The sequence below is a fragment of the Nylanderia fulva genome, unplaced genomic scaffold (assembly GCF_048542155.1).
Source record: "Nylanderia fulva isolate GAGA-0341 unplaced genomic scaffold, ASM4854215v1 Scaffold36, whole genome shotgun sequence".
In the NCBI taxonomy this organism is placed as follows: Eukaryota; Metazoa; Arthropoda; class Insecta; order Hymenoptera; family Formicidae; genus Nylanderia; species Nylanderia fulva.
Window position 1 is genome coordinate 2,280,605 of NW_028190433.1, and position 72,089 is coordinate 2,352,693.

General features: G+C 36.9%; 5 protein-coding genes and 1 pseudogene across 9 annotated transcripts; 3 read left to right on the forward strand and 3 right to left on the reverse strand.

The window, feature by feature from the left end:
- Window positions 1–7,838: 7,838 nt before the first annotated feature.
- On the reverse strand, window positions 7,839–10,263 carry LOC114946172 (uncharacterized). Its single transcript, XM_029322597.2, has 3 exons — window positions 9,520–10,263; window positions 8,634–9,425; window positions 7,839–8,480 (listed from the first exon to the last, which is right to left on the reverse strand). Exons 1-3 carry the CDS (start codon window positions 10,261–10,263, stop codon window positions 7,839–7,841), a joined length of 2,178 nt encoding a protein of 725 aa, XP_029178430.2.
- Window positions 10,264–10,293: 30 nt separating this feature from the next.
- LOC114943315 (uncharacterized) lies at window positions 10,294–12,702 on the reverse strand. Its single transcript, XM_029318904.2, has one exon. The coding sequence runs from the start codon at window positions 12,700–12,702 to the stop codon at window positions 10,294–10,296; it is 2,409 nt and encodes an 802-aa protein (XP_029174737.2).
- Window positions 12,703–15,274: 2,572 nt separating this feature from the next.
- LOC114936148 (juvenile hormone acid O-methyltransferase-like) lies at window positions 15,275–21,795 on the forward strand. Of its 2 annotated transcripts, XM_029309240.2 has the most exons (7): window positions 15,275–15,454; window positions 15,840–15,917; window positions 16,217–16,431; window positions 16,553–16,724; window positions 16,904–17,036; window positions 17,389–17,533; window positions 17,672–21,795. In XM_029309240.2, exons 3-7 carry the CDS (start codon window positions 16,245–16,247, stop codon window positions 17,899–17,901), a joined length of 867 nt encoding a protein of 288 aa, XP_029165073.1. In that variant the 5' UTR covers window positions 15,275–15,454; window positions 15,840–15,917; window positions 16,217–16,244; the 3' UTR covers window positions 17,902–21,795. The 2 variants fall into 2 exon arrangements, with proteins under 2 accessions (XP_029165073.1, XP_085341448.1); XM_085485322.1 differs by lacking the exon at window positions 15,275–15,454 and having other exon boundaries at window positions 15,461–15,917.
- A 2,046-nt stretch (window positions 21,796–23,841) lies between these two features.
- LOC114936144 (juvenile hormone acid O-methyltransferase-like) lies at window positions 23,842–26,781 on the forward strand. 2 transcript variants are annotated; one of them, XM_029309209.2, is made up of 7 exons: window positions 23,842–24,021; window positions 24,407–24,484; window positions 24,784–24,998; window positions 25,120–25,291; window positions 25,471–25,603; window positions 25,956–26,100; window positions 26,239–26,781. In XM_029309209.2, exons 3-7 carry the CDS (start codon window positions 24,812–24,814, stop codon window positions 26,466–26,468), a joined length of 867 nt encoding a protein of 288 aa, XP_029165042.1. In that variant the 5' UTR covers window positions 23,842–24,021; window positions 24,407–24,484; window positions 24,784–24,811; the 3' UTR covers window positions 26,469–26,781. The 2 variants fall into 2 exon arrangements, with proteins under 2 accessions (XP_029165042.1, XP_085341449.1); XM_085485323.1 differs by lacking the exon at window positions 23,842–24,021 and having other exon boundaries at window positions 24,028–24,484.
- Window positions 26,782–27,483: 702 nt separating this feature from the next.
- LOC146722169 (uncharacterized) lies at window positions 27,484–36,855 on the forward strand. Of its 3 annotated transcripts, XR_014925308.1 has the most exons (4): window positions 27,484–28,413; window positions 28,635–28,790; window positions 28,907–34,359; window positions 34,433–36,855. XR_014925308.1 is itself a non-coding variant. In XM_085485320.1 (3 exons), exon 3 carries the CDS (start codon window positions 32,937–32,939, stop codon window positions 34,008–34,010), a length of 1,074 nt encoding a protein of 357 aa, XP_085341446.1. In that variant the 5' UTR covers window positions 27,484–28,413; window positions 28,635–28,790; window positions 28,907–32,936; the 3' UTR covers window positions 34,011–36,855. The 3 variants fall into 3 exon arrangements, 2 of the variants coding, with proteins under 2 accessions (XP_085341446.1, XP_085341447.1); XM_085485320.1 differs by having other exon boundaries at window positions 28,907–36,855; XM_085485321.1 differs by having other exon boundaries at window positions 29,012–36,855.
- Window positions 36,856–66,169: 29,314 nt separating this feature from the next.
- Window positions 66,170–68,388, reverse strand: LOC146722170 (large subunit ribosomal RNA; annotated as a pseudogene).
- Between the last annotated feature and the right edge of the window lie 3,701 nt (window positions 68,389–72,089).

Here is a 72,089-nt window from a genome sequence, read left to right on the forward strand (position 1 = left end):
ATCGAAAGATACATAAATCGTCAATTATATCTTCAAATTACACGTTGAACGTAATTTTATCACTATAATATGCAAATTATGATTTAAAAAATTGGAAATTATTAGATATTTAATTAACCTAAATATTTAGTAATTTAAATTTTAATCATCTAATTTATTATTAATATATTTATGTTATTATTGTATATGTGTATAGAGTAATATAATAAAATAATTATTATTCGAGATTATACATATATATGCACAAGGTATGCGTGTAAATGTATAATCTCGAATAATAATTATTTTATCATATTATTCTATACACATATACAATAGTAACATAAATATATTAATAATAAATTAGATTACTAAATATTTAGGTTAATTAAATATCTATTATTTTCCAATTTTTTAAATCATAATTTGCATATTATAGTGATAAAATTACATTCAACATGTAATTTGAGGACATAATTAAAGATTTATGTATCTTTCGATATATAAATCAATACATATATATATAATACACATTCTTTTTCATTCTTTAAATTCTCCTGCTTACTACTTGGTGACGTCAAGTCCCAGTCAATGCTTCAAGTAGAGAATTTTGCTGAGAAGTAAATATTAAAAATACGGCGACATTCATTTCTATTCTCGCGGCTGCATAGACTCGTGGAATCTTGTCGAAACTTTCGTCGCAATCTCGAGGAGCGAGTACTACGGCCCGACAGCTACCACCTGCTACTCCCACAATATTATTCTCGTAAAATTTTTATCAGAAGCGCGTCGAACACCGTGGCCCACTATCGCTTGAACGCGTGTTGCACTTAAAAGATCTGGGACAGCTCTTGTTAAGAGTTCTTTGTTGCTTTTTTGATTATGTATTTACGAAATCAAGACATAAAATGTGTTTTATATTGTTGTGTCTCTTAATATAAAGTTTTAGATTTTTCAAGCTGCAAACAATCATTGAATTTTCAGATCTTTGATCAAATTTATTGACAAAGGAATTTATTTACTGATGAATTTAGGTTTAGGTTTTTTTAAGCTATCTTTTCGATGATTAATATCTTGTTCCACTTTGAGATTACTAATTAAGAGACTGCTGCAGAGTTTCCCGATAGCTAATTATCTAATTTCATCATTTGTCTTCTTGTTAATTTTTCAAATAAAAAAGAAGCTCAGTGAAATATTTATTTCCATATCTTCAGTCAATTGATTTGAAAATATATTAAATCTGTTGTAGTAAAATTAAAATTTTTCTGGCTGCTTACATATAAAATAATAAATCTCTTTAAACATTCAATTTCTTCAATAGTGATCAAAAGAATTTTTTTCTTTGAGTATGATGATTTCTTGGATGAGAGATTCTATCGTGCATTTTTAATCTGATTCGGAGAATATAGAATTATCAGATTTTTATAGAATAGACGCTTATAGCGTCATCAAAAAATCCTCTTTTCTTATTTTGAATCATAATTAAATTAGGTATTTGATTTAATTTAATTCTTCTTTTTATCATCTCTTTTTTGTATTATATCTTTCTTCAGATTTTATTGCTTCCGTGAGATAATCATTCTTCGAATGCGACTACTGTCAAAGTTATATTGTTCTCATTCTCTATAGTATAATTCATTCCTTGCAATTCTAGAATGCTCTTATTGTGAATAAGAAATACGTTGTATAAATCACTTATGTTTTTTTTTCCTGTTCAGAGACAGAAAAATTAACTGCGCGTGTTGTATAATCAGGTCGACTTTTCGTTATATATTACTGTAGAGTGCGAATATAGGCAGCACGTCTACACACTACACCAACGAGAAATGATGGGTGGATTTTATAACATGCTACGACTATTGGCGACAATATTTTTATTTTTATCAATAGACACGATGTATGTTATGTGTTTGCACATGAAAGCAATGGGCCGTGTATATGACTAAGTTTATGTCATGATATTAAAAACAAGACTAATTGTTTCTCGTAGTCTTTTAATACTGGATATGATACCGTTTTCCAAATTGTTTCATTCTGTCACAATTTAGAAAAATTTTGTTTATATTTTTTTATAAAATAGCAAGAAAAAGCTAAAATCGACGCAAAACGATAGTATAAATATTATCATAAAAGTTACAAAAAATATTTAAAAAAAACAAAACAATATCTTTCTGTAGAGTTCTGATGATAAAAAGATTGAAATGTTTACACACAAAATGTTTTAAAATTGACGCTTAAAGTGTTATGGAAAATTATAAGTTTTATAGATTACAGTTTAAAGTTTAGATTTCTCGATTAAATTTTGTTTCTGTATAAGTTGTATACTATAATATATTATCAATCTAAAATATAGTATAAATTTAAAATTGTATGAATTAAACAATTTTTTTGTAGTATATCAAAGCTTAAGAAACGTGTCAACAATAAAAAAAATAATGCTTAAAAAATTTAGATAAACGAATAAAATTCAAATAAAGACGATGAAAATCAACTTTCCCAAATAATTCACACGCATCGTATGTAACCAAAATTTTCAGCGTAACAATATTCTTGTAATTCACGCGTACAAACATTTCATACAACCCATCATTCCACCATTCCAACTACGAATCGCATTAAACTATAGTGTCCTTAAGTTAAGATTAATCATCTCGGAATCATATCAAGTTGACAGCAATGCCCGAAAATGGCTTTCTGCTTTATCTATCCCTCTCGTGTTTCTTTCTTTTTCTGTAGCCATAATCGAAAATATTTGCGAAATATTTCTTCTGACTTTCATGGAATGATATCTGCGCATTAATGTACTATAAAAAACTAAAAAGTTCGATCGATATAGATATGCAGATGTAACGTGTTACACAATTGTATTACTATTCAATTTCGTCTGCATAATCATATTTACCGATTTTATTACCAATCTATAATTGGACATACGATATTCTCTATCTATATTCGTACATACGATATTCTCGTAGTACCGTATATTTATTTAATTATTTAATTATAATATAATCTTTCATAAATATATAAAATACAATCCTACATACATATAACATATATGCATATAATACATGCATGTCATATATATATATAGTTACAGATATAATATATAAATTTTAGAATCTTCTAAAATGAGTTTTCTTTAATGAAAAATGTATGTTGAATATAATCGCTAAATCTGAGATCTGTGGCTTAGTATTATTTCTTCAGTAATATTACATTTTCATGAGTGTATAGTTTGATATCAATATATAATAACTTCGTCAAGAACTTTATCAAGAAACTTTGTGTCTAGATCTCATTTGACCGAAATCTCAACCACCGTATAATTCAAGAAATTTCGTATCCTGGAAATATCGCAACACGATTATGGGTTACATTAAATGTCCAAAAATTTTTCATTGTTCTTAAATTATTAACAAAATTTTTAAAACACACACACACACACACACACACACACATATATATATATGAAAATTTTACACGCATATTTGCATTATAAATACGAAACATCCCGTAAAATTATTTTCAAAAAAATAATGAATAATAACATAATCGCTTTTGATAAATAAAAAGAAACAAAAAAAAAAAGATTATAAAGTAGTTGCATATATTGAGAGTGCATTATGAATTTAAAACTCTATATTTTTTAATCGCGAGATTTGTCTCATTGCGTGCGCGCCACTTGGAAAATGTCGAATTCACATATGATATATAAATATACGAGACCGGACTCGCGAGAACTTCTCCGAAATAGAATTTTCTAGCATGACGGGTTGGAGAGACGCGAATATTTCTGCACGTACACAGAGTTCAAATTATCCTAAAATTGCACCAGTACCATCGTCCTCGTCCGTATATTTTGCATCGCGCTTCCTCCCACACGTCACGTTGATTACACTTTATGTGCATCTCTCGCGATCATAATGCACGTTGCATTACGCAGGCATTTAATGTATCTCCAAATTGTCCGTGGAGCCAAAGATCGCGCAGTAATTATAATTGCAATTGCATTTTAAAAAAAAAACCTCTCTTGCGGACTCCGCTTTATTAGACCTATTAGAGGTTGTACGTTATTAGATACATTTTATTGTAGCATATGAAACTAACGCAATGCACCGTGTCTCGCGAATAATACCGTGACGAAAAATTGTAATAATTCTTTATCATAGACTTTGACAACAGAGTTATAACATAAGCTGAGATAATTTAAAGCCGACAAATGAAATAATAAGTTGATAAAGCAATCCAAAAATATAATATATAAATTAAAAATTGATGCAAATATTTATATACCTCATATATGCATGTCATGTCTATTTTTATTATCTTATAATATATGTATATAAAATCATTCTAATAACAGGGTGGTGACATGTTTCAACGTTATTATACTTACCGAAAAGTAACTAAAAAAGATTCGCATGTTATTATTTAGTTATATCGTCGCTATTGTATCAATTTTTTACGACATAAGTTAGTGCCGAAGCATGTTAGCTTGTCCGTAGAATAATATTAATGACCCTTCATAAAGACCCCGATAATGAATCATAGTGACGAAGGTGGTTCGTCGACGTTATACAAGGAGCAAGGTAGCTAAGATTTTGAGCATAATCTGCGATATTTTTTGTACATCATCCACAATCGACGTAAATTTTTCGCTTACGTTGATTCTTTGTTTTACATCAAACTACGACCACTTTATCAAGAATAATGAAGTGAAAATTGCATTTGTTGACGAAATGTGAACGTCGCGTAGCGTCCAGCAGATGTATGCTTCTGACATAAAAATGGCGTCTTCTAAGTACATTTCGTCTTTCCCGAGACTGTCACGAGGAACGATATTAAAGCTCCTATTAGTGTCCTCGTAATTTCTCACAAATATTTCCGAATCAACGATTTTCAGCTCCTATTGCTGGACGGGTACGTGCTTATTCCTCCTTTGAATCCATCTGTCGTCCGCAGTTTCCCCCATTTTTAATTGAATTTTTTTTCCCACGAGGGAAGTAATTTATCCTTTTTATCTCGGAGCAGAATCGCAGATTCCAATTGAAAGAAAGTTAAACTAGTGTCTTCCCCAGATGACCGGCTGGTCACCAGGGGTGCTCTGAAACACGATAAGGTTAATACCTCAAAATCATTATCGGGGTCGGCTGTTTAATGGTGTGCAAAAAAACGGGCCCTGATATCTGTATGAAATGCGCTTAAACCTCTTTCAATCATAGAATAATTTTCGACATAATATCATTTTTTGCTATATAATTAAATATTTAAAAGTAATATTAAAATTAACATTTTAATTAAGAAGATTATACAACCAATAATTTAGTCAAGTTCAATTTGATATTCTCTCGATTAGCTGCTTCCAAAAATAAATTATATTTCATTAAATTAATTAAAATTAAATTAAATTCGTGTCCATAATTTTGCATTAAATATATATCAGGAGACGCGGTAGCGTCTCGCTAAGTTATATCTTTTATTCGTCAAATTAAAATACAATCTACAAAAAAACAAAAAAAAATATTGAAAGATATCGAAAAGATAGCGAAAATATCGAAACAATAGCGAAAATTATCCGTAGGACGCTACTGTGTATCCTTTACCGGACGTAACACGATTTTCGTAAGCTTGAAAACAAAAATTTGAAATATTTCATGAACGGAAACATATTTTTCAAAAGATGACCATATCAATCGAAAGCGCGATTTTTTCCGAGTAAAATGAGACCTTAAGGAACTGGATAGCTCTATTGGTTGCGGAGATATGAATTTTTCAAGTTATTTTTTGGTCGAAAAGGTGTCACTTTTTTTTAAGATACGGCGTCGTACTTGTCCCGATCACCCATCCCGACAAAGTGATTCTGTCCGAAGCTGCTTTACCTTATCCGCGGTCACCCATCCTAGTATAGTGACATTTTCCTCAGCTGCTTAACCTTTTAAGCAACCAAACAAAAAATAAATTCTTGCTCTCTCTCACTCTCTCTCTCTCTCTCTCCTCCTCTCTCTCCCCTCACTCTCCCCCCTCTTTCACCCTTTCTCTCTTGCTTTCCCACGTCTTTTTTCGCTCTCTCTCTCGCCCTCTCTCGCTTTCTCTCGCTGTCTCTCGCTCTCTCTTGCTCTCTACCGCTCTCTCGCGTTCTCTCGCTCTCTGCCGCTCTCTCTCGCGTTCTCTCGCTCTCTCCCACTCTCTCTCGCGTTCTCTCGCTCTCTCTCGTCGTCTCTCGCTCTCTCTCGGTTTTTTTCGCTCTTTCTCGCTTTCTCTCGCTGTTTCTCGCCTCCTCTCGTTCTCTTTCGCTCTCTCGCTTTCTTCCGGTCTCTCTCGCTCTCTCCCGCTCTCTCTCGCGTTCTCTCGGCCTCTCTCGCTCTCTCTCGCTCCCTCTCGTCTTCTCTCACTCTCTCTCGGTTTTTTTCGCTCTCTCTCGCTTTCTCACGCTGTTTCTCGCCTTCTCTCGTTCTCTCCCGCTCTCTCGCTTTCTTTCGCTCTCTCTCGCTCTCTCCCGCTTTCTCTCGCGTTCTCTCGCTCTCTCCCGCTCTCTCATGTTTGAATGTACTATCATGTATTTGAATATACGTTTAAATATATTTGAATTAAATAATTATTTAGAGATAAATAATTTATTTTTTATATATATCTATTTATCTAAATATTTTATAAAAATATATAATAACTTTACAATGTATATACATTCCAGTTTGAATTAATTACATAATTATTTATGTTATTTAAATATAAAGATGAATAAATATATATATATATATATATATATATATATATATATATATTTTACTGAATTTATTTTGTTATTGTATATATTATAAACGTTTTAAAATAAAGCAATAATTATACATTTGTTTCATTATAGGAAATTTATCTAAATATTATATATTATGTTGTCACTTACTTAGTGCAACTTTTTGATTTGACTACTTTTTGATGCTAATATTTTAACCTTTTTTCTCGTATTATCAATATAATTATTTAGCGCAATTTTTTGATTTCACTACTTTTTGATGCTAAAATTTTAATTTTTTTCTAGTATTATTAACAAAAATAAAATATAATTTATAAATATAATTTTTAAGAAAATATTTTTGATAATGATTAATTTTTGCAAAGAATTATTTTGGCTATAAACATAATTTTTGAGAAGATTATATTTTTTATTATTATAAAGAACTATTTTTGCTGACGAAAGATATAACTTAGCGCTTTTTTTTACATCTGCAATGTCTTTTTTTGTGGGATAAATTATTAGAGTATAAAATATATAGTTAATATCCCAGATAGCAAAATGTTAGCCAATAATCATGACTTTACAGCAGATTCCTATCCTAAGATTAATTGCTGTATCTGCAATTGATGACATTATGCTAGCATAAATTATAAGTAAAATCTGACAGCAGATTAGCGGCAAAAACCAAGAAAATTTGCACAATATAGTTAATGGCAAATTGGCGGTAGAAACCTAGTCTGTCAAACACAATCTGATAGCAGATTGGCGGCAGAAATTGAGCAGGAATAATTAATCTACAATTTCTTGTCATTTAAAAATATGATAGAATTGAATATTTTTCAATGAATATGTGCATAAAATGCAGTATCCATTAATTATAATTTATTTTATAAATATGAAATTTAATATAATATAATTAAACAAAATAATATGACATATATTATATTGTAGCTATATCTCAAATAGCAATTGTATACTTTGTAATGTAAATTTGCAAATATTAATTTTTTGATTAGTCCATAAAAGAAATACAAGTAAATATTTTTCAAGCATTTTATAACGAGAGACTACGTGAAAAAGAAACAAATTTGCGCATTTTTGTCGTATTAATCATGAAGATCATTCATACAATTATGAAACTTTTTGTGCAGAAATTATCAGTGCAGTATATCCATTTGGTGCGGGGGTTGAGGCCGTGCACGTACTCCGCTGACCAACGCTGCCAAAAATGGTCTCGCATCAATTGGAGATGACGCCAGCGTGACAGTGTGGATGCTGGTTGACCAGTCGACGATGGCTCAGGTACGGCTAATAGTGGCGCCCCGATGAGGAAGTGGCCTGGTGTGAGCGCCGAAGTGTCGTCCGGATCGTCTGATAAAGCCTGCAACGGACGAGAATTAAGACACGCCTTGATTTGCGTGAGGAGTGTGCTAAGCTCCTCATATGTGAGGGTGGTTTCGCCGATTACTCGACGGAGGTGGAACTTTGTGGATTTTACGGCAGCCTCCCACAGACCACCGAAGTGAGGGGCCGCTGGCGGATTAAAGTGCCAGCGGATCCCTTGATTGTTGGCGGCGCGAGCGATGTGATGGCCCTCGGAAGATGACGCCTTGAAGAGCTCGCGCAGGGTGCGATCGGCGCCGACGAACGTCGTGCCGCAGTCGCTGTACACGTCCGTACACAGGCCTCTGCGGGAAACGAAGCGGCGTAAGGCGGCGATGAAGGCCTCGGAACTGTAGTCCGAGACGACCTCGAGGTGGATAGCCTTCGACCAAAAGCATACGAAGACAGCTTATGTATCCTCTCTGTGAGCGGTGTCCGCGCCCCTTGCTGGTCCGGATGAAGATGGGTCCCGCGTAGTCCAGGCCAGTGCTCAGGAATGGCCGAGTCGGCGTCACTCGGTCACGCGGAAGGTTGCCCATTGGAGGCTGTGGAGTGGCACCCAGAATCGAAGATAAAGCAAGCCGAGAGTCATCTGGACGCCGCCGTGTAGAGACCGACGATGGCAGGACTCGATGAGCAGTCGCGTCATCCAGGAGGCCGGCGGAACGATCACCGGGTGCTTTTCGTCGTAAGGCAGCAGAGCGTGTTTGAGGCGCCCTCCTACGCGCAGTACACCTTGGTCGTCGAGGAATGGACTGAGTTTGATCAGTGAACTGCGTGGTGGACCGGGACGTCCCGCAGTGGCAGCGGCTATCTCGTCCGGGAAGTGGAGTGCCTGCACAATTCGAAGCCACTGAAGTAGGGCGGCGTCCAGCTCGTCAGGATGCAGCGGACGACCAAGTGTGACCTCTCGGCTCGCCACGTTGAGCCATCGACGACACCAGGCCGTAACGCGCAGCAGCCGATGGAGTGTGGAGAACCGAAGGAGAAGATCCGGTTCAACGATGACGGCACCTTTGGTCATCAGGCTGGTGGTGCGTTGTTCCGGAAGGTCGTCCTCTGCGATGTCGACCCCTGAGCTGGGCCACGCTGTCTCGTCCAATGCCAACCAGGTAGGTCCCGTCCACCATAGCGTGTGATTGACTAACTCTTCCGGATTAATTCCTCGTGATGCGCAATCTGCAGGATTGTCCTTCCACGTGTCTCCACTGAGCGTCCGGGAGCTGAGTCTGGATGTGAGCCACCCGGTTGGCGACGAACGTTTTCCAGCGAGCGGCGTGTCCCTGGATCCAATGGAGAGTGACCTTGGAATCGGACCACAGGTGCACTGGAGTTGATGTCAAGCCGAGGGTGTTTCGGATATGCAACGTCAACGTGGTGAGTAGCACAGCAGCGCACAGTTCAAGGCGAGGCAACGAAACTGGCTTGACGGGCGCGACTTTGGATTTCGCCATGATTAAATTGATTGTGATTTGTTTCTTTCCAGAGTTGCGGATGTAAACGGCGGCAGCATATCTTCGCTCTGATGTATCTGCGAAGCCGTGGATCTGCAACGTGGAGTAATCGCTGTCGGTGCTGAGCCAGCGATTCACCCGTATGTTGCTGAGCAGAGGTAGCTGGTTCAGCAGCTGTTGCCAACGTTTGACGTCCTTGGCAGGTAGTAGAGTGTCCCAGTCGAGTTGCTGAAGCCAGGTGGTCTGGATCAGGATCTTCGCCCGAATCACGACAGGTGCGAGCCAGCCCATCGGGTCAAACAGCCGTGCAGTCTCTGCGAGGACTCGTCGCTTCGTAAACTCGCTGACTACACGAGGATGTATGGCGAAGGCAAACCGGTCTTCTTGAGGATGCCATCGCAGACCCAAGGTCGAATGGCTCTCGTCGTCCCAGGAATGTGGTCCTTGCTGCAGCTGGTGCTCCTGTGGGACTCCGCTGAGGACGTCCGGATTGTTTGAAGCCCACTTCCTCAGCGGAAATCCGCCCGCCATGCAGAGATTGCGCAGCTCTGTCTGGAGGTTGACGGCATCGCCGAGGTCGTCCGCTCCGGTGACTACGTCGTCGACGTAGCAATCTCGCCGAAGTGCTGTGGCCCCTTGAGGAAACTGCGCCCCTTCGTCCGCACAGAGTTGCCGCAGCGTTCGGATGGCCAGGAACGGTGCACACGCCATGCCGTAGGTCACCGTCAGCAGCTCGTACTCCTAGATCTCGCTCGTTTTGTGTTGACGCCACAGTATCGTTTGAAGGCTGCAGTCCTCAGGATGTACGAGAATTTGGCGATACATCTTCTCGATGTCTGTGACGAAGACATACCGGTGCCAACGCCATCGCAGCAGCACGTCGGTGAGAGCGGGCAGCAAATTCGCCCCAGTCAGCAGATGCGAATTCAGCGAGTTCCCAGTTCGTGTCCGTTGAGAGCCGTTGAACACGACTCGGAGCTTCGTCGTCGTGCTCGCCTCCTTCAGGACCCCGTGATGCGGTAAGTAGCATCTGATCTTCTCAGCTGTTGTTGCGATATTTACCCTCTTCATATGTTGCAGGTCCTCGTATTCCTGCATGAAGCTGCGATAGAGGTCGCCAAATCGAGGGTCTCGGCTGCCCTTGGACTCCATGGCTTTCAGGAGGTGCTCCGCAGGGCGGCGAGTGTCTTGAAGAGTCGTCGGCGGTGATGCAAGAGGCAGTCTCACCATGTATCTTCCGGTGGGCGTGCGTGTGACGGTGCGCACGTAAAGCTCCTCGCACTTGGTTTCGTCAGGAGTGAGTGGAGCCTGAGATATTGGCTCGCTCTCCTGCTCCCAAAAGCGGCGAACGAGGTCGGCGAGGTCATGATCGGCGGTGCATCGGAATGTGCGGCGATGTCCGTTGACTGATGTGGCGTCGTATCCGCCAGAGAGGATCCACCCCAGGCTTGTTTGCTGGGCGATCGGCATCCTTGAATCTCCTTTGCGGAGGCCTTCCTCGAGGATCAAGGAATAGACCTCGGCTCCTAAGAGTAACTCAGCTGGGTCGTCGTCCAAAAAACGAGGATCGGCCAGTTGGAGTCCCTTGAGATGAGGCCAGCTGCGTTCTCCTCGTGAGACTGATCCTTGCTGCAGTGATATGCGAGACAGCACAAAGGCTACCACGCTGAGCTCGGCGTTGGTCACGTCTGACGTTACGTGCAGCGTTACTTTGCCTCGAGCGGATCCTGAGCGGGTCCCTCCGATGCCGAAGATCGAAAGATCCGTCGAGACTCGAGGAAGGCGAAGGCGTTGTGCCAAGGTCTCTGAAATGATCGACACCTCAGAGCATTGGTCGATCAGAGCGCGTACGGCGTGTGGGGACCCGTACCGATCGGCGATGTTCACTCGAGCTGTTGCCAGAAGAACGGCCTTGTAATCCTGATGTTGCAGAGTCGTGGTCAGTGTGGTGGCGCGTGTGGTGGCCTCAGCTGACAGTGAAGACGTCGGTGCTCCGTGCAACATCGTGTGGTGTCGTGCGTCGCATGTGAGGCAGTTCTTCTTCGACTGGCAGCGAGATAGAAAGTGGTTGCCTAAGCAATTGTAGCAGCGCTTGCTTGTCTCTATGAACGCCTTACGCTCGTTGACTGTATTGGCCTTGAAGTCTCGGCAGGCCATCAAGGTGTGGTTCTCGCGACACAGTGCACAGTGCGGCGGTTCAGATCCTTGGTGTTTCGTGACGTGTGCCTTGGCGATCCGTGGAGCATCTCCGGACGGTTTGCTGACGCCCTTTGGTCGTGCGGCATTGAGCGTCAGGATCCGCCGACTGATAAAGTCAACGAGTGCCTCGTTCTGTGCTGGCTCTGATGAGTCTGAAATGGACGACTCCCACTCCAGACGTGTGCGTGCATCAAAAAGCTCCGTCACTAGGAAGTTGAAGAGGTCCATCCCGTGGGAGTTTATTGGACGCCCGATGCTCTCCTGACCGTTGACGGTGGCAGTAACGGCGTTGTGGATGCGTCTCAACTCCTCTGCGGTATCTCCCTTCATCTTTGGCACGGCGATGAACGTGGCAAAGTTGGAGCGGATCAATTCTTTTTTATTGTTGTAGTGCTTGTCCAGTATCGCCCAAGCACGCTCATAATTGTCGCTAGTGACGGGTAACGACTTTATTAACTTTTCAGCCGGTCCCGTCAGACATGAGCGGAGGTGATGGAAGCGCTCGATGTTGGAGATCGCGTTGCCACTCACGACGGAGAGAAAGAGATCCCGAAACGACGGCCAATCAGCGTAAGCACCAGAGAATGGCGGTACCTTGATGCGCGGCAGTGACGACCGTGGCGTGACGTCGGCAGAAGGAGCTACGTTCGGTGCACGAAAGTGTTTGGCGTAGCCATCAAGTATGCTTCGCTGACTTATGTACAGATTTTCTGTATCTGCATGGAAATCTGATTTGAAATACTCGCTCTCACTGAATTTGTCTTTCAGGGCCGCTCGGATAAGGTCGTGCTGCGTCTCGAACTTTGCCCACAGCTGATCCAGGATTCTGGTGCGTGTGGCGATAGCACTGGTGGTGATGTTGGCGCTGCCCAGCTTCTTCAGGTACTCTACGGAGCGTGAGATTCGGATTTGAATCTCACGCTGACAATCGACCAGCGTGGACACATCCATGACGGCTGCACACCCAGACGTTCACACCTTCACTCACACGAGAAGTCACGCTCGCGAACTTGCGGTTGCCGGTGCGACGGATCCGGCTCGAAGGACCAGAAATATGTTCACGAACGCGCTGCGAGAGAAAGGATCGCGCTGCACGAAAGGATGAGTCACCCTTTGTATTAAACTGACTTTAATATTATAAAACAATTAAAAAACGAACACTTTAACAAACTTTTACAATCTTAATTAATTTACAGAGAAAATCGAACTCAAATCAAAGTGCGGAATAAGCGGCGGTCGTCAACGAATTTCTGCGGTTTTACAAATCTGCGGTTGCGTTATGCGGTTCACGGCGGAAAAAGCGATAAGGCGCGGATTTCGGGTGCGAGCTCTCATTTATGGGTTTCCGCAAAAAACCCACCTTTTCGGGAAGCGCCAATTATTGCGAGCAATTTTAAGTGTGCTCGAGGTGACTCGAGAGCACAGCTCATTATTGGCCGCTGTCAAAATTAACGGAAGACGGCTGGCAGAAAGCATGCGCGCGCGGGTGATCGCGATAATTATTGGTGAAAAGAGGCGCCCGTGGTAAGCCGCGCATGCTCACTGAAACTAATTATTCGGCGGAACGGTTGTGATACCGTTAATTGTTGATATTTGGAGGAATGTTTTTTTTTGAGACAGATTGATTTATGTCGCTGTTTCTCCGCGAAAAACATACAAAAAACTATTTGCTGTAAATATCGATTATTCTAGAATCTTCTAAAATATTATTCGAACAGAATATTTTATTTTATTCCACGGCTAATATTTTCTGATGCGTTTTGAACATATATATTATAAACGTTTTAAAATAAAGCAATAATTATACATTTGTATCATTATAAGAAATTTATCTAAATATTATATATTATGTTGTCACTTACTTAGTGCAACTTTTTGATTTGACTACTTTTTGATGCTAATATTTTAACCTTTTTTCTCGTATTATCAATATAATTATTTAGCGCAATTTTTTGATTTCACTACTTTTTGATGCTAATATTTTAATTTTTTTCTAGTATTATTAACAAAAATAAAATATAATTTATAAATATAATTTTTGAGAAAATATTTTTGATAATGATTAATTTTTGCAAAGAATTATTTTGGCTATAAACATAATTTTTGAGAAGATTATATTTTTTATTATTATAAAGAACTATTTTTGCTGACGAAAGATATAACCTAGCGCTTTTGTTTTACATCTGTAATGTCTTTTTTTGTGGGATAATATCTTACTATTTATATTATCCAATATAAATATCTTAATATTAAGATAATATAAAAATATTAAGATAATATAAAAATTTTAAGATAATATAAATATATCTTAATATTTATATAAGATAATATCTTTTCTAATATAATTTTATGTATAAAATAAGCTACAATGTAATTGTAAAATTCTATTATAATTATATATTTTAATTGTGATAAAAAAAAAACTTCTGAATCATTTTTGAAGAAGATAATTTGGAAGATGTAGATGTTTGAAAATCTTTGTATATTATGAATAAAATTATATTTCGTTACAGCTAAACTTCTGGTAAATAACTATTTACAGTTTACAAACAATAGAATACGAGGAAGCACATTCAAAAAATCATTTATCGTTCAATTTCAATTTTTTCGCATTTTTTCATATTCTCTGTAAAAAGCGGCAATTTTTAACCTATAAAGGTTTTAGTATATTTAATTTGTGAAATTTTAAGCCATAAATCATTAAGATCCGAGTTGATTGAATCAGTTCCGAGATAAAAACTTAATTTGACTACACTAATACGCGAAATTGCCCAACGTGCAAGCGAAGCAGGACTTTGAATTTGCTTCGTTTGTACCTAGGTTCTTGATCGACAAGGCCTGTTACCAGGCACCCCTTCCGATTAAAAAAAAAATCCATTTGCAATCAGATGAAATCATTTGTAATCAGATGAAATCATTTATAATCAGATGAAATCGTTTGTAATTAGATGAAATCATGAAATCAAATGAAATTATGTAATCTGTGGGACAACATTTTAGCTAGTGGTTACCCCCTCGGTTAATATACAATAACATGTACGATAACAGTCACACTATAGTTATATTACAATAATGCAACAAGTTATATTGCTGTTATAGCTTTTATATAACATTTAAGAGTTATCTTATATTTACATTATAAAACTGTAAAAATCTATGCGTAGGAAATTACAATATACATTTACGTTACTTGTACCCTATATATTATATTATATTTCGATATATAGTAACAATATGAAGTTACCTTCCCAGTGAGAAATGATAGTCTATTCGACGTCGATTCGTTGTCGAATCGATGTCAAAGTCGAATCAATGTCAAATTGATAACGATTCGACCAATCATTTCTCGCTGCATTATTGAAGCATTGATAACTATTCAATAGTTATCTTACTGAAGCAGTGAATAAAGCAACTAACTGCATAATTCAAACTTTGACCTAGGCTCTTGATCGACAAGACCTGTGACAAGGCACCTTTTCCGATTAAAAAACTTCCTCAATATCGACATTATATAAGTCGAGCAAAAACACGTTCGAGGCAGTTGCTTCTCAGTAACCTAACTAGATTCACACGCAAATCAAATATATATATATACATATATATTGTTGCTATCGCGAGACTAGTTTAAGTAACTTACACTAATAGGTGTAATATTGTTAAAATAAGCCAACCACAAGTGTTCAATTGTTTAAAAAAAAACCAGGTGCATAAGATTCGACATCTTAAGACAACCCGATCCGACTTTCGACGCCCCGAATCCATATCCTAATTTGGCGCGAACCCTTGTGCGCGACCCGAGGCACACAACACCTCGAATTACATTATCTATCTTTTTATAATATAATTTTTTCTTTAAATTTTTATTTTAAGAAATGTCTCTTTAAAAAGTTCGCGACACTGTTCTACTAACGCAACCATTTTTTTTAATGCTAATATCTTGTATTATTTCTTATTCTGTATACATACATTTTACATACACATACACACACACACACACACTTCAGTACACTCATCGTATAAAAATGCTCTTTCTTCAAAAACAATGATTTTACATAATATATATCTGCTCTCTATGTAATTTTTCGCAGGAACTATAAAGTAGCTCGATAAATTCCTCATTTCATCAACAATTTCACCAGCCACATCTAACAATTCACATATTTCCGGTAATTTGGTTATTTTAAAACTGTGTGTAATTAATTGCTCATTTTTATTTATTCAAAACGTTTATTCCTTTCTTTAAACCATCTCAGCTTATTGTATTGAGTGTTGTTTTGCCCATTATTCCGAATATTTTAATGTATTATATTATATGATAAGCTAAAAAAAAAAGTCCAAAAAAAACCAAAATCGTTCTGAATAAGTAAAGAAGAATTACACGCAGAGTATATTTGCATTTATTGAAATTTCGACACACCAACTCTTAAATTATAGCTCATTTTCTTCAAGTTTTTATAAATTTTAGTTATATACTTGAACATTATCATAAAATCATGATGCAAGCAGCGCAGTACGCTTTATTTACTAAAGCGAACAAACAAATTATATCACTTATTGTCGACGAGTTTGCCGAGGAACTAAAACATATTACTGGAAAATGTATGGATGTTGGTTGTGGACCTGGAAATACAACAAAAGATATTCTTCTTACGGCTCTTAATCCAAAAGCAACAATGATCGGTAAGAAAAAATAATGAATCGTAAAAAAGTTTGACAGCTCACGCGCGCACAAAAACAACACATAATGCAATGAAAAATAATATTAATTAATGTTAAAACTATATATGTATATTATATAAAGGCACAGATATTATGGCAAGTACGATCGAATACGCAAATAAAATGTACGATGACAAGGAACGACTCAAATTCGAAGTGTTGGATATTCAAACGAAAAACTTGCCGGAGAAATATATTTCGAAATTTGATCATATATTCTCATTTCACACTTTGCATTGGTGCCATGACATTCGGTAAGAAAATTTATTTAATAATGTTAAATTATAATATTATTTTGTAAGAAAGAATTTTTGTAATACACGATTTTACTAATATATACTTTTGCATAATTATGTGTTTCGAAAAATAATTCTAATAAATTTATATATTTTTAAAATTACAATCATTAACATTTATCTTCGTTATTCAACAGCCAGACGTTTGAAAATATGTATTGTATGCTTCGACCTGACAAAACTATGCTGATATTATATATAGTTCGTCATAGTTTTTTTGAAGTTTCGAAAATTATGGCGCAAGATGAGCGATATGCATCGTATATGGGGGTGAATATTATTGCCAATTGAAATATAATATAAGATTATATTGTAGAATAATTTCTGTGTAACTGTGAAATTTTTATTTTAAAATCCTCCGAATGTATGCTTATATAGATTTGGCTAACATAAGATATGAGATTCAATTTTGTTTTATGTGTACTTGTATTATTCGACATTTCTATAGGTAGCAAAATTTGTCATTTTAATCTCAAATTACGTCAAGATAATTAATTTTGATGCCTGAATTAATTTTGGATACATCTTTTTTGTATAACAAATATTTTATATGTAATATATAATATATATATTGCACATTTAATTTTTTAACTGTATATATTGTCAATTATCTTTTATATAGGACAAAGCAAAGTATGTTGGGTCACTTCATTATTCAATCCAACCTCGTGAAGAGATAATAGAAATGCTTGAAGATATTGGATTTCAAGTTAATCATTGCAGTCATCGGATATTGAACTACAAGGATAATGCAGAAACATTTCTATGTAAGTCTTTTCCTTGATATATATACAAGCAAAAATTAAATTCTAGGCTACGTAATTAATATAATGTTTTTATATTTTTTCTCATTTATTTGATTTACAATATTAAATTAATCGTATATATTTTATTCAATTCGATAGCCATGGTCACTTCACAATGTACTTTTAACTTTTTGGACGACATGCCGAATAATCTAAGAGTTGAATTCAAGAATGAATTAGCACGTAAATTTGCGGAAATAAGAGCTAAAGAATACGCAGATATTATTCAAAATAATTTTAAGATACATAACGTAGAGAAGGAGAAAAATGGAGATGATATGCCTATTGGATATACTGCACTGATAATTTATGCACAAAAAGTTTCATAATTGTATGAATGATCTTCATGATTAATACGACAAAAATGCGCAAATTTGTTTCTTTTTCACGTAGTCTCTCGTTATAAAATGCTTGCAAAATATTTACTTGTATTTCTTTTATGGACTAATCAAAAAATTAATATTTGCAAATTTACATTACAAAGTATACAATTGCTATTTGAGATATAGCTACAATATAATATATGTCATATTATTTTGTTTAATTATATTATATTAAATTTCATATTTATAAAATAAATTATAATTAATGGATACTGCATTTTATGCACATATTCATTGAAAAATATTCAATTTTATCATATTTTTAAATGACAAGAAATTGTAGATTAATTATTCCTGCTCAATTTCTGCCGCCAATCTGCTATCAGATTGTGTTTGACAGACTAGGTTTCTACCGCCAATTTGCCATTAACTATATTGTGCAAATTTTCTTGGTTTTTGCCGCTAATCTGCTGTCAGATTTTACTTATTATTTATGCTAGCATAATGTCATCAATTGCAGATACAGCAATTAATCTTAGGATAGGAATCTGCTGTAAAGTCATGATTATTGGCTAACATTTTGCTATCTGGGATATTAACTATATATTTTATACTCTAATAATTTATCCCACAAAAAAAGACATTACAGATGTAAAAAAAAGCGCTAAGTTATATCTTTCGTCAGCAAAAATAGTTCTTTATAATAATAAAAAATATAATCTCAAAAATTATGTTTATAGCCAAAATAATTCTTTGCAAAAATTAATCATTATCAAAAATATTTTCTCAAAAATTATATTTATAAATTATATTTTATTTTTGTTAATAATACTAGAAAAAAATTAAAATTTTAGCATCAAAAAGTAGTGAAATCAAAAAATTGCGCTAAATAATTATATTGATAATACGAGAAAAAAGGTTAAAATATTAGCATCAAAAAGTAGTCAAATCAAAAAGTTGCACTAAGTAAGTGACAACATAATATATAATATTTAGATAAATTTCCTATAATGATACAAATGTATAATTATTGCTTTATTTTAAAACGTTTATAATATATACAATAACAAAATAAATTCAGTAAAATATATATATATATATATATATATATATATTTATTCATCTTTATATTTAAATAACATGAATAATTATGTAATTAATTCAAACTGGAATGTATATACATTGTAAAGTTATTATATATTTTTATAAAATATTTAGATAAATAGATATATATAAAAAATAAATTATTTATCTCTAAATAATTATTTAATTCAAATATATTTAAACGTATATTCAAAAAAGGTAATATAAGGCACAAAGAATTAAATTTAGGAAATTAAAAAAATTTAAAGTTAAATAAAAATTTTTAATTTAAATTAAAAAATAAAAGTAAAAATAAAAGTAAAAAAAATGTAATGTACAAAAAATACTTAGCGCTGTTTTTGTATTGTTATTTTAACACATTAGTAAATAAAATAAAATATAAATCAAAGTATAGACTAATTTTTTTACTGCAATACGCTTCAATAGAAATCTATAAACATATTACGTGGCTCGATATTCGAATGACATGTGGCTAGCTGAACATATCGATATACATGTATAAAATATATGTATATAATGTAACATGCAATAATTGTCATATTAAACAGATTCAACGATTGGGCAATGTGAATGGGCTAAGTGAAAATTATAAAAATGAATTTACTATACATTAATATATGCTAAAGACGTATACATATACATATATATGTTATTAATATATGTATACCAGGGTTGGAAAGTAACGAGTTACTTGTAACGAAGTTACAGTTACAGTTACTTTTTTTCGGTAACTATAACTTAACTTCGTTACTTTTCTCCATCTGTAACTGTAACTGTAACTTAGTTACATTTTTTTAGTAACTAGTAACTATTTTAATAGTTACTTTATTAGTTACTTTTTTTGGAAACATGCGCTAAAAGTATTGTTTAAGTATGGTAGCCGTTATATTATTAAATTAAATTTTGATAACAGTAGCATATGGATCTTCATATGATTTAATCTTTTACCTAAAATTTTCATTTTGTGTACATAAAATAATATAACACATAATTAAGATTGACCAATCACAGTCAAATATTTAAAAAAATTCTTAAAGGTAATAATTGATCGATTTGCTTGCGACTTTGCGATTACCATTTAGTAACTTACTATAACTATTTTTACTGTTGTATATAAAGATAATTCATACATTGATGTTAATTGCAAAATCGCAAGCAAATCGATCAATATTACATTCAAGAATTTTTTTAAATACTTGACTGTAATTGTGCATAAAATGTAAGCTCCTTATATTTAAAACAATGTATAATTATTTTTAAAAAGTAACTGAAAAGTAACGACTTGTTACTTTTAGAGTAACTGTAACTGTAACGAGTTATTTTTTAAAATCGGTAACTTGTAACTGTAACTAGTTATTTTTTCAATGAAATAACTGTAACTGTAACTAGTTACTTTTACAAAGTAACTTTCCCAACCCTGATGTATACATATATTAATTAATGTATATGGAGCATTTCAAAGTGTTTAATTGATCAATCAAAATATAAATGAATAAAAATTTCTTTATTCTGATACATGTTTTAAAGCATTTGCAATGTTTTCCTGATCGCAATCAAAGTTTCGAGATAGATGTTTAAAGCGCATTATTTTCATTATGAATTTTTTTATAAAAAAGGTTCAAATATAATTTCATGATTCTTTAATTTCGACTTATTTTGACTTCATCATTTCACTCTCCAAAGATAGGATGCGACTTCTGTGTGTGATATATTCTGTATATACACATTTCGTTACTAATCATCATTTTTAAGGACGTTTCGTAGTCAAAGGGCTATAATACAAAAACAGCGCTAAGTATTTTTTGTACATTACATTTTTTTTACTTTTATTTTTACTTTTATTTTTTAATTTAAATTAAAAATTTTTATTTAACTTTAAATTTTTTTAATTTCCTAAATTTAATTCTTTGTAATGCAAAATTAATACCTAATCAAAACATCACATACCAATGCTCAAGCTCGTATGACAATTATTATAAAAGACTTATCTCGGAAATGATACACATCAAGGAACAAAGGCATGGTATAAATAATAACACAGACACCGAATTGCTTAACAACGCGTATTTCGACATTCTAGAAGAAATATCGAATTTTTAGACTTATGTAAATGTTTATTTTGTGAGATCTGACACCTATTTATTCGACTTTTTAAAAGACTAGACAACAGTCAAGTACTAACAATAAGGCCAACAACAATTAGAAGCATCGTCATCTCAAGTTATTCGGAACAATTTGTAAGCATAAAGGTTCAATATTTTAGTAGTTAGTTAATTTATAATTTTTAATCTTTTTTCACATACACATTAGTGGAATCCTATTTTACAATTGAATAAATTCTTTAAATTCAGTTAACGAATATCAAATAATTTGGAGAGGATGAACATAATCATTGCCAGATCGAGGGACTTTCGTCAAATAACGATAAGTGGTTCATTTGGAGTAATGTATAAGTGTCACTCCAAGTTTTTATTAATAATTCTAATATATTTTATGAATAACCGGACGAATCATTCTGCTTCTAATTGGGTTCTTACTTTGTTGAACTATTTAATGGTCTCAATTCATTGTAAATATATTTTGCGTTTTAACTATGACTCAACTATATAACTTATATTGACTATGTATTGCGGATTTTTTATTAGAATTTTATGTATTTATTTATTATCGGTATTTATTATCACTATTTTTTTGCGCACTGAAGAGGAGCAAGTAGAGCTCGAAACGTTTGTATAATTATTATGTCAAATTAAGAATTTTCTTCTCAATAATAAAATAATATCGTATTGCTCGTTACACATGGCCTTAATTTAATAATTTATCATTAATTCTTTGTGCCTTATATTACCTTTTTTGAATATACGTTTAAATATATTTGAATTAAATAATTATTTAGAGATAAATAATTTATTTTTTATATATATCTATTTATCTAAATATTTTATAAAAATATATAATAACTTTACAATGTATATACATTCCAGTTTGAATTAATTACATAATTATTCATGTTATTTAAATATAAAGATGAATAAATATATATATATATATATATATATATATTTTACTGAATTTATTTTGTTATTGTATATATTATAAACGTTTTAAAATAAAGCAATAATTATACATTTGTATCATTATAAGAAATTTATCTAAATATTATATATTATGTTGTCACTTACTTAGTGCAACTTTTTGATTTGACTACTTTTTGATGCTAATATTTTAACCTTTTTTCTCGTATTATCAATATAATTATTTAGCGCAATTTTTTGATTTCACTACTTTTTGATGCTAATATTTTAATTTTTTCTAGTATTATTAACAAAAATAAAATATAATTTATAAATATAATTTTTGAGAAAATATTTTTGATAATGATTAATTTTTGCAAAGAATTATTTTGGCTATAAACATAATTTTTGAGAAGATTATATTTTTTATTATTATAAAGAACTATTTTTGCTGACGAAAGATATAACCTAGCGCTTTTGTTTTACATCTGTAATGTCTTTTTTTGTGGGATAATATCTTACTATTTATATTATCCAATATAAATATCTTAATATTAAGATAATATAAAAATATTAAGATAATATAAAAATTTTAAGATAATATAAATATATCTTAATATTTATATAAGATAATATCTTTTCTAATATAATTTTATGTATAAAATAAGCTACAATGTAATTGTAAAATTCTATTATAATTATATATTTTAATTGTGATAAAAAAAAAACTTCTGAATCATTTTTGAAGAAGATAATTTGGAAGATGTAGATGTTTGAAAATCTTTGTATATTATGAATAAAATTATATTTCGTTACAGCTAAACTTCTGGTAAATAACTATTTACAGTTTACAAACAATAGAATACGAGGAAGCACATTCAAAAAATCATTTATCGTTCAATTTCAATTTTTTCGCATTTTTTCATATTCTCTGTAAAAAGCGGCAATTTTTAACCTATAAAGGTTTTAGTATATTTAATTTGTGAAATTTTAAGCCATAAATCATTAAGATCCGAGTTGATTGAATCAGTTCCGAGATAAAAACTTAATTTGACTACACTAATACGCGAAATTGCCCAACGTGCAAGCGAAGCAGGACTTTGAATTTGCTTCGTTTGTACCTAGGTTCTTGATCGACAAGGCCTGTTACCAGGCACCCCTTCCGATTAAAAAAAAAATCCATTTGCAATCAGATGAAATCATTTGTAATCAGATGAAATCATTTATAATCAGATGAAATCGTTTGTAATTAGATGAAATCATGAAATCAAATGAAATTATGTAATCTGTGGGACAACATTTTAGCTAGTGGTTACCCCCTCGGTTAATATACAATAACATGTACGATAACAGTCACACTATAGTTATATTACAATAATGCAACAAGTTATATTGCTGTTATAGCTTTTATATAACATTTAAGAGTTATCTTATATTTACATTATAAAACTGTAAAAATCTATGCGTAGGAAATTACAATATACATTTACGTTACTTGTACCCTATATATTATATTATATTTCGATATATAGTAACAATATGAAGTTACCTTCCCAGTGAGAAATGATAGTCTATTCGACGTCGATTCGTTGTCGAATCGATGTCAAAGTCGAATCAATGTCAAATTGATAACGATTCGACCAATCATTTCTCGCTGCATTATTGAAGCATTGATAACTATTCAATAGTTATCTTACTGAAGCAGTGAATAAAGCAACTAACTGCATAATTCAAACTTTGACCTAGGCTCTTGATCGACAAGACCTGTGACAAGGCACCTTTTCCGATTAAAAAACTTCCTCAATATCGACATTATATAAGTCGAGCAAAAACACGTTCGAGGCAGTTGCTTCTCAGTAACCTAACTAGATTCACACGCAAATCAAATATATATATATACATATATATTGTTGCTATCGCGAGACTAGTTTAAGTAACTTACACTAATAGGTGTAATATTGTTAAAATAAGCCAACCACAAGTGTTCAATTGTTTAAAAAAAAACCAGGTGCATAAGATTCGACATCTTAAGACAACCCGATCCGACTTTCGACGCCCCGAATCCATATCCTAATTTGGCGCGAACCCTTGTGCGCGACCCGAGGCACACAACACCTCGAATTACATTATCTATCTTTTTATAATATAATTTTTTCTTTAAATTTTTATTTTAAGAAATGTCTCTTTAAAAAGTTCGCGACACTGTTCTACTAACGCAACCATTTTTTTTAATGCTAATATCTTGTATTATTTCTTATTCTGTATACATACATTTTACATACACATACACACACACACACACACTTCAGTACACTCATCGTATAAAAATGCTCTTTCTTCAAAAACAATGATTTTACATAATATATATCTGCTCTCTATGTAATTTTTCGCAGGAACTATAAAGTAGCTCGATAAATTCCTCATTTCATCAACAATTTCACCAGCCACATCTAACAATTCACATATTTCCGGTAATTTGGTTATTTTAAAACTGTGTGTAATTAATTGCTCATTTTTATTTATTCAAAACGTTTATTCCTTTCTTTAAACCATCTCAGCTTATTGTATTGAGTGTTGTTTTGCCCATTATTCCGAATATTTTAATGTATTATATTATATGATAAGCTAAAAAAAAAAGTCCAAAAAAAACCAAAATCGTTCTGAATAAGTAAAGAAGAATTACACGCAGAGTATATTTGCATTTATTGAAATTTCGACACACCAACTCTTAAATTATAGCTCATTTTCTTCAAGTTTTTATAAATTTTAGTTATATACTTGAACATTATCATAAAATCATGATGCAAGCAGCGCAGTACGCTTTATTTACTAAAGCGAACAAACAAATTATATCACTTATTGTCGACGAGTTTGCCGAGGAACTAAAACATATTACTGGAAAATGTATGGATGTTGGTTGTGGACCTGGAAATACAACAAAAGATATTCTTCTTACGGCTCTTAATCCAAAAGCAACAATGATCGGTAAGAAAAAATAATGAATCGTAAAAAAGTTTGACAGCTCACGCGCGCACAAAAACAACACATAATGCAATGAAAAATAATATTAATTAATGTTAAAACTATATATGTATATTATATAAAGGCACAGATATTATGGCAAGTACGATCGAATACGCAAATAAAATGTACGATGACAAGGAACGACTCAAATTCGAAGTGTTGGATATTCAAACGAAAAACTTGCCGGAGAAATATATTTCGAAATTTGATCATATATTCTCATTTCACACTTTGCATTGGTGCCATGACATTCGGTAAGAAAATTTATTTAATAATGTTAAATTATAATATTATTTTGTAAGAAAGAATTTTTGTAATACACGATTTTACTAATATATACTTTTGCATAATTATGTGTTTCGAAAAATAATTCTAATAAATTTATATATTTTTAAAATTACAATCATTAACATTTATCTTCGTTATTCAACAGCCAGACGTTTGAAAATATGTATTGTATGCTTCGACCTGACAAAACTATGCTGATATTATATATAGTTCGTCATAGTTTTTTTGAAGTTTCGAAAATTATGGCGCAAGATGAGCGATATGCATCGTATATGGGGGTGAATATTATTGCCAATTGAAATATAATATAAGATTATATTGTAGAATAATTTCTGTGTAACTGTGAAATTTTTATTTTAAAATCCTCCGAATGTATGCTTATATAGATTTGGCTAACATAAGATATGAGATTCAATTTTGTTTTATGTGTACTTGTATTATTCGACATTTCTATAGGTAGCAAAATTTGTCATTTTAATCTCAAATTACGTCAAGATAATTAATTTTGATGCCTGAATTAATTTTGGATACATCTTTTTTGTATAACAAATATTTTATATGTAATATATAATATATATATTGCACATTTAATTTTTTAACTGTATATATTGTCAATTATCTTTTATATAGGACAAAGCAAAGTATGTTGGGTCACTTCATTATTCAATCCAACCTCGTGAAGAGATAATAGAAATGCTTGAAGATATTGGATTTCAAGTTAATCATTGCAGTCATCGGATATTGAACTACAAGGATAATGCAGAAACATTTCTATGTAAGTCTTTTCCTTGATATATATACAAGCAAAAATTAAATTCTAGGCTACGTAATTAATATAATGTTTTTATATTTTTTCTCATTTATTTGATTTACAATATTAAATTAATCGTATATATTTTATTCAATTCGATAGCCATGGTCACTTCACAATGTACTTTTAACTTTTTGGACGACATGCCGAATAATCTAAGAGTTGAATTCAAGAATGAATTAGCACGTAAATTTGCGGAAATAAGAGCTAAAGAATACGCAGATATTATTCAAAATAATTTTAAGATACATAACGTAGAGAAGGAGAAAAATGGAGATGATATGCCTATTGGATATACTGCACTGATAATTTATGCACAAAAAGTTTCATAATTGTATGAATGATCTTCATGATTAATACGACAAAAATGCGCAAATTTGTTTCTTTTTCACGTAGTCTCTCGTTATAAAATGCTTGAAAAATATTTACTTGTATTTCTTTTATGGACTAATCAAAAAATTAATATTTGCAAATTTACATTACAAAGTATACAATTGCTATTTGAGATATAGCTACAATATAATATATGTCATATTATTTTGTTTAATTATATTATATTAAATTTCATATTTATAAAATAAATTATAATTAATGGATACTGCATTTTATGCACATATTCATTGAAAAATATTCAATTTTATCATATTTTTAAATGACAAGAAATTGTAGATTAATTATTCCTGCTCAATTTCTGCCGCCAATCTGCTATCAGATTGTGTTTGACAGACTAGGTTTCTACCGCCAATTTGCCATTAACTATATTGTGCAAATTTTCTTGGTTTTTGCCGCTAATCTGCTGTCAGATTTTACTTATTATTTATGCTAGCATAATGTCATCAATTGCAGATACAGCAATTAATCTTAGGATAGGAATCTGCTGTAAAGTCATGATTATTAGCTAACATTTTGCTATCTGGGATATTAACTATATATTTTATACTCTAATAATTTATCCCACAAAAAAAGACATTACAGATGTAAAAAAAAGCGCTAAGTTATATCTTTCGTCAGCAAAAATAGTTCTTTATAATAATAAAAAATATAATCTTCTCAAAAATTATGTTTATAGCCAAAATAATTCTTTGCAAAAATTAATCATTATCAAAAATATTTTCTCAAAAATTATATTTATAAATTATATTTTATTTTTGTTAATAATACTAGAAAAAAATTAAAATTTTAGCATCAAAAAGTAGTGAAATCAAAAAATTGCGCTAAATAATTATATTGATAATACGAGAGAAAAGGTTAAAATATTAGCATCAAAAAGTAGTCAAATCAAAAAGTTGCACTAAGTAAGTGACAACATAATATATAATTATAAATTTAACGTATAAGACTGGCAACAAGAGCCAAATCGCGGATGACAATGCGTTATCCTAACGAAACTAAATAATTTTTCGTTAGAATTAAGGATCTGAATAGCTCAGCTGGAAGAGCAGTCGCCCGGCAAGCGAAAGGTCTCGGGTTCGATTCCCGATTCAGCGATTTTCGGATCTATATTTTTCTCTTACATTCATTTATTTATTTTCCGTAGGGGGGTTTAAAGGGGTATTGAAATTAAATCTCAAAATATGAGATTATTTCATATTTAAAATCTTGGCCGTGTCCAAGTAAAAATTTGGTGCCTTGTGCACCGGTATTTAATTCTAACGAAAAATTATTTAGTTTCGTTAGGATAACGCATTGTCATCCGCGATTTGGCTCTTGTTGCCCGTCTTATACGTTAAATTTATATAATATATAATATTTAGATAAATTTCCTATAATGATACAAATGTATAATTATTGCTTTATTTTAAAACGTTTATCAAGAGACACGGTAGTGTCTCGCGACCAGTTAAGGGCGTAGCCGAGACACCGTGTATCTTAACGCGAGTCGGACATTTGAGTCTTTATAATATTTTGAATTCTCAATAACGGCTGAAGCAATCGAGTTTATACTAGACTTAATCGATAGATTGAGTTTGAATTATATAATAAAAGTGTCTTTATTTCTGCTCTACGTGATTTGTAAGCAGAGATATATAATTGCAAAGTCGAAATATGAAAAATTTCTTTTAAGAAACGTCCCCGTCATCATCATTATTATTATCATTATCGACCACGCAAACATAGTAGTATCGTGCTACACGTATTCACACGTATACAACACATGCGCACACATATATTACACGTACACAACACATGAATAGATGCATGTATTGGAAATGTCCATCTCGCACGTTTTACAACAGACGGCGATAGTTGCCCTCCGCTATATTGACAGCGTGCGGGGTTAGATATTTTCAATTTTCAATTTCAATTTTTACATTCAATTTTAATGTTATTATTTGCAAATTTATTGTCATAATAATTTATGTGCAAGTTTACAGTCTGTGATACAAAATCAGATATTTTGCTATTATTTCAATAATATTTCAATTATATAAATGCCTATGTATGAGTATGCATATATTTTTAATAATTTTCTTAATTAGCTTCTATATTTTTTTCAGTTGTACATCAAGCAGGTAGCATTATCAGCTCACTTGTGAGCATGGGTTGGGCAATGGCTAGTTATCATCGCAGCATTCGATTAGCTTAACAAGATAAATCTAATATCAGTGCTATAGGAACCATTTTACAATTTTTCTGGCATTTTCTTATTGCAGGTACATATATATCCAATAATTAATATACAAAATTAAATATTATTCATCACACACTTTGTATCAAAATAATATATTTTTTAAAATTTATTTAATCATTTTTATCATTGTGATTGTAGTGGCAAGAATCTTATTGCTCAGTGTCATTGCAAGCATCTGGTCTGTATATACCATAATATATTGCGTAATACATTGGCTAAGTATGACAATATAGATTTTGATAGATTCCCATGGAATATTGGAATTTTGTCGGACTTACAGTCATCCACCACATATGCAGCCTACAATTAATTTCAATTCAATTCAATACTTTATTTGCCCCCTCAGGGATTAAAGGCGCTTTTGAGGAGCGTACCCAAACCTTACAAATTTCTTACAATCTTAACTTATAGACTACTCTTACATTCTACTCTTACATCTATCTTACAATTATCTTATCTCTAACTTAATCTACCTATTTACTAATTAAGAGAGAGAAAGAGCTGTCCCTAACCTATTTCTCGCTTTGCCTCGGCTTCCAGTTCCCCATGCATTCCCCAACACCTCATTCATACTTTCACACATTCTCCTCATACCTCCTTCCTCCTCTTCCCCTTCCACCCTCCCCTCCATCCTCTTTTTCTCTAATTCCCTCATCCATCCTTCTCCCTCTCCTCCTTCTTGCAGTATTTCCCTCATTTTTTCCCACCAGTTTCCCTTATTCCCCTCTCCCCCACATTCTCCTATTACATGTTCCCAAGTTTCGTCTTCCATCCCACATAGTCTGCATCTTCTTTTCCCCTCCTCTTCCCAGTATCTCGCCCCCCTCAATTCATTGTTCATTCTATACCTCACTATCCTTCTCCATCTGCTTTCCCCCCATCCCTTTCTCAAGTATTCCGGTAAACCCTCCTCCTTCCATTCTCCATACCATCTATTGTATCTCGATTCTCTTATCTTCTCCCATCTTTCCTCCTTTTGCCTTTCTCTGTCCTTCTGCTCCCATCCCTCATATACTTCCTTCCCCCTTTCTCTTTTTTCCTCCATCTCCCTCTCTTCTATCCCCCTTCCTTCAAAAAATTTTGCCCTCTCCTCCTCCCACACCGTTTTCTCCTTTCCTTCCTTTACCCTCTCCTTCATCTCCTCATAGCATTTCCTCGCTAAACTTCCTCCCATTCCTTCCTCTAATTTTTTCTCATACCCTATCGCTCTTCTTCCTGCTCTTATCCTGAATTTATCCTTTCCTATCTCTTCTTTTACCATATACCCCGGCGTACACCAATCTACTCCTAGCGTCCACCTAATCCATCTTTCCTGCATTGCCTCTACTTCTCTCCTCTCCTTCCACCCCCATATCTCCGCCCCATACTCCATCACCGTTCCTACCAACCTTTCCATTAACCATACTCTTTTCATCCAGTCTCCTGCAAATCTTCCCTTTCCCATACCCCATACTTGTCTCATCACCGCTCCTGCTTTCCTCACTCTGTCCCTCAGCTGCGCCTCCTGTCCTCCATTCCTTTGTAACTTATATCCTAGATACTTGAACTCTTTCACTTCCTCTAATTTTTTCCCTTTCCATCTCCACTCTATTTTCCTCATTCTTCCTCCCCCCTTTCTAAACCTCATTATTTTTGTCTTATTCACATTTACCTCTAGCCTTTTTTTATCCATGTAATTTTCCATTTTCCCCAACATATGTATCATCCCCTCCTCCTCCTCCGCCAACAACACCATGTCATCAGCATATGCCAAGCAGTGCACTTTTTCCCCTCCCAACTTTACTCCTCCCCAGCCTCCTTTTTTCAGCACTTCCTCTATATCCGCTATCAACAAATTGAACAAGTGTGGGCTCATTGGACAACCTTGCCTCACACCCCTTGCCGTCCAAAAGTTTTCTCCTTCCTCCTTCCCCGCTCTTACTTTACTCCTCGTTTCCTTGTATACCTCTTCTATCCTACTACTTAACCCTTCTCTTACCCCCCTCTTCCTTATCGCCTCCATTAACACCTCCCTATCCACTGAGTCAAACGCCGCCTTCAGATCTATGAAGGCCGCTACTACCTTACCTCCCTTCTTCTTCACTTTTTTATTGATCAGGTAGTTTAGCACATATATACTGTCAATCACCCCCATTCCCTTCCTAAAGCCTGTTTGACTCTCCGGCAACATATTCCCCCTCTCTATTTCCTCCTTTAACCTTTCTGTTAGAATCCCCACATACACCTTATATAACGTTGGCATCAAAGTCACCCCTCTGTAGTTTTCCACCCTATTCCCCGTTTCCTTTTTTAACAGTGGTACTATTATCCCCTCTTTCCACCTCTCCGGCCATCCTTCCCCTCTCCAGACTCTGTTGCACATTTCCCATACCCACTCTTCTACCCTCTCTCCTCCATATTTCCATACCTCACTCGGTATCCCATCCTCCCCCGCTGCTTTTCCTTTCTTCAATTTTCCCAATATCCTCCTTACTTCCCCCCTGCTTATCTCCTGCTCCTCATCCCTCTCCCTTTTCTCTTTTCCTCCTCTTACAACTTTAACCTCTACCCCTCCCAATAAGTCCATGAAATATTCCTTCCACTCTTCCACTTTTATCTCTTCATTCACTCCTTCTCTCTTCTTCCTTTCCCTGTTTATAATTTTCCATACCTCTCCTTCCGTTCTTGCCTCTATCGCTTCCTTGTACCATCTTATCCTCTCCTCCTCCCTTTTTCCTTTACACATTAGCTTATATTCTGCCCTTTCTTTTCTGTATCCTTCTCCTCCTCCTCCTTTCTTCCTCCATTCCCTTAGCTTTTTCCTTACTTCTTTCCTCTTCTCCTCACATTCCTCATCCCACCACCCTTTCTTTTTTCCTTCTCCACTCTCTTTTTCTCCTTCTCTCAATTCCTCTTCTATCCTTCCTATTTTTTCCTCTAGCTCCTCTTCTATTCCCTCTTTCCACTCCTCTCCCCATTCTATTTCCTCTCTTATTCTTTCTCCTCCCCTCTTTGTCCATCTCCCCTTTTTTCTTATTCCTTTTCCTTCCTTCCTTTTCCCCTTTTCAGCACCTCCTCTTCTTTCTAACGTTACAATCAAAGGGTGATGGTCCGACTCTATGTTACCTCCCACCTCCATTCTCTTTATCTTTTCCTTTACTCTATCCTCTCCCACCACATAGTCTATCACCGATTCCCCTCTTCCTCCTGTATATGTGTACTCCCCCTCCCTATCCCCTCTAATCCCTCCGTTAAAAATTCCCCATCCCACTTCTTCTAGCTCTTTTATCAACTTTCTCCCATCCTCATTTACCTTCTTGTCCTTCGATCTTCTTTCCTCTTCCTCCTCTCCTCCTATCACTCCCCCCCTTCTACCTGTCCTTGCGTTGAAATCTCCTCCTAAAATCGTCCATTTGTCTTCTTCTTTCTCTTCCATCCATTCCTTCATTTCCTCCATTTTCCTTTCCATGTCCCCGTTAATGTATATACCTATTACCCTCCACTTCTCTCTTCCTACCTCTAAATCCGCCATCATTATTCCCTCCGCCTTTTCTCCCATTCCTGATACTTTTATCCTTCCCCTCTCCTCCTTTACCCCCATGATCATTCCCCCCATCGGTCTTCCTTTCTTCTTTCTCTTTTTTGCTGCTTGCTTCTCCCATCTATATCCTTTCGGTAACCTCTTTTTAATCGCCTCCCACCCCTTTTCCTCTATCCATGTTTCCATCATCACCACTACCTCCCAATCCTCTATTTCCTTCCAGAATTTTTCTTCCTTATTTTTCAACCCTGCCACATTCCAAAAACCTATCTTCCATTCCTCTCTTACTTCTCCTTTTTCCTTTCTCTCTTGCTCCTTTCTTCTTTCTATCTCCGTCTCCTTTTCTCCCTCCTCCTTTCTCTTCTTACTACTCTTCTTCCCTTCTCCTTTCCTTCCTTCTTCTCTTCTCCCTTCTTCTATCCCTTTTTTCCTCCATTCTTGTCTTCATGCCCCCCTCTTCCACCTCCATTTTCTCCATTCCTTCTCTAATTTCTCCCTTCCAGTTCTTGAGCACTCTTTCTTCCCCTTCCCATTTCCACCAAACATCATTGATTTTTATCCTACCGTAGTTTGTCCACACCTTGTTCCCTTTCCTCTTTTCTTCCTCCGCAATTTCCATTATTCTCCATTTCATCTTTCTTTCCTCCCATGTTAGGTCGTCCTCTATCCTCACCTTCTTTCCTCTTAACAGACTCTTTTTTTCCATCACCTGTCTCTTTTGTTCTCTGCTGCCTAGTCTTACAACCACCATTTCTCCTTCCTTTCCCTCCTTTCCTTTCAACCTTCTTATCCATTCTATTTCCGTTTTCGCTCCTATTTCTTTCATTATTTTCTCCACTCTTTCTTTTACATCTTCCTTCCCTTCTTCTATTCTTCTTATCACGATGTTATTCCTTCTTTCTTCTCTCTCTTTCCACTCTAACTTCTTTCCTATGTCTCTCATTTTCCCCATTATTGACTCACCTAACCCCTTACTCCCTCCTTCTCCCCCCTCTCTCTTTCTCTTTCTTCCTTTTTACTTCTCTTCTCCAACTTATTCTTGCCTCCAACTCTATCACCCTTTCCTCCAGACTTTCTATCTTTTTTCCCATTTCTTTTCTTTCTTCTCTCCATTCCCCCTCCTTTTTCCATATTTCAATCTTCAATTTTCTTATTTCCTCACCCAACTTCTCTGTAATCTTCTCTCCTATCTCCTCCATCATCCTCTTTAACTCCTCCTTTTCTATCCCCCCTACTTCTCTGTTCAGCCTTTCAGTTCTTTTGCTCCTTCTCAGACTTCTTTCCTCTTCCTCATTATCCTCCTCTCCCCCTTCTTCCCTTTTCCTTTTCAAGAAATCCTCTATACATCCCATACTGCTCCTCCTCTCTTTCGCTAATTCATCTACTCTTCTCGGCCTCCCTGCCTTCTTTTTTACTTCCTCCTCATCTCCCCTCTTTCCCCCTTCCTCAACCATCCTATCTCTAGTAGTCTCTATCCTCCTATCTCTACTATTCTCTTCACTAACATTCTTTTCCTCCTTATTCATTTTTCTCTTATCGCTTTCTTTCTTTGATTCACTTACTCTATGTTCTAATTCGCGCCAACTCGCTAGTGAATTCCCTAGTGAATTCCCTATTGAATTCCCTATCTTTCTATCTGCACCTGCTCTCTACACCTACTCTCTTTCTTCCACGTGTCTACGTGTCCACGTGTCTCACCTTTTCCTGCTTTCTATTTACTAACTCCTTACCCCTTTTCCTTCTCCTATCCTTTCAATCTATCCTCCTCTTTTTCCTACGCCCTCTCACCTCCTATCTCCTATTCTCCTCACCCCTTTTCTCACTCTTTCCTCACAAATACCTGCCACGCTTTCACACACCTGTCACTCACACTCTCACCGGAACCGGAAGCCTGCAGCCTACAATTAAAGAACGCATTTATTCCATATGATTTGCTTCCGTTATTGGAATATTTAAAATAAAAATTTTATTAATAAATTTCGATGAAATAATTTATAAGAGGTTGAAGAAACTATGAAACGAATTCAGTCTCATAAAAGGGTAGTTGGAACAATAGTGGTGAATGCAGAAGGTATTACATGAGATCATTGACATGATTTACTTGTAGTTGTAAACAAAAATTTATAAAATTATATCTGTTTTAGGTATTCCTATAAAGTCAACATTAGATAATACGACAACAGTTCAATACGCAGGTTTGATAAGCCAATTGTCAGATAAAGCTCGTTCTGTCGTACGTGACTTGAATCCAACAAATGATTTAACTTTCTTGCACATACGTAGCAAAAAACATAAAATTATGATGGCACCAGATAAATAATTCATATTAATAGTAGTACAAAATCCAGTTGATTGATATTTAAAAGAAACAAAAATATATTTCAAAGTTAAGATTTATTTCTTTGGTTGTTAATTTAATCTGTATGCTACATTGGATGTTAATATCTATTCAAGTAAATAAAAAAAAATAAAAGAATAAAGCTTAAAAATTATACAAGATGCAGTATTTAATTACTAATTTAACAAATTATGAACTTTTAGAGTTTTTAAATAGTGCTTTCTTCTTTGGTAACAATATTATATTTTTAAGTTTGATAATTATGAAAATATGTATATATAGTAATTCATGGCATGTTTATTTTTGTATTTAATACAATTATAAATGTACATTTCTCATCAATATAATATCACAGTATCTTTTTTATCATTTAATTTTAATATTGAGATTGTTTTTATTCAGTGGAAAAAAAAATGTGTAGTTGGTCCCTATTAATTATACATACATATAAGAGTGTCGCACAAATAATTCTATGCAGTCTTTTTAAGATAATATAAAAATACTTATAAGTATAATCAATTAAAATACATATAATCAAAATTGTATGTATTAAAATTCAATAGCATATAAAAAAAATTTTTTAAAATTATATCAGTGGAAAAATAAATGTGTAGTTGGTCCCTATTAATTATACATACATATAAGAGTGTCGCACAAATAATTCTATGCAGTCTTTTTAAGATAATATAAAAATACTTATAAGTATAATCAATTATAAAATACATATAATCAAAATTGTATGTATTAAAATTCAATAGCATATAAAAAAAATTTTTTATAAAATTATATATTATATATATAATAAAAATCCAACATTTTATATATATATATATATATATATATATATATAAATATATATTTATTTATATCATAAATATATATTTATTTATTTATATTTACCTATCTTTTTTTTATATATATGGTAGAAATACAATGTATGAATTATTTTATTTTGCAAAATTTTTGAAAGTTAAACTATACAATGAAATTATTTCATATAATACCGAGATTCTTTTCATAATAAAGATTAAGAGAGAGTTAGATTTTATCATAAGATTTATAAAAGTCATAAGATAAGGTTAATTGCATATTGTATAGTTTATCTCTCATTTTTTAAAGTAAATAAATATCAAAGTTACATTGCTTGAACTGGTGCGTTTGAAGTATGTTGTCTTTTTGAGGGATGCAAGACAATATAGTACAAAAGCATTGCTGTAATTCTCAAGAAAAAGGAAATGATACAAATAATAAAGATTATATTAAAGTACTAAGCCTCTTTAACTGCAGGAAGACAAGCATATTGCCATAATAAATTTGCTGCAATATTTTCAAAAAAGCAGATAACATAGAAAGATAGATGTTTTCAAAATGTTTTGCTATCTACAGCATTGAGATATATAAAAATGTGCACTATGCCAATAACGGAAGCAAATAATATGGAATAAATGCGTTCTTTAATTGTAGGCTGCATATGTGGTGGATGACTGCAAGTCCGACAAAATTCCAATATTCCATGGGAATCTATCAAAATCCATATTGTCATACTTAGCCAATGTATTACACAATATATTATGGTATATACAGGCCAGATGCTTGCAATGACACTGAGCAATAAGATCCTTGCCACTACAATCACAATGATAAAAATGATTAAATAAAATTAATTAATGAAAGGCTCGTATAAATTAACAAAATTAACAAAATTATTTGATTTATTTGATTTGATTAAATAAATTCTAAATAATATATTATTTTGATACAAATTGTGTGATGAATAATATTTAATTTTGTATATTAATTATTGGATATATATGTACCTGTAATAAGAAAATGCCAGAAAAATTGAATTTGCTTATTTATTTAAAGATGCTTATCATATACAAAAATGAATGATATAATCTCTAAAAACTCACCTTTAAAAAAAGGTAAAAAAAGGCGACCAGTTAAGGGCACGCCATTAACAAAAATTATCCATTGCAAACCCATGTACAATAGAATTGTATGAAAAATTATCGATTATAAACCCATGTACAATCGTAACAAAAGTAATGAAATAAAAAAAAAATTGCGCCAAGTGAAAGTAGAAACTTGTACCAGTGGTAAATTAAAGTTGCAGACATATATAGAGTCGTATAATGAATCAATAAAAATTTAAATTTGCAAATGTAGAATTGTACCATAAAAAAACTTATCTTTTAAAAAAAAAGATTAACAAGATGCCAAGTCCATGCGCCATGTGAAAAAGTGTTAAACAAAAAAGTATTTTTAAGTAAAAAAATCTATCAATTGACAAAAATTTATGTTCTAAAATCAATATCTCTACAAAAAGTAATGTCCAATTATTGCGCGAATAAATAAACATTTTTATAAAAAATTAAAATATAAAAACTTATGCAAATTTAAAATTAATATAAAATAAAAAGAAATAAAAAAATTTTAGTTAAAAAAACTGGGCGCGCTGCAATGAGTTTAAAAGTAACAATTTAATTTTAATATCATTAGAATATTATTTAGCAGCGCGCCCAGTTTTTTGTTATTGTATATATTATAAACGTTTTAAAATAAAGCAATAATTATACATTTGTATCATTATAGGAAATTTATCTAAATATTATATATTATGTTGTCACTTACTTAGTGCAACTTTTTGATTTGACTACTTTTTGATGCTAATATTTTAACCTTTTTTCTCGTATTATCAATATAATTATTTAGCGCAATTTTTTGATTTCACTACTTTTTGATGCTAAAATTTTAATTTTTTTCTAGTATTATTAACAAAAATAAAATATAATTTATAAATATAATTTTTGAGAAAATATTTTTGATAATGATTAATTTTTGCAAAGAATTATTTTGGCTATAAACATAATTTTTGAGATTATATTTTTTATTATTATAAAGAACTATTTTTGCTGACGAAAGATATAACTTAGCGCTTTTTTTTACATCTGTAATGTCTTTTTTTGTGGGATAAATTATTAGAGTATAAAATATATAGTTAATATCCCAGATAGCAAAATGTTAGCTAATAATCATGACTTTACAGCAGATTCCTATCCTAAGATTAATTGCTGTATCTGCAATTGATGACATTATGCTAGCATAAATAATAAGTAAAATCTGACAGCAGATTAGCGGCAAAAAACCAAGAAAATTTGCACAATATAGTTAATGGCAAATTGGCGGTAGAAACCTAGTCTGTCAAACACAATCTGATAGCAGATTGGCGGCAGAAATTGAGCAGGAATAATTAATCTACAATTTCTTGTCATTTAAAAATATGATAAAATTGAATATTTTTCAATGAATATGTGCATAAAATGCAGTATCCATTAATTATAATTTATTTTATAAATATGAAATTTAATATAATATAATTAAACAAAATAATATGACATATATTATATTGTAGCTATATCTCAAATAGCAATTGTATACTTTGTAATGTAAATTTGCAAATATTAATTTTTTGATTAGTCCATAAAAGAAATACAAGTAAATATTTTTCAAGCATTTTATAACGAGAGACTACGTGAAAAAGAAACAAATTTGCGCATTTTTGTCGTATTAATCATGAAGATCATTCATACAATTATGAAACTTTTTGTTTTAAAAATTTCTCACGTAATCGTATTTCTAAGAATTCTTTACCCCCACTACTTTTAATAATTTGTCTTTCCCTCCAGATATATTTCTAAGAATCCCCCTTCTCCTAATATTTTAAATATTTCTCTTTGTTCTTTCCCTCCAGATATATTTCTAAGATCCCCTTCTCCTAATATTTTAAAAATGACCGTTACTCGATTATTAGTACTTATTATACAATCAGTCGTTCGTCCGACCGTTCTAACTGTACGGTTCACTTTTTAATACCCTCGGTTCAAGAGATGCAGCAGCAAGGCATGAATTACTAACAATGCCGAGACATGAAGAAACTGTGCGAGAAGGAAATGCGACGAGTAAGTATAACTTGTTTTGTATCTAGTTTATATAATTTCTATATTCTATATTTTTTTATTAAGTTATATTTCTTTTTTTCCTAATTTAGTTATAATTTCATCTAATTTTACAGTGTTTTGGCTGGAGGCCTCGTGCGGTTCGTATACTTGGAAGGACGATACGCATTGACGGCAACGGAATTCAAATTCCTCGAATCGGCATCAGAGTGGATCCGCCGAGTTACGTAGAGATCGCCATAGGAGATCATCGGGGAAAACAGCTATTACTATCTTCGAAACGTGGAAAGGACTCTACGAGCAACGCCACGCTATTCACAATTACCTGAACAATGACTCCACCTCCAACAACGTATGTGTATTCATTGCATAAGTGTCGGGGCCGCTAACAGTGCGATTTCACAAGATAAACGGCACCAGCTCATAAGTCTCGAATCGCGGACGTGCGCATGATGATGGTCGAATCGACGTTACATCGTATGTTCGAGCTCGATTCATGTATCAAAATAATGTACGATCGATTGACGAGGCTCGTCGCAACGGTTGATATCAAATATACTCAATTCTCCAATATTGCATCCACTGTAACGAATGCGAGAGAATTGTTGAATGCGATACGCGCTAGCAATGCCTTCAACATGCACCAACTTGTCGATTGCGAGCTGGTGGCTTTAGTTTTTAATATGTAATAAAACTACATAATTATGTATTAAATATAAGACGAATAAATACTTATATGTATATATCATGGTGTACTTTATTTGCGCGCCACCCGTTACATACTTTGCGAGATATAATTATTATGTCAAGGACAATGCATTCAGCGAGAAAAAAATCGATATTTTTATCTTACGAGATAAGACCATCCATGCTGCGGCAGAATTTCTCCTTTCTTCTTTTCTTTCTTCGTTAATTTTGTTAACGGTTTTGCGATTCGCGAAAAATTTTCTATAAATTTCCGGTAATAACCCGTTAGTCCGATAAACGATTGTACGTCTTTTACTTTCCGTGGTGTCGGAAAATTTTTTACCGCCTCTAATTTCGACGGATCTGGCAGTATACCGTTTTCGGAAATAATATGTCCAAGGTATATTACCTCTTTTCGTAAAAATTCGCATTTGTCAGGCTGTAGTTTAAGACTATGTTTCCGTAGGCGTTGTAATACTTCCGCGAGTCTTCTGTTGTGATCCTCTAAACTGGATCCGTATATAACGATGTCGTCGAGATAAACGAGACATCGGAGTCCTTGTATCCCGGTTAGCACTGAGTTCATAAGTCGTTGGAAAGTCGCAGGCGCGTTTTTAAGTCCAAACGGCATTCTATTAAACTCGTAGTGTCCGTAGGGAGTCGAGAAGGCTGTTTTATTTTTGTCGCGCTCGGCCATCGGTATCTGGTGATATCCAGATGCAAGGTCGAGCGTCGTAAAATACTTCGCGTTTCCCAGCTGATCCAAAATATCGGTAATATTCGGCAGTGGGAATGAGTCGCCTATAGTCAATTCATTTAACTTTCGGAAATCGACTACTACTCTTAATCGCGGTTTGCCTGTTGCGTCAGTCTTTTTTGGCACTACTAATAACGGTGCATTCCACTGGCTAATGCTTGTACTAATAATTCCGTCTTTTAGCATTTCTTGTACTTGTTTGTTCACTTCTGATTTGTGTTTTTCGGGAAGGCGATACGGTCTCACATTGACGGGTGAGGTATCGGCGCGCGTGCTTATCTCGTGTTTTAGCGTTGCTGTGCATGACAGTGGTTCTCCGCTTAAATAAAACACGTCGCTATATTCTTCGCATATTTTCTGTATTGCTTTCCTTTCTTCCTCGTTTAAATGCTTTGTGTGTAACAATTGTCAAATTCGTTCGTCACGCGTTAATTGATTCGGAGTCTCGTCTATATGTATCGTGTACAATTTGTGCGCGTTATCTTCGCAAGCGTCTTCTACGGTTACGAGGGGTGTGTGTATCTCGACCGGCTTATCAGTTGTATTAATTACACTGATGGGACATTGGTAATTCTTCGGTTCTACCAAACATCGTCCGATATAGATTCCTGGGGCGGTTTCTTTGGCTCGAATGATCCCTGTTTTATTATCATTTGTTATTGCGTGTATAATTGTTTCACTACGCGGTTTTAAGATAATTTTGTTGTACGGTTGCAATTTTAGGACGGCGTTTCCGATTTGTAATTCGCGTTTTTTGTAATCGCACGTGACTTGCTGCTTCTGGAGGAAATCGATTCCTATGATCCCGTCATATTCCATTGGGAAATCATCTTTCACGACGTAAATCGCGTGTTTTATCTTGTTTCCGTTTAGCTCAATTGTCGCGTATATTTTTCCGATCGTCTTTGCTTTATGACCGGTTATTCCAACGAGGGTTATTTTATTATTGTAAATTTTGGTCTCGCCCTTCAAGTGTTTCACTTTTATCAATGAAATCGTAGCTCCCGAATCGTAAAGCATATTTACTCTTCCGCGTTTTGCTTCTCGCATAGGCAGAGTAATTATATTTAAACTCGCTCTTTCTCTCGGCGTTCGGCGCACGTGTGTCACCTGATATTCGAGCGCGCGAGTCTTCTTAATCTTATCTCCGCGCTCTCCGTCTTCATCGCTGCTACGTTCGGACTCGGAATTTCTCTCCTGCCGGATTTTTTGATTATCTATTTTATTAATACTTCGCGGTTTTTTTCGATCCTCTGGCTTGTTCCGTGGGGGCGTATTATTTTTCGGTCGTCCGTTTAATTCCCAACATTCTTCGCGGTTATGTCCACGTTTTTTGCAATGGTTGCAAAATTTTTCGATGGCGGATACGCGCGAGGATTTTTCCGGTTTCGGCAGAACGTTGATTGTGCTACGACAGTCTCGTCCGTAATGTCCGGGTTTTCCACATCTATAACATTGTCCCGTCGTTCGCTGTCTTGACCGCGTTGATTCAAACTTATTTAGCGAGGAATTAGTTGCCCGTGACGTGCTAGGTCCGATAAATCTCTCTTCCGCGCTCGCGCCGGCTATCGCTTCTTGAAGCGTCGTATATCGTTGTGAGCGTACGAGTACCTTTAAGTCGCTTCGTAGCCCTAATTGAAAATTTAATAATGCTTGGGTTTGGATCGTTTGTAAGATAGTGCGTTTCTCTGAGCTCGTTTGGTTTTCTCCCTCTATCATTGAATCGTATAAATTCATAGCGAGCTGGTCGACGCGTTGCCCGAAATTTTGTGCTGTCTCATTATATTTCTGCTTTAGCGAATTAAATTCTAATTGCAAGTGGGCAGTACTTTGCTTGCATTGGTATGCGGTCTCTAGTTGTTGCTTTAATTCTTCAAACGTTTGTATGTCTCGCGTTTCGATGACTTGCATGGCTTTACCTTTTAATTTAGTAAATAGTATGCCCTGTATCAGAGACTCTTCGTCTCCGGGATGTATGTTTTGCATTGTATATGTGCATGCGTTTAGAAATTCCTGAAGGCGGTGTCGCGATGTACCGTCGAATTCGGGTATCATCATTCGCGCTTCTTTTAGAGACATATATTGTCGTGCAGTACTCCGTCGATTTCGTACGTCGCGCTCAGTCCGTCCGTAAGTCATACGAGGCTCGTAATCGGACTCCCGCTGTTCGTCTGTGTGTGTGTATGCCTGTGCGGCTTCTATCCTATTCATACGTGTGTTTAGTGTATGTAGCTCTGCATGTATAGCTTGTATTATATTAAGCATTTGTGAAGTTTCTCCGGGCGCTACGACGGAGGGTTGTTGTGACGTGACGTCTAAATTCTGTCCCATTTGTGCAAGGGTTTGTCGGAGTATGCTTATTTCGGCATCTATCGCGGTTGGCGGAATAGTTGCGTTCGCGTTTGTATTTTCTGCCATATTTATTTCGCTATAAATTTCTTCGGGATCGAATATTTCGCTGTCGTATGACGTTAATGAAAATTCTCTTCGCGAAGATACTCTACTTGGAGTTCGGCTGATATACGGTCGCAATCGACGCGGTTCGTTTTGAGTTACTTGAACGGAGTCGCTTGGATTTTTTGCGAATATACTCGCGTCAAAACTAGTAAATGGAAATTCTCGTTCGTTTATTACGTTCGGAGGTAACTCGGTATTATTTTCGTTTGTCAAGTCGCTGTCTAAATTTCTACGAACGCTTTCGAGATTTTGCGCAGTTAAAGGCAATACTCGCGTCGTTAACCGTACAGGTGTACTATGCAACCACGATTGGTTTTTAATCGCTTGTCGGGGTGTTTCGTCACCTTCCAACATTCACGCAATCAAATAAATTCGGACTTACAGTATAACGGCTCGCATCGTTACGCTCTATACGGGTCGGCTGCTGCTGCTGCAACTCGATCGCTCGTGGGCTGATAACGGCGGCTCCGTGTTGGTGATAGATACGGCGGGTCGTCGCTCGTGTTGATGCGCTGCCCGTGAGGTTGTCGTAGGTCGGCGTTGTCCTTGGACGTCGGCGATCCTTTTCGATTCTCTGCTGCTTATCACTCGTTGCACTGTTTATGTTGTCCGCTCTCTCGTTCTCTCCTAGTCGTGGCTTCTGCTTATTTCCGTCAGAGTTACTGACGTGCCCGTCTAACACTTGTTATAATTGTATGTGTTTTTACAGGTCTTCGCCGCTGTGAAAATTTTGGAGACCACGTCGGCCCTGCGGCTGAGATCCCACCGCTGCCACCAAATTGTTGTGCCTCCGGGAAGGCACGGAAAATTTTGGGGTCTCAGTCGACTGAAGGATGAGGATCCTAGGATCGGCGGGCGTCTCCACTTTGATTAACTTCGCTTGTGTATTTGAATAAATCTTTTATTTCGCTTATTTTTTGAGTTGGATTAATTATGTATAATCCCACCTGGGTGATTAGTTAGGTGTGCTCGCTCTCGATAATCAGATTACAGGCGATAGTTATATTCTGCGGCTTGTCTTCGACTCCTAGTTAGGTTCTAATTAGCGACTTGACTTTTTGGATTTTCGTTAGCGACTTACTTCGTCGCCTCGCTTTCCGTTCGCGGTGGTCTCCTGCTCTTTTCTACATCTTTCGGGGGAAGATGTAGGGAAGCTCTTTCATTGGCTAATTTTTATTCACACGCTTTTATCTAGGTGCAAGCGAAGCAGGTTGATTCTTCGTTTGCGATCCGCGGGTTTCGGCGTAACGCTTATATTTCATCGCGTTTGCGTCTTTTCGCGATAAGCGCTTCGCGAGAGCGTGAGAACGTTTCTCAAATGATTATATAATAGCTGACTTACTAATTTATTATTAAAACTATGTTAATATAATATAATATAATATAGTTATAGTCATTCGGACTATAACACTTCGTTACAACTAACTCGTTACTTCCCAACCCTGGTATACATATATTAATAACATATATATGTATATGTATACGTCTTTAGCATATATTAATGTATAGTAAATTCATTTTTATAATTTTCACTCAGCCCATTCACATTGCTCAATCGTTGAATCTGTTTAATATGACAATTATTGCATGTTACATTATATACATATATTTCATACATGTATATCGATATGTTCAGCTAGCCACATGTCATTCGAATATCGAGCCACGTAATATGTTTATAGATTTCTATTGAAGCGTATTGCAGTAAAAAAATTAGTCTATACTTTGATTTATATTTTATTTTATTTACTAATGTGTTAAAATAACAATACAAAAACAGCGCTAAGTATTTTTTGTACATTACATTTTTTTTACTTTTATTTTTACTTTTATTTTTTAATTTAAATTAAAAATTTTTATTTAACTTTAAATTTTTTTAATTTCCTAAATTTAATTCTTTGTGCCTTATATTACCTTTTTTGAATATACGTTTAAATATATTTGAATTAAATAATTATTTAAAGATAAATAATTTATTTTTTATATATATCTGTTTATCTAAATATTTTATAAAAATATATAATAACTTTACAATGTATATACATTCCAGTTTAAATTAATTACATAATTATTCATGTTATTTAAATATAAAGATGAATAAATATATATATATATATATTTTACTGAATTTATTTTGTTATTGTATATATTATAAACGTTTTAAAATAAAGCAAAAATTATACATTTGTATCATTATAAGAAATTTATCTAAATATTATATATTATCTCAGAAATAAATATTTTTATCGGCTCTCAATATAAATAATATAAGTATGCTGTCTTCTAAGCTGGGCAATAGAGCCAAGGAAACGAAACGAAAAATTAATTAAACGGAACTGTATCTCAATTTGAGATCCCAAAGTTCCACATATAAATTAATTTCGAAACTTACATATGGAGAAATAAGCGAGAAAAATATAGGTCCGAAAAGTCGCTGAAGCGGGAATCGAACCCGCGTCTTTCACTTTCCGGGCGACTGCTCTTACCAACTAAGCTATTCAGACCCTTTCGATCCTATATTTTTCATTTGCCTTTTTAGTAGATGTTAGTAAATACCGCCGTGATTAGCCCAAGGCGTGAATAAACTCAGAAATAAATATTTTTATCGGCTCTCAATATAAATAATATAAGTATGCTGTCTTCTAAGCTGGGCAATAGAGCCAAGGAAACGAAACGAAAAATTAATTAAACGGAACTGTATCTCAATTTGAGATCCCAACGTTCCACATATAAATTAATTTCGAAACTTACATATGGAGAAATAAGCGAGAAAAATATAGGTCCGAAAAGTCGCTGAAGCGGGAATCGAACCCTTGCTGACGAAAGATATAACTTAGCGCTTTTTTTTTACATCTGTGATGTCTTTTTTTGTGGGATCATATTATAACATTATAATAATGTTTATTAATTGAAAATTAAATGGTTTATATGCTTTGCAGACTTGGTCAGTGATTGAATTTATCAATATAGAAGGCCAATCAAACGCTGTAGAAGTTGTACCAACCTCATGGATGACATTTACAAATGATCAAATAATGTGTAAATGGCCGGAAAAAAATGTTAGGAAATATATATTACGGAAAGAACCCCCAAAAGACAATTGGCAAAAATACATAGTGCAACTAATATTTCAAAGTAGTAAGTATTGTCATAAAAATATTGATAGTATATAATAAGATAATATCTTAATTAAACATGTTTTATATTAAAAAAATGACTTTTTCGTATTTAATATATCAAATCATAACTTCCCAATATTTATGAATACGGTTATGGAAAAGACTTATATAAATCATGTAATACAAATGTATGTATATATATAGACAATTAATAAAATAATTTGTAATTACAGATTCATATAAGGAAGCTATAGATGTTGTACATAAAAAAATTCGAACCGATACATCAGATACATCATGTTCGCAATTAGGCCGAGGGAAAAGAAAAAAGAAAACATTCCAACCAGTTACAGCAAACAACTTAAATGATGACGATTCAAATCCGCGAATGACACCATCTCCGTTAATGACTGTCATGGATTTGCATTTAGAAAATGAACAGTTGACAAATGGTATAACAATAAATAAATATATATATTATTTTTATAAATCTTTAACATTATTTTTTTAACTTGCAAATAAAGTAATGCTTAATAGTGTAATTTTTTATACATTTAGATTTGATTAATGATGATAACCAAAACTTGGACAAGGATATCGAAAATATGGATGAAACAGCAATAAACGTGAGTCAAAATAAAAAGAATAATATTGCCTCTGAAGACCATGTAACTTCTGATGAAGGTATAAACAAATAATTTTTGGTACAATAAGGTATTAAACAATACAAGTCGATTTTAAGTAATCCCGCTTAATATATATATAGTGTCTATTAATTTATTAATTTAATATTAAATAAATACAATAATGATACAAAAAATTTCCATTATTTAGATCCTAAAGATGCTGTTAATCCAGTAAATAATATGATACCAACCGATATCATTTTTGAAAATTTTCCAGCAGGTAATCATTCATATTTATTGTTCTTTTGTTTATAGTAATATAATTTGTAAATTTATATTTCAGAATATTGTTTCAATCCTGCAAAACACGATTGCGATTAAAAAATTATTGGAACAACAAAATGCATTTTTAAAGCAATTAGAGCGTACAAATAATTCGCTTCCACTGCTCTCAGCATCTGGTTCAAGCTGTAGTAGTACTTTTTCTCTTATTCCGAACAAACCTTTCAAGAAATTTACAAAATTACTTGATTTCGACATCGCATTAAAAACTAATGAGGAAGGACAAAAACAAATGGTAAAAATAGTCTACATTTCTTATTTCTTGTTTTTTGAATATTTGAGACAAAATTCAAGGTTCGAGCTGGTAAAATAATGTAAATGGTTAGAAAGAAATTGCTTTCAAAAGCAATTTTGATTGTTCAAGCTTGATTAAACTAGGATTATTTTATAACATTCATTATAATTTCATTGTACCATTGTTGAATATGCCAAAACTACTGATATCTATTTTTAAAAAATATATATTTAACCCTTTTTCCTTCTGACTAACTGACTTTAATTGAAATTAAAATAGACAAAAAGGATGCTCAATATTTACCAGAAAAGGCTCGAACAATTGTATATATATATATATGTATTTACATTTTTTTCGTAGGAAACATTTGTCTATTTATTAGGAGGCACTTCTCCCCACGATCAAATAAAAGCTGGACTAGAAAAAATATTTACTAATAAATTGGGTACAAAATGTTCTTGGATGGGTCGCAAAGGCAACTTCGAAGTGAACACACTAATAATTATGGACATTTTAAAACGTATATAGAAATGTAAAAATATATAATTATAAAAAATTAATGCTTTTAATAGCATAATAATTGTACCGGTACTATATTAACTTTTTTTTTGTTACATTTGTAGGATCGACTAGAAAACACTTTCCATTTTTGACAGATAAACAATTTCAGAACTATGTGTCAGCTTGGTTAAGGCACTCAAAAACGCGCTACGACAGAGAACTAGTATGTTTTACGTTTTACTTGTATATTTTAGTTTTCGATATAACAACATATTTATTATTACTTTTATTTTTTACAGGCAAAGCAACAACGTCAATAAGTTTTATCATTTTTTAAGTATCACAATAATAGTTACTTGTGTATTTAGTGTAATCATGAATTTTTTATTTTTACGTTAAAATCAAAGAGAAATTAATATTTTTATATTAAAATGTTGGCTTGTATTAAAATTATTTAGCGATAAATGAATGCAATTAGATGATAACTTATATATATTACTAAAACTTCTTATTGCCCACATTAACAGCACTGACCATATTAGTTGTGTTAGCGATTTGTGTTATTATGTATCTTATAAGTTAATTATATCCCCCATAGCAAAAAATGTCACAGTGACATCACAATAAGCTCACAATAGAGTCACAAGGTGACAAAAAAATGTAATGTCACTGTGATGTCATTGTGAGATTATTGGAAGGTAACAGTGATATCATTAATCACAATTGAAGTGATATCATTGTAAAATGTCACATTGATATAACTAGTATATCACGAAATGTAACAATAAGGATAAAAAAATCTGTCATAGCAAGAAAATGTCACAGTGACATCATAAAGATGTTCTGCTGTGACGATAAAATATATATTTAATCGTCACAGCACAACATCTTTATGATGTTACAGTGATATCATCAAAAATGTCACATTGATATAACTAGTATATCACGAAATGTAACAATAATGATAAAAAATCTGTCATAGCAAGAAAATGTCACAGTGACATCATAAAGATGTTGTGCTGTGACGATCAACAATTAAAATTAGGAAAATAAAGTTTAATTTATGATATATTTAATAAATAATTTATATTTATTTATTTATATTTATTACTGCTATAACTAAATATATATTAGGGTGTCCAATTTAAAATAACACGTACACCACTTCAAATATCTCTTAAAATATTCATCAAATAAAGGGCATCATCTACTTTATGACCTCCTTTGAATCAAACAACTTTTATTTGAAATATTTTTCTTTAAAATAGTCGCGTTCAGCAGAATGACTGCTAAGTTGTCATCTTGTCAAGACTTGACGTTGATTTGTTCTAAAAGTAAAAGAATCAACACGTCACCGTTAATGGACGCTACTTAATGTAACCTAATCTTACCTAATCCTAATGCAAGCGTGACCGTGTAGGCGCGTACACGTTGCCCAAAACGCTCTGCAGCGTATACGCAGTCTGTTGGTGTACCAGCACGTGTTTTTTATTTGCATAAGAGGACATTTTGACTCAAAATAAGTGATCTCAGAAGATCACTTAGCAATAAAAAGTGATTTAACAAAGTGAAAAACATCAACATAAAAATTAAGGTTAGTATATACAATATTTTTTATCTTATGTTTGTCTTATATTTTTTTCATATTTATTGTAACAAGATATCTTTTTTTCATTGTATATGTATATTTAGGAAAAAAAATATATTTTGTGAAAAATATGGGTCGCAAACGAAAACACTCAATATTTTATAGTGCAAGACATAAACGAAGATTAGTTGCAAGAAACACAGTAACAGATATGAATATGATAACTCATCAGACTGATTCTGCGGATTCTATGGCAATAATTAATAATAATAATGATCAACTAATTGTTGTTGATGAGAATGCTTCGTCTTTATGTGATTCTGATAAAGTATACTCAGATAGAAATCTAAATCAATATTATGATGAAAATAATATTAACTTTCTGAATGAAAATAATGCCTGTATGATACAAAATTACACGGATGCAAATAAGCTGCAAGCTATAGTCGATAACAATTATGAAAATCTGTGTTTAAATGATAACGAAACTTTTATACATGACATAAGTAAATGGGCTATTGAAGAAAAGATATCACTCAAATCACTCCGTCACCTTTTACAGATATTGCAAACACACACTAATTATACTTTGCCTAAAGATCCACGTACATTATTGCAAACTCCTAAATCAACTGAAATTATACAAATTGAAAACGGAGATTACTGCCACTTAGGTCTCGAAAAAGCTCTTCTAAAAATTATTGAAGAACGTAAAAGATTGAATTTTGCTCTTGATAACATTCAATTATTTATAAATATTGATGGTTTACCTATATATAAGTCTTCCACAAAGAGTTTATGGCCAATATTATGTGCAGATAATATTATAAACAATGTATATGTCATTGCCTTATATTATGGTGAAGGAAAACCAAAAAATGCAAATGAGTTTTTAAAAATGTTTGTAGGTGATGCTATTGCTTTTATAAATAATGGGATTGATTATGAGGGACAGATCATAAAAGTCGAAATTAAAGCAATAATTTGTGACGCTCCTGCTAAATCATTTATTTTAAATGTAAAAGGACACACTGGATATAATAGTTGCACTAAATGCATTATTGAAGGTGATAATATAGAAGGACATATATGTTTTCCATACACATCTAATATGATGTTACGTAATGATAAAGAATTTTTTACTGGATCTTATAATCTTGATTATCAAACTGGTGACACAATTTTAAAAAATATACCAAATCTAGGCTTAGTTACAAATGTGCCACTAGATTATATGCACCTGGTATGTTTGGGTGTTATGCGTAAACTTATTATGTTATGGCTTTCAGGACCACTTAAGATAAGATTATCAAATTCAGACAAAGAACAAATTTCTAAGAAACTAATAAAGTTACGCAATTATATTCCTTCTGATTTTGCTCGAAAACCAAGATCATTAAAGTATATCAAACATTGGAAAGCCACAGAATATCGGCAATTTTTATTATATACAGGTCCTATTATATTGAAAGGAATACTACAAGAAAATGTATATTTAAATTTTCTAACATTACATGTAGCAATCACAATTCTTGCACATCCTACTTTAACATATCAAACTTCTATTATAGAATATGCAGAAAATTTATTAAAACATTTTGTAAAATCATTTCAAGTTATCTACGGTTCTAAATATATTTCACATAATATTCATAATTTATTACATCTTGCTGCAGACGTAAAACAATTTGGTGCTCTGGATAAATTTAGTGCATTTAAATTTGAGAATTATATGTCTACGTTAAAGAAATTAATTCGTAAAACTAACCAACCATTACAGCAATTAACAAGAAGATTTGCAGAAATTGAGACAATACATAATAATGAAACATTCAAAATATATTCAAATTCATACGATATGGAAAAATGTTTTACACGCTCTCATTGTGATGGTCCTATTACGAAAGATTTCATTTCTGTACAACAATATAAAATTTTTTGCAATAATCAATATTATATTAACTGTGATGATCCAAAAAATAATTGCATTTCTTTTGAAAATGGACAAATAATGTCAATTTTAAATTTCATTAAATCTAATGACAATAAAATGTATGCTATTGGCAAAGTACTTGTGTTAGTGGAAGATTTATATACACAGCCTATTTCGTCATTAACTTTAAATATTGGTATCATGTCTGAATATTCTCATCTTCAGACATGGGAGTTTGATAAAATTAGAGCAAAAATGTTGAAAATGCCTTATAAAAAAAATTATATTATATTTCCGATGTTACACACAACTGAATAATACATGTTTAATATTAATTTGCATTTGTAATTAAATAATTAAACGTAATTATAATACTCTAATATAAATTGCAAATATTATTATTATTATTATTATTATTATTATCGTCACATTTTTATCATATTATTTACATCATAGATTATTTATAATTTCAATGCTGATCAATTTTTATTTACAGTTATTATGGCGTATAATATTGTGGAGTTCGAAGATGGTTTACAAATTGTTCCTTCTGAATGGTTAACTGAAAATAATAAGGAATGTAAATGGCCATCATATACAAGTCAAATTAAGATAAATAAAGCAATTATGAAAAGAATATTTCCTTCTGATGATTGGCAATTATATAAAATAATCCGTATTTTTGGTAGCAGCGGTTAGTAATATAAAAAATGTATTTTATTTTTTTATCAAAAATTATATAAATTAAAATTATAATATATATGTATTAAAAGTATATATTAAAATTTAAATTTTAAGTGATATTTGATTATAAAATATATAAAAACAAAAATCTAATTTTTAATATTCAAAAATTTTATACGTTTTAGATACATATGATAAAGCTATAGACAAACTTAAATTAGCTGAACAAATATCCGATATAGATGGTGATGATGGAAATAACCTCAAAAAATCGAGATATCAACGAGCAAAAAAAAATACAGGTTCATCTCCTGATAATTCTGATACAAGCGACACAAGCATCAATAAATTAAAAACTCGCAATGATTTAGAGTTAGATAATTTTCCTAATACACCAAAAGCTTTAACAATAAATAAGAGCAAAATCTGTGAAATAAAGACACCATTAATACAAGGTGATAAGAAAATGAATCGAGTAAAAAAAATTTCAAGTTCTTCTGATAATTCAGATAGAACTGACACAAGCAATGATTTAGATGAAGCTTCTAATATATCAAACGATTTAAATAAAAGCAAAATGACTTATGAAATAAAAAAACCACTGATAAAAAATTATAAGAAAATAACTAAGCCTCCGATACAAATAAGTAATGAAAAAATAATTAATATTCAGTCTAAAAAGTCTGCAGTTACATATAGTAAATCTATAAGTTCACAAGAACATCGAACAGCAAATAAAGATGACCTTGTTCCACAAAATTCAGATACAATATCTACATCCGATACTTGTAATGCTGAGATTGATGTAGGTAAAAATATATCTGTTATTAATTTTAAATTTTTGTAAAAGCTTACCTATATATATATATATATATATATATATTATTAAAGTTTTAACTTTTTTTATTTATATCACTGTAAACATATATTTAAAATGGTATATAATTCGTAATATTTATATAATCTGACAATGAGTAGATATACAATAATATGTGTCAATTATTTTTGCAGATTTTCATAATTTAATTATCAGGAAACTAAATGCAGTATTGTTAAATCTTACAACAATTGATGAACGTTTAATAAAGTTGGATAATCACATAAGAAAAAATGAGGAAACGGATTTAAAAAAAAATGAACATTATGATTTCGATTTGCCAGCAGATACCGTAGAACAATTACAGAGAATTGATAATCAATTAAAAAACAAATGTGTTGCTACAGAAATGGTATATACAAAATATTATCATTTTATACTTACGATTAGAAACATTTTATTGAAATGTCTTATAAAAAGCAATATTTTGGACATATTTATTTATTTATATAATGTTAAATAATTTTAAAGAAGTTAAAAGAAAAGTAATGTTAACTTTTTTTATAAGAGAAAAACAAATGTTTATTATTTTGATATTTTTAGATCATAAACTAATATTAATTAAATTATTTTATATTTTTAGACAAGACAATTGAGCTTTTTAGGAGGTAAGGATCATCATGATGTGATTTCGTACATGATGAAACATATTTTAACAAATAAATTAGCAATGGAATATAGTTGGGCTGGTGCAAAATTGAAAAATGCCTTTAAAAATCTTCGCATTACTATATGTATCATAAGTAAGTATATAAATATTTAATCACAGAAATGTTTTTATTGACATATTTTTGACACTTTATATATAGCATTCTATGCATGGTTATATTGGATGATGCTATTAGAACTCTAATATCATTATTCAATAATATGTAATCATAGGAATATAAAATAATTTTGAATAGTATATATACATATATACATATATATATATATAAAATTAAGTCGCTTTAAATTTTTATATAATCTATAACCACACATATCTGTTTAAACTTGTTGTTAGATGCTGCGCGAACTTCAAGAACCAATTTAACAAATAAGGAAGTTGAGGATATAATTGCAAGATGGCTAATTTTAGCCAAGCAGAGATTTGACCGAGATTTGTAAGTTATATATAATATACCTCAATTTAACTATTTTATCATCTTATCTCAAACTTTTTATTTTTATAAGAAACTGATTTTAAAGAGGGTGAACACATGCACTATCTGTTCATTATTGCGTGTATTAGTTTTTTTAAATTAAATACAACATTTAAGAACTTATTGTTATTTTTGTATAGAATATTTATTGCAGAATTGACTTATTGCACCTATGTATAACAATCACATATTTCTTTTTAGGAAAAAGGAAGAACAAAAAAAGAGATGCGAAAATGAGGAGATCTAAACAAGAAAAGGACAGGTTATTAAATATAATAATTTTAATATATAATAAATAAAATATTTGAACGTTTATTATTACGTTTATTGCACAGTTTATTATTATTACGTTTATTTATAGATTTTATAGAGTTTATTTTTGCATATGTACTTTTTTTATTTTGAATGTATTAATTTCATACACAGTAATTATATATATATTTTATTATTTAAATGGTTACAGTATTAAATACATATGCATAGTTGTAAGTGCAATAAAGTAATTATTAAATATTATTTTTTAAATATAGTATAAAACGAGAAAAGTTATAATAATATATACAGTTGAATATTAAAGTAATTTAAAGTTCTAAGTATTTTAGTACTTTTATGCGTAGCTGTAGCATAAAAAATTAACAATCACTATGTTTATTTTATTAATGCCTATATATTAAAAAGTTATGCACATTTAAGTTTTCTAACAATTGTATCAATTTTTTTTCATAATTCTGATAAAGTGATAACTAGAATTTAAAAAAAATTACTTTAAAAATGATTTATTATAAGTATTAATTATATATGTTAGTGATATAGTTATTAAATATGATTAAATGATGTGATTTAACGTGAATGTGTATTAAATGATAGTTATACACCCACACACACGTACATATATAATAATATGCAATGCAAAATTAATACCTAATCAAACCATCACATACCAATGTTCAAGCTCGTATGACAATAAAAACAATGATAAATTATTAAATTAAGGCCATGTGTAACGAGCAATACGATATTATTTTATTATTTAGAAGAAAATTCTTAATTTGAAATAATAATTACACAAACGTTTCGAGCTCTACTTGCTCCTCTTCAGTGCGCAAAAAAAATAATGATAATAAATAACGATAATAAATAAATACATACATAAAATTCTAATAAAAAATCCGCAATACATAGTCAATATAAGTTATATAGTTAAGTCATAGTTAAAACGCAAAATATATTTACAATGAATTGAAACCATTAAAATAGTTCAACAAAGTAAGAACCCAATTAGAAGCAGAATGATTCGTCCGGTTATTCATAAAATATTTTAGAATTATTAATAAAAACTCGGAGTGACACTTATACATTGCTCCAAACGAACCACTTATCGTTATTTGACGAAAGTCCCTCGATCTGGCAATGATTATGTCCATCCTCTCCAAATTATTTGATATTTGTTAACTGAATTTAGAGAATTTATTCAATTGTAAAATAGGATTCCACAAATGTGTATGTAAAAAAAGATTAAAAATTACAAATTAAACTAAATACTAAAATATTGAACCTTTATGCTTACAAATTGTTCCGAATAACTTGAGATGACGATGCTTCTAATTGTTGTTGGCCTTATTGTTAGTACTTGACTGTTGTCTAGTCTTTTAAAAAGTCGAATAAATAGGTGTCAGATCTCACAAAATAAACATTTACATACGTCTAAAAATTCGATATTTCTTCTAGAATGTCGAAATACGCGTTGTTAAGCAATTCGGTGTCTGTGTTATTATTTATACCATGCCTTTGTTCCTTGATGTGTATCATTTCCGAGATAAGTCTTTTATAATAATTAGATTCAATATCAAGTATTTTAACGTTATCCCAATCAAAAGCATGTTTTTTATCTATAATATGTTCAGAGACCACAGAATGCTTGGAGGAATCAAATTTAATATTATTCATATGCTCTTTTAGTCTAGTGCGTAATTTTCTTTTGGTTTGCCCAACATACGAAGCTTCACAATCCTTACAATTAATTTTGTAGACAACATTATTATTATTGTTATGCACGTTTTTGTCCTTGTGGACTTTAATAAATTTGTTAAGATTATTTAGACAACGGTATCCTACTCTGAAATCTGATTTTTTTATTGTCGATGCTATTGTCTCAGAAATGTTATTAATGTATGGAATGACGAAAAATTTTTTCTTGCTATTATCTTCTGCAATTTCTTTTTTTCTATTGTTGTTAAACTGTCCATTGTTTAAAACTCTTATTCTCTTATTTATTTCTTTAAAGATTAAATGAAAGATTAAATCAAAAAAAGACATGTTCAGGTAGAGTACTATCTTTTTTATCGAGTCACCCTATGTGCCATAAAATAGGAGTAATTTATAATCTTATTAATAGGGCATTGTTATTATCTCATCCCATATATCATAAGAAAAATTTAGAACTGTGTATTAAAATATTATTGGACAACGGTTACCCTATTCATTTAATCTTTAAAGAAATAAATAAGAGAATAAGAGTTTTAAACAATGGACAGTTTAACAACAATAGAAAAAAAGAAATTGCAGAAGATAATAGCAAGAAAAAATTTTTCGTCATTCCATACATTAATAACATTTCTGAGACAATAGCATCGACAATAAAAAAATCAGATTTCAGAGTAGGATACCGTTGTCTAAATAATCTTAACAAATTTATTAAAGTCCACAAGGACAAAAACGTGCATAACAATAATAATAATGTTGTCTACAAAATTAATTGTAAGGATTGTGAAGCTTCGTATGTTGGGCAAACCAAAAGAAAATTACGCACTAGACTAAAAGAGCATATGAATAATATTAAATTTGATTCCTCCAAGCATTCTGTGGTCTCTGAACATATTATAGATAAAAAACATGCTTTTGATTGGGATAACGTTAAAATACTTGATATTGAATCTAATTATTATAAAAGACTTATCTCGGAAATGATACACATCAAGGAACAAAGGCATGGTATAAATAATAACACAGACACCGAATTGCTTAACAACGCGTATTTCGACATTCTAGAAGAAATATCGAATTTTTAGACGTATGTAAATGTTTATTTTGTGAGATCTGACACCTATTTATTCGACTTTTTAAAAGACTAGACAACAGTCAAGTACTAACAATAAGGCCAACAACAATTAGAAGCATCGTCATCTCAAGTTATTCGGAACAATTTGTAAGCATAAAGGTTCAATATTTTAGTATTTAGTTTAATTTGTAATTTTTAATCTTTTTTTACATACACATTAGTGGAATCCTATTTTACAATTGAATAAATTCTCTAAATTCAGTTAACAAATATCAAATAATTTGGAGAGGATGGACATAATCATTGCCAGATTGAGGGACTTTCGTCAAATAACGATAAGTGGTTCGTTTGGAGCAATGTATAAGTGTCACTCCGAGTTTTTATTAATAATTCTAAAATATTTTATGAATAACCGGACGAATCATTCTGCTTCTAATTGGGTTCTTACTTTGTTGAACTATTTTAATGGTTTCAATTCATTGTAAATATATTTTGCGTTTTAACTATGACTTAACTATATAACTTATATTGACTATGTATTGCGGATTTTTTATTAGAATTTTATGTATGTATTTATTTATTATCGTTATTTATTATCATTATTTTTTTTGCGCACTGAAGAGGAGCAAGTAGAGCTCGAAACGTTTGTGTAATTATTATTTCAAATTAAGAATTTTCTTCTAAATAATAAAATAATATCGTATTGCGCGTTACACATGGCCTTAATTTAATAATTTATCATTGTTTTTATAATAATATGGCTTATATTTTTTGGAACGTATATATGTATTATTTAAAAAATAAAAATGTAATTAAATAAATTACATTTATAATCTTTGAGACAAGCATATGACTACTGGCAGGATCAACCAGGGAGCTTCGTGTTCGGTTACTCGCAAGGGAGTAACTCGCGAGCGAGCCCGAAGACTTGTCGCTAGCTCTTTTTCGCGCGCGCGCGCGTTCGATGCCGAAACATCGACGCGCGCGCGACACGCTCGTATGTGCCATTTTATTTGCCGCCGGTTTTGCTCAGCCGGTCGGCGACACTCTGCTGTGTTTAACGCTATTATGTAAAGCGTACGAGAGAACGACGGAGGCGAGAGTAAACCCCCGACGCCGCCGCCTCACCTCTTCTTCCTCCTCCTCACCGTTCAAAAATCCACAAGATCAAACTACTCGTGTTCTTATTCTCCCAAATGTTATGATGCGCGGTCTCGAGAAACCGCGCGATTCACCCTGACGCTAAATCGACGATGGCGATGCTTAGACGTCGAGGACTGTTCTGTCTGGTTCGTACGCGTTTAACCGCACACGACCAGCAATAAGATTTCGCTACGGCGTACAAAGCGAGCGGGAAGAAGCAACTCTTCCCGCAAACTCGTATCCGTGGAGTAGATGCTCGGTAAGCGCGACGGTTCCGCTGCTGCGTACGAAACGAGAGGAACCGCGCGGCCAACACACTAGAAGCGTGCGCGCCACATAAGAGCCATTCGGTCTTGCGACACCGACTCGTGGCAATGCTGTGCTCGTAATAAATAAGTGTGCGTTAATTTTGCGCGCGTTCGGCGACGAACGAGAAGAGCCGCACCGTAATCCCCGGCGAAGAGGAATACGAGACGACGCGAGAGTCGAACGTACGTTCTCGCGAGACACGCAACCTCCAAGCATGAGAAGACTTGGCGGCGGCGCGTTCTGCGACGATCGTATATTATTTTATATATTTGTGGTTGCCAAATCAAACATTTTATATAAATGTTCTCTCCGTGTCAGAGTCGCGACTCGACAAAATCCGTTCTCGACCCGTACGGGCGATTCTTCGTTTGTCAACGTCTAGAGCGCGACACGTACAATATTAATCTCTCCTACCCTCTTATAGTACCCAACCGACCGGCCAAGCGGTCGGCGACGGTACGGAGAGCGGTCGAAACACGCCGGAGTGGCGAGAGACTCGAGAAAGTACGTTTACGACTCGTCCGGACTCGCTCGACTCGTTCGACGCGCCGAGCGCGACGTATCTCTTATAGTACCCAACCGGCCGGCCAGGCGGTCGGCGACGCACGGTCCTACGCACGGCCGTATGCGAGCGCGAGCGCCGAAAGGCGCGTTCAATCGAGACATAGTCGCGGAGAGCGAACGATCGAAAAGTCCTATTGTACGATAAAATATTATCACGATAGCCGTATGGCAAATGTCAAACAACGATAATTAGCATTAATTAAGAAGGAAACAAACGAAATGCCGGGACAATGAGGTATAAGCACCGACGGTACCTCCGAGCCGGGAGGCACATCCGGGCCGGGCGGCACCTCCGGGTCGGGCGGCACCTCCGGGCCGGGCGACACCTCCGGGAACCACGGCCGACCGGCGACACCTCCGGGCCGGGCGACACCTCCGAGAACCATGGCCGACCGGCGGCACCTCCGGGCCGGGCGGCACCTCCGGGCCGGGCGACACCTCCGGGAACCACGGCCGACCAGCGGCACCTCCGGGCCGGGCGGCACCTCCGGGCCGGGCGACACCTCCGGGAACCACGTCCGACCGGCGACACCTTCGGGCCGGGCGACACCTCCGGGAACCACGGCCGACCGGCGACACCTCCGGGACGGGCGGCACCTCCGGACGACCGAATGATCTCTCGAAGTCAGACGACCGCCGGCGGTACCTCCGGAACACTTAACGACGATTTACGGCGCCGCAACAAGGAGAGCTACGTAAAAACGTTTCGGACGAAAGTTATTTACTATTCGGCGCTCGCTCGACATGAGGGCGCTGTCCGATTACTAACTCGAAACGTGTCTCTCAAACCCACGTGTCGGAGACATATATTTCGAATTATTACGGATGATACGCAACACGCAAGCTGCGGTGACCGCGATTACGGTACGGAACACTCGCCCGATGCGAAATCACGCGCGCGGCAACCGAGACGGCTCGTTACGGGCATGATTATACGTGCGGCACCACATAACGGCCGGCGTCAACTTGGGGACGGACGGCACCTCCGGGACGGGCGACACCTCCGGACGACCGAATGATTTTACCAAGTCCGTCGCCCGCCGGCGGTACCTCCGGGGCACTTGACGGCGAGTAGCGCCGCTACGAGGAGATAATGCTACGATACGGAAATACGTTTCGGACAAAGGTTTCGTATTTTTCGACGCTCCGCACGACCGCGCGAAACGATTATTACGATATCTGCTAATTCCCGGCTACCACTCGTCGGATGCACAATCTTCGAGATTCTACGACCGATACGTGGACGAATGCAGGCAGGATGCCGATAAGCAAAGCTGGAGTGTTTGCACGAATAAACTTTCCGATGCGTCCTCATTTAATTAATCTCATTTAGCTCGCTCGTTAGCGGTACAAGCGAGAACTCGGGTACAGGCGCAAGTTCGCTCGCGGCGCGTTGCTCTCGCCGGCGAGCGAGAAATTTTTCCAGGCCCGATAGCGGCGTGTTGCCTTGATTAGCGGGCGACACCTCCGGCGGCACGCGCCGCCCGTAACCCAAGTACGATCGCGGCGTGTTGCTTTCGTTGGCAGGCGACACCTCCGGCGGCACGCGCCGCTCGTAACCCAAGTCAGATCGCGGCGTGTTGCATTCGTTGTCGGGCGACACCTCCGGCGGCACGCGCCGCCCGTAACCCAAGTCCGATCGCGGCGTGTTGCTTTCGTTGGCGGGCGACACCTCCGGCCGCACAAGCCGCTTTTTCCAAGTTCGCTCGCGGCGTGTTGCTTTTGCCGGGCGAACGACAAATTCTTCCAAGTTCGCTCGCGGCGTGTTGCTATCGCCGGGCGAGCGAGAAATTCATCCAAGTCCGTTCGCAGCGTGTTGCATTCGCCGGCGAGCGAGAAATTCTTCCAAGTCCGTTCGCGGCGTGTTGCTTTCGCCGGGCGAGCGAGAAATTCTTCCAAGTCCGATCGCGGCGTGTTGCTTTCGTTGGCGGGCGACACCTCCGGCGGCACGCGCCGCCCGTACCACAAGTCCGATCGCGGCGTGTTCTTTCGTAGGCGGGCGACACCTCCGGCCGCACAAGCCGCTTTTTCCAAGTTCGCTCGCGGCGTGTTGCTTTCGCCGGGCGAGCGACAAATTCTGCCAAGTTCGCTCGCGGCGTGTTGCTTTCGCCGGGCGAGCGAGAAATTCTTCCAAGTCCGTTCGCGGCGTGTTGCTTTCGCCGGGCGAGCGAGAAATTTATCCAAGTCCGTTCGCGGCGTGTTGCTTTCGCCGGGCGAGCGACAAATTCTTCCAAGTTCGCTCGCGGCGTGTTGCTTTCGCCGGGCGAGCGAGAAATTCTTCCAAGTCCGTTCGCGGCGTGTTGCTTTCGCCGGGCGAGCGAGAAATTCATCCAAGTCCGTTCGCGGCCACATTTCTATCGTTCACGTTTTCTTTCGCTTCATATCTATAGTTATTCCATTCTACGTCCAAGTTTCTTTTCATTTTATTACTCACTCCTTGTTGGATAATTTCCAAGTCTAAAGGCATTATTCCGCTTATTACTTGCATGGCGCTAGTCGACGTCGTTCTACATGCTTTCGTGAGCACTATGAGCAGCGCTCGCTGAGCCGCCAAAATGTGTCTTTTGACTAATACATGTGACACCTTGTCAAACCAGAACGCAGCCGCATACGTAGTAATTGGAGTTGCTACTGCCTTGTATAGTATTCTCAGGTCATGTTTTTTGAGCCCCCACTCGTCCCTTGCGACTCTTCTGATTTGCATCATAAATTTGACTAGTTTGTCTCTTAGGTATCTTGCGTGTGCTATGAAGCTTAATTTGCTGTCAATTAAGACACCAAGGTATCTTACTTCGGAAGCATATTTTATGTTTTGCCGCTCGATTTTTAGCCTGGGCATCCTTTCTTTGTCAAATTTGCCCTTCATCATAAGTGCCGTAGTTTTTGTCGCCGATACTTTCAATTTATGTATCACACACCATTCATTGATAGTTTTTAAGACACGTGCGCCAGTTCTTTCCAGTTCTTGCCTCGAGTTCCCTCGTATTAAAGTCGCTAGGTCATCCGCGTACGCTATTGTCTCTGTATCGCTTATCGTTGTAAGCTCTTGCAGTAACGCATCCATGCAGAAATTCCACATTGCTGGGCCTATGATTGACCCTTGCGGGCAACCCTTCTGCATATATTTATGGGCCTCCTTGAAATTAGATTTTACCACTACTTTTCTTTTACTAAAGTACTTGTCGATAATTCTGATTAAAGTGCTACTACATTTTGCCATGATCAGCCTTTTCTTAATAGCGGGCCACCAAAGGTTATCAAAAGCCCCTTCGATGTCCACAAAGAGGGCCACTACGTATCTCTTGTCAGTGTTCAGACCGTTTCTGAAGGCAATTAGAGCGTCCTCTGTGGAGCACCCTGGTTTAAAGCCAAACTGATTCTTGCACTCCAGGCCCGTCTCCTTGTAACATCTAGTGATTCTACCAATCAAAATTCTCTCAAAGATCTTCGCAAACACTGGTAAGAGTGCAATAGGTCTGTATGAGTTTAATAAGCTCCTGTCCTTCTTGCTATCCTTTAATATTATGCGCAGTGAAGCTATCCTCCATTCCTCGGGAAATGTTTTTTCTCTTAGGCAAATATTTAGCACTTGTCTTATGACTTCCTTGTTGCTTGCCCATACAGCCTTTAGCATCTCTCCTTTTACGCCATCGGCTCCTGGGGCCTTATTCTTCTTGATCCTCTTGATGGCAACCGCCACTTCCTCCTCCGTGATTTCCTGTTCCATATTACTATTACGATATCTTTTATTTTGTGATTTTATTTCTGCGTGTACTTTACCTTCTCCGCCTACATCGTCTGGCGGTACGCATTTATCTAGAAGAGCACTTATCGTCTCCGCCCAGTTATTTATTTCCTTTCCCGAGGGCAGGGTTAGGGTGCAGAAATAGTTCGGCTTCTTTATCTTATCGCGAACTATTTTGTAAACGATACTCCAGGGATCTTTATTTCCGGCCTTAGTTACAAAGCTTCTCCATGCAGCCGTTTTCTCCTTCTTGATTAGCGAGACATATTTATTTCTGGTTCTTCTGTAGAGTTCCCCATATTTGTTCACGTTTCCTAGATTTAACCTCTTTGCTCTTAGGAGGTGCTTTTTGGCTTTGTTCGCGTGTGATCTAAGTATTTTTAGCTCTTCGGTCCACCACGGAACCGTTTGGTTAGCCAATTTCCTTCTCGGAATAGATCTATCGCATATTTTAAGTAACGTTTTATTGAAGAGCCGCGCTGCCTCGCTGGCTCTACTGCTCTCCAATTTGTTCAGAAAATCTTTGTTAAATTGTGCCTGAATCAATTCATCGAAAGTGTCCCAATTTGCTTTTTTCAGATTATAGCCATTTTGCATGCTCCACTCCGTCCTCCTTAGGGTCTTGTCCCCAATCTCGAAGGCAATAATATTATGGTCACTTGTGGTGCACGCTGTGTCCACCTTCCAGTTTCTTAGTTTACTGGCCAGACCTTCGCTGACGAGTGTAACGTCTATATTCGACTGTCCCCTTTCCGTCGAATACTTATTAGGGTTATTTTGCTTATTCATTATGCAGAGGTTGTGCGACAGGATGAATTCTTCCAGCTCCTTCCCTCTCTTGTCTGTGGTGTCGGAGAACCACCAGTCCGACCTGGCATTTGCGTCCATGGTTACTATAATATTGCACCCAGAGAGTTTTTGTAGGATATTGTCTAGGTCATCTAAGAACGGTTTTATTTCTAAAGAGAATTGGCAATACATGTTAATAATGTAGAGCTGTTCCTGTCCCGCGCAAGCCTGGAAGCACATGATATGTTCGTTTTCCATACTTGTGTTTTGGAAGACGTCCATTTTTCCTTCTCTTACCACCGCGGCGACCCATGCGTCTTTTTTGTCAGGTTGAATGATCCTTAAGCCCGGCGCAGAATATCCTCTTACTCTCCCCTTATAAGAGTAAGGTTCCTGTATACAGAGGATGTCAAAGTTTTGTTCGTTAAATATTAGTTCCAGGTTTACTGCTGCTGCTCGCGATCTTTGCGCATTTATATGGGTTATCTTTATTCCCATGTACGCCGGTCTGAAGACCCCACTTGGTGGCAGCGAATAGGAGAACATCATCAGCATAAGCGATGCTGTTTATACGATGCTCTCCCAGCTGGTATCCGACGTCGGCAGGTATCGATCTCATGATCTCATCCACCACCAGGCAAAATAGCACCGGTGACAGTGGATCCCCCTGCCTGACGCCTCTGCCCGCTTTAGAGAGCTCTGACCTGACACCGCGCACTTCAAACACCGTGCTGCTGTTCGCATAAATGCGCCCGATATAATCGATAAGGCCGTGAGGCAAGCCCAAGCCAGCCAAGGAATTGGTGATCGCCCCATGGCTGACACTATCAAAGGCCTTCGCGAAGTCCAGCGAAGCAACGTGTAGTTCTCGACGACGGGACCTGGCGTCCATTAGCAAGGACGCAAGGACGGCGACATTTTCGCCACACCCATCGTCGAAACAGCGCTGCCGAAGATCTACAAGCTTGGACTCGCGAAGCCTCTGGGCCAAGATTTTATGCAGATGCCTCACAGCCACGGAGGTAATGGAGATCGGACGGAAATCGCCCGGAAGAGCACCACTCGCCCCCTCTTTTGGGGGATGAAAAACGTCGACTCAACAGTACTTTGGGTTGTACTGGGGAATTGACTTCTCCCTAATCCATTGCCCCATTGTTTGAACTTGGAGACTTTTGAGGTTTGACGGCGGGCCCTCGCTCTCGGTAAGCCAGTACGCTAAATGCCGTCCAATCCGGGAGCCGATTTAGGGCCCAAATTGATGCTGCCCCTCCTTGCAGGGGATCGGTGCCACGGCCACCCGTTTACGCTATGATGGGAAACCCGCGGGCGGAGCGAATTGGGACGGGAAACCTGCGCAACAAAAGGGCCCCAATGCGACCCTCCCCTGCAATCCGGAACCACGCCTGCATGGGAGGCCCCATCCAAGATCTCCTGGCCACACGCCCAATTTCGGGGAAGAGGCGTGCAAAGCGCGCATATCCGGGCCCCCCCCTCGCGCCTTCTGCCGGGGTGGCCCGCAAAGCGACGAAAAGGCGGTGCAAAAAAAACAGGCGGGGGGAAACCCCCAGTGATTTCCCCCCGGTCGCGCATCAAAACTCGCGGCCATCACCCCCTCAACCCAAAACTGATCCGACGCGGGAACTCATCCCTGGATTTGGGTCCCGAAAAATGGGACTAACTCGATTTGCGCCGGCCAAAGTGGGCCCTACGCATGGGCCCCCCCGGGGAAGATGGTAAAGCGGAGGCGAGCCTGGGGGACCCACGCGGAGAGGGGGTTGGGGGGGGTGGGAAAAAAAGCCCTTGGGGGGGTTTCCGAAAGTTTTTTTTAAAAAACCCCCTTGGTTTCCCCCCGCGGAAAGAAAAACTAAACTCCCCCCCCCCGTGGGGGACCGAAAATTCCCTCCCCAAAAAGCGCGGCCACAAAAGGGGTCGGGACCCCCCCGTTTTTCCGCATACCCTTGAAAAATTTCAAGGGGAGCCCGGGTTCCCGGGAAAGGGTGAGCCCGTGTGGTTGAAAACCACGCTTTCGATAAAACCCGCCAAGGCCCTTTTCCCCCGCCATCCATTTTCGGGGGGGGTTCTTCACGCTCCCCCCGGGCCCCCCTTTACCGCTCGGCCCTTTTTAAATTTTTCGGTTATAGGCCTCGTGGCCGAACCCCCGAATTTAAACCGGGGTCGTTTTTTGGGTCCCCCGAACGCGCGATTTTTTCATGAGGGCACGGGTACGGCAGGGGATGCCCGGGGGATTAGGGGCAGGGACAGCCGAGGGCGGTTGTCGACGACGAGCCGCAGCGGGAGGCTGTCGCGAAGGACCAGGGCTGGGTTCAGGAGAGGAGGACGAATGCACGACAGGACCCGGCGGCCCGAGGCTGCCGCCAGGGAGAATATCCTTTTTCCTTTGAAGTGCCTGTCGTATGTCGGCTCGAGGGGGCTGGCAACCCCACGAACCCAAGCGAGGCGCAAGCGCCCCGCCAAGCCAGAGCCCCGTTGGCCGCCGGTCGAACTTTCGCCAGCGTTGCCCGACTCTCACCACGAGGAGGTGGGGATGGCACATGGATCCGCCGGTCGCCCGGACGGAGTCCTTAAGAGAGTCATAGTTACTCCCGCCGTTTACCCGCGCTTGCTGAATTTCTTCACGTTGACATTTAGAGCACTGGGCAGAAATCACATTGCGTCAACACCCGCAGGGCCATCGCAATGCTTTGTTTTAATTAGACAGTCGGATTTCCCCTAGTCCGTGGCCAGTTTCTGAGCTGAGCGTTGATGGCGGCCGAGAGGACGACACGACGGCTCCGCCGCCACGGAAGCCTCGCAGCAAGGAGAATCCGCGGGAGGCCAAGGCACGGGGACCGAGCTCGGATCCCGGAGACCGGCGCGAGAACGCCGACCGTTCACCTCGCCCAGGCCCGGCACGTCAGCCAGACTCCGTCTTCCCGACCAAGCCCGACACGCCCCGCTCCTCAGAGCCAATCCTTATTCCGAGTTACGGATCCAATTTGCCGACTTCCCTTACCTACATTATTCTATCGACTAGAGGCTCTTTACCTTGGAGACCTGCTGCGGATATGGGTACGAACCGCGCGACACCTCCACGTGGCCCGCTCCTGGATTTTCAAGGTCCAGGGGAAGATCCGGACACCGCCGCAACTGCGGTGCTCTTGCGTTCCAAACCTATCTCCCGGTAGAGGTTTCCAGGGAACTCCCAATGCTTATACAGAAAAGAAAACTCTTCCCGGTCTCCCGACGGCGGCTCCAGGGCATTTGGGGTTTCCCCGACAACACCTTACGGGGCCCAAATGTAGGGTTTTTCCCCTGCGGGGGTTTCCGAAATAGGGAAACCCGGTTCCTTTCGCCGACGGGCGTGTGTCTTTCTATTTAAAATTTTATTATTTCTCGACACCGAGATATTGTACCCCCTCTTGACATAGGATTCTCCAGGGGTTTTGGGTCGAGACTCGTGGCAACGGCCCGTTAAAACAAACCCTTTCACGTCAGTCCTCAGGGCCTCGCTGGGTATTTGTTTATTCAACAAGATCTGCCCCGAGGGCGGCCGGGCAGGTGGGCGCCCAGACCCTTCGCGTCCCCGTCCCCCCCCCCTCCTACCCCGTCAGGCTTCGTGACGACGCGAGAAAAGACTAACGCCCGCTCCCTGTTGCCGCCCCACTGCCGCTGACGGCAGAGTATAGGCTCGACGCTTCAGCGCCATCCATTTTCAGGGCTAGTTGCTTCGCGGGTGAGTTGTTACCCCACTCTTAGCGGATTCCGACTTCCTGGCCCCCGTCCTGCTTCTTGCAACCAACCCCTTTAATGGGTCCCATGAGCTTTCAGTGGGCGCCTTAACCGGTTTGGTTATCCCCCCAGCGCAATTCTGCTTCCCAAAAAAGGCCCCCCATTGCCTCTGTCCAAAGTTTGCGTGGCTTCATAATTAAAGAAAGCCAAGATCTACCCATTTAAAGTTTGAGAATAGGTTGGGGTCGCTTGGGCCCCCAGCTCTAATCAGGGTTTTACCAAATGAGCTCGCGGGTTTCCGTCAAAAGGGCCCGAGTGCCAGTACCTGAGGGGAAAACTCGGGGGGGGGAACCAGCTACTGGGATGGTTCGATTAGCTTTGCCCCTATACCCAGTTCCGACGATCGATTTGCCGTCAGAATCGCTAGGACCTCCAAAAGGGTTTCCCCTGATTTCGTCCTACAGCATGTTCCCATCTTGGGGTCCCAACGGGAAACCCCCGCTCTGGGTGGCCTCTTTTCGCGATGAGAAAGAGACGCCCCGGGGGGGCGAGGCCGCATCGCGCCGCGGCCACCCCCTAGGTCGACGGCCAGGGCCGCCCTTTCACTTTCATTACGCCTTTGGTCTCGCGCAATCCCAATGACTCGCGTACAGTTAGACTCTTGGTCCGTGTTTCAAGACGGTCCAAGAAACCCAAAAAAAAATTGCGTCGGACGGTATCGGTCTCCGCAAGCCCGGGGAGACGTTCGCAGGCTGTCGAAGGTGTTTCCGTACTGTAACCAAAAGCGGGCCAGACCGGGGCGGGCAAAAGGCGTAACCTCCAGTACCGTGCGCGCGCTGGGGGACGTTTTCGAGCACCGTGAAATTGCGCCCGATACTTGGGGCGTACCCGAGCAGCCGGCCGGCGACGAGGGTTTTTCGCGTGCCGTTTTACCGGCGACGCGGACAGACACCCCACCCGGGGCCCTTTGACCGACCCCACGTTTGCGGGCGTTCTACTTGGGGGGAATACAACGACGGGCCCAGCGCCGGACATCGGCGCAGTAACGTGCCGGCGCGAGCCGCCAAAGGACTCCGGGACTCGCCGACGACGCCAAGGGCCCCCCGCCCGACGATATTCTCCCCGTTCGACTTTGGGGTTTTTTAGTTACCCCGAACGGTTCACGTACTCTTGAACTCTCTCTCAAGTTTTTTCAACTTTCCTCACGGACTTGTTTGCTACGGTCTGTGGTGTATTACCTTAATGGAGTTTACCACCCTTAGAGCTGCCTCTCAAGCACCCGACTAAGGAGAATCCCCGAGGCGCCCCCCGGTCGTAGGCTGGCACCCTCTAAGGGGAATGGCCCCCTTCAAGATGGACTTTACGGACGCGGCACTCGGGATAAGCGGGACCCCCAAACACCACATTTCCGCGGGGAACGCGGGATTCGGTTTCTGGGGGCCTTTTCTGGTTTGCTGCCGCCCACTAAAGAAAACCTGGTTTTCTTTTCCTCGCTTAATAATATCTTAATTCAGCGGATAATCTCGCCTGCTTGAGGCGTGCCCTAGTGAGTTTTCGTAGCCGTTTGCCCCTCCGGTCGCTATGTCGTCTCTCCTCTATAAAAATATATAAGAGGGGGAGAAGGGGAGAAGGGGAGAGCGTGCGAACGGGGAAGAGGAAACAGGGCCCGCATACGAAATACGCGGAAGCAAAAAAGCCGGGGCGCTAAACGCACCACCCCTCGTGGTTTTGGGAAAGGGGACGATAATCGCGGGGGGGCGGATCTCGGCTCTCCCTTCTTTTTATACGAATTCGGGCGGAACGATTCGACGGTACACGACCGGCGCGCCGGTCCCCTTTTTCGCTTTACGAAAAAAATTTTGTGGACTCGGGCACGCGGTCGGCTCGCGATCAAACCCTTCCGTAAAAAAGGTAAAGGGATTAAAGAATCTCTTCGCCGGGCGACGACGCGCGTTAAATTTTCGTTTAAAACCGTTTTGTGTGGGGGAAGGGCGTCGCATAAGACGCCGAGCGCATCGCACCGAAAAGACGGGACAGAGTGCAGAGCAGTCCGGTAAATCTGGGTGATGACGGAGAGGAGAAACGGTAGACAAGCGCTACTACTTCGGGAGGAAAAAGACGCACGCGCCCCGGGCCAAAGAGAAAGCGGTGCATCACGTTCTGACCATTTTTTTGGCCTTTTGTTCCTCCCCTCGCGCCGCTTTTACTCTCCCACCTTTTCCCTTTCGGTTTCTGGGCGTACACACAGATTGGATAAAAAAACACCTCCCCCTTTAATTTCCGCGCATTCTCTGGGGGGTTTCGCAACGTTTTACACGCTTGTGCGCTTTCCTTCTCATTATATTATTTCGGTGTGTCATTTCGCGACCCCGGGATTGCACCGGGGCCGGTCGGGCGGCCCCAGACACCGGGCGAATCCAACAAATTGCTCTACGCCCTTTGTAAGGGGGGTTTTTGCCAGGGAAGGGCGACGCGCGCGCCATTCTCTGGTCCCCGGGGCCGTGCCGCTTTCGGACGAAAAGCATTGGGGGTACTAAAACGCCCCCTTAGCCCAGGCGTGGCCCAAAAAATTGTATCCGTGGACCGCAATGTGCGTTCGAATGTCGATGTTCTGGGTCGGAGTTCACAATTGACGCGAAATTGGGCTGCGTTCTCATGACCAAACCCAAAGTGATCCACCTTCAGGGTATCGTTTTTCAAAATTTTTGGCCGTTCGCAAAAAAGGAAACGCCTTCCTTCAACCATCGTGTCTCTTCTTCGGACGGGGGAGAGAGAAATAATCGTGGTGGCTCTTCGTCACCTGTCCGCGCGCGTCCTCGGACGCGGCGCCGCCCTCCCGCCAGGAAGGCTAGGGCCAAAAAGATAGAGTTTGTGTTTTTTTGGGGGTTCCCGCAACGGGAGAGCCGGGGGGGGAAGCTCTTGAAAAAAAAACCGTCGGACGACAAAAGGACAGATTGGTCGAAATATCATCGACCCTTCTCGTGTTATTATATTATAATAATTTTTGGGGGGCCCCTCTCCCCGGGGCACTCGCGGTGCACCCGTTGTTCGCAGCGGGACCGCTCCCCCGCAAAAGGGGTAGGGCGCCGCGTGACGAACGTGGGGGTGCTGCCCCCCAAAACGCGTGCGGGGGTTTAATAGGTTACCACCTTTTTCGCGCTCAACGCCAAATCGACGCTCTGTGGGTGGGGGGGGCCGGGAATGCAAAACACACAGCGTGATCAGGGAAGGGCGCTCGCTCCGAATCGTCGTCGAACACCGCCGGGCGCGTGCTCTGCTGCCGGACTACTTTCGGTCAGGGGAGGCGCGCCCGGCCCGTCCTGTATATCAAAACACAACAACAATTCCTCAAATCCGTTATTTTTTTTTCTCTAAAAGCGCCTTTCAGCGCGTCCATTTATCGCCGACGGGTGCGAGCGCGCGTCCTCCAAAAGAGGACTTTGGGGCGCGAGCAGGACTCCGGACGTTTAAAGTCCTCCGAGGTCACCTACGGAAAACCCTTTTTCCCACTTTTACTTCCCTAAATGATCAATTGGTCTCTTCCCGGCAACATCGGCAAGACGAGACATGCCGCGCCCAGTCCGAAGACCTCACTAAATCATCAATCGGTTAGTAGCGCGGGGGGTGTGTACAAAAGGGGGGACGTAATCAAGCGAGCTTATGGGCTCGCCCTTTCTGGGGAAATTTTTCGTTCATGGGGAAATTGCAACCCCCTCCCCAAAGAAGGAAATTCGCGGGTTTTCCCGGGCTTTTGCAGGGAACACACTGATTCCTTTATGTAGCCGCGGGCGGGCCAGAACACAGGCACACGACCTGTATTGCTCAATCTTTGTGCGGCTAGAGCGCCTGTCCCTCTAGAAAAATTTGTTTGACGTTGGTAGTAAAAACCAGCCAGCCGAAGCCGGGGGGGGCCTTCGCGATACATAAGGTACGCCTATTAGCAGGCTAGGGGTCTCGTTCGTTATCGGAATAACCGACAAATCGCCCACCAAAATAAGAACGGCCATTTCACCACACTCCGAATCAAGGGGGAAAAAGGGTATCAAACTGTTTAAACCTTCGGGGTCTGGGGGTGGTGAGGTTTCCGTGTTGATCAAAAATTAAACGCAGGTCCATCTGGGGGTGCCCTTCCGTCAATTCCTTTAATTTCAGCTTTGCAACCAATTCCCCGGAAAAACCCAAAAACTTGGTCCGGAAGCGCCCCCGGTTTATCGGGGGAACTTCGGGGGGATCGCTAGCTGGCATGTATGGTTTGAACTGGGGGGTTTTCTGATCGCCTCTTGAACCTCTTAACTTCGTTTTTGATAATGAACTGAGGGAGAGAATGGAAGAAGAGAATGAGAGCCGTTGCGGAGTGAGTGAGATAGAGTTTGTTGTGCGAGTCATTGGTGCGGAGACTCCGTAAGATTCCTGTTTACGGAGACGAACAAAATTTTCAAAGAGTGCGAGTGAGAAATAATGGACATTGTGAGAGCAATATGGGAACAGATGATGAAAACATGTTTGGCAAAAATGAGAGAAAACAGGGGAAACTGGATGAGGTATGCGTGAGCCCGTCGGGATTTAGGCCCTACGGCGGAAGTGGAATTGAGTATGCGAGCGTGAGGCGAAAAAAAGTTGTTGTGAAAAGAGCGTGATTGTGAAAGGGTAAGGAAGGTAATGTGTGGGAAACGAGTGACGTTGTAAACCGAAAAAAGAGAAGAGTTAGGCGTAATAGTGAGAGCGGATGATGCAAGTGCGAGTGGACAAGTGAGGAAGAAGGAGGAGAATGATGAACGCATGTGAGCAAGTCACTGAATGTGCGTCTGTGAAAGCTGGTTGAGGAAAGTGAGGATATGGAGGTGTAGCGATGAGACGATGGGCGAGAATGAGTTTGAGTTGAAAGAATAAAAGAGTGTGGTCAGTTTAAGAATGCGGCCTAAAGGTTGAGGGCCTCCCCAAAAAATAGGCCCAAAGATCATTTGTACAAATGTGCCGAATGATATGGGGTAAAGGGGTTAAGAGAGAAATGTATGAGAGGAGTTTGAAAGGGCAAAGGGGAAAGGAGAGAGTATTTAGGAACGTGTGCGTGTTGTGAGTGGGAAATGCGAAGAAAAAAATGCAACCTGGGGAAAAATTTTGATTTAGAAGTTACGAGTGCAAAAAAGAAATGTTTTCTGTTTTGGCGGCGAGTGTTTGTGCTTTGGGAAAGGGCCCTTTTAGGGGGAAAGATTTTTTTC

Bases quoted from the DNA above. Each gene is read 5' to 3' on its own strand.
- LOC114936144 (XM_029309209.2), top strand. From the start codon at position 24,812: ATGATGCAAGCAGCGCAGTACGCTTTATTTACTAAAGCGAACAAACAA. The intron at 24,999-25,119 runs GTAAGAAAAAAT...TATTATATAAAG, and splicing joins TCCAAAAGCAACAATGATCG to GCACAGATATTATGGCAAGT. The intron at 26,101-26,238 runs GTAAGTCTTTTC...TCAATTCGATAG, and splicing joins TAATGCAGAAACATTTCTAT to CCATGGTCACTTCACAATGT.
- LOC114943315 (XM_029318904.2), bottom strand. From the start codon at position 12,702: ATGGATGTGTCCACGCTGGTCGATTGTCAGCGTGAGATTCAAATCCGA.
- LOC114946172 (XM_029322597.2), bottom strand. From the start codon at position 10,263: ATGGCGTGTGCACCGTTCCTGGCCATCCGAACGCTGCGGCAACTCTGT. The intron at 9,426-9,519 runs GTTTCGTTGCCT...CATCAACTCCAG, and splicing joins AAGTCGCGCCCGTCAAGCCA to TGCACCTGTGGTCCGATTCC. The intron at 8,481-8,633 runs GCAACCTTCCGC...TTTTGGTCGAAG, and splicing joins CACTCCACAGCCTCCAATGG to GCTATCCACCTCGAGGTCGT.
- LOC114936148 (XM_029309240.2), top strand. From the start codon at position 16,245: ATGATGCAAGCAGCGCAGTACGCTTTATTTACTAAAGCGAACAAACAA. The intron at 16,725-16,903 runs GTAAGAAAATTT...GTTATTCAACAG, and splicing joins CATTGGTGCCATGACATTCG to CCAGACGTTTGAAAATATGT. The intron at 17,037-17,388 runs GTGAATATTATT...TCTTTTATATAG, and splicing joins GATATGCATCGTATATGGGG to GACAAAGCAAAGTATGTTGG.
- LOC146722169 (XM_085485320.1), top strand. From the start codon at position 32,937: ATGTTAGGTCGTCCTCTATCCTCACCTTCTTTCCTCTTAACAGACTCT.